This window comes from Gorilla gorilla, chromosome 7 (genome assembly GCF_029281585.2).
Source record: "Gorilla gorilla gorilla isolate KB3781 chromosome 7, NHGRI_mGorGor1-v2.1_pri, whole genome shotgun sequence".
In the NCBI taxonomy this organism is placed as follows: domain Eukaryota; kingdom Metazoa; phylum Chordata; class Mammalia; order Primates; family Hominidae; genus Gorilla; species Gorilla gorilla.
In genome coordinates, this window is record NC_073231.2 from 148,033,317 (window position 1) to 148,099,805 (window position 66,489).

Genomic DNA, 66,489 nt, shown 5'->3' on the forward strand with positions numbered 1-66,489 from the left:
CGGACACAGTGCTCCCGATGGATGGATGGCACTTTGCCCACTTAGTCTGAGGCCCCTCTCCTCAGCGGGCCCTTCCTCAAGGTCCCCACCCTCCCTGGAGAGGGGACCAGCACTGCCACCCCATTCCACCAGAGAGATATCCTCTCCAGACACCCTCAACATGGAGGGAGAGGGGAGTGAATTCACCCCCAGGGGCCTGACACATTCAACATGGAGGGAGAGGGGAGCGAATTCACCCCCAGGGACCTGACACATTCAACATGGAGGGAGAGGGGAGCGAATTCACCCCGGGAGCCTGACACCCTCAACATGTAGGGAGAGGGGAGCGAATTCACCCCCGGGGGCCTGACACCCTCAGCATGGAGGGAGAGGGGAGCGAATTCACTCCCGGGGGCCAGACACCCTCAACATGAAGAGGGGAGCGAATTCACCCCGGGGCCCTGAGCAGCTGCCGGGTTCCTGCTGCCACAGCTCAGGGGCTCTCTGACCTTTCTAGAGCCCCTCCTTCCGGCTCCCCTCAATTCCTCGAGCTAGTCAGAGCTGCCCATTTCCTTCCCTCTCTGCACAGAAAAGGGTTTTCTGTTGTTTGCACTCACGAGCCCGGATCCATGAAGCATCTGGAGGACATGGAGAGGGTGTGGCATGGCCAGTCTCACTAGGTGTCCACATGCCAATGCCCTGTAACCAGTGCCCCAGGCCAGGCCTGAGCGCTACGGGAGATCCAGGAGAAAGGGATGTGTGCCAGCGTGGCCAGGAAGGCTTCCTGGAGGAGGAGGGCCCTCAGCTGTGCCCTGCCGGCCACGCAGCAGGCCCCCTGGTGACAAGCCACACCTTGCTTAGCTCAGCGCTCCGGCATGTGATCGGCACCTGGCAAGCCTTCTCCAGTGGACGGGGCTCCCTTGAGGGCAAAGGGCTCTGAGGGCCACCACGCCACCCGTGTCTCCCCACGGAAGTCTCCATCGAGCCCCTTGGCAGCCCCCCTAGAGAGGGGGACCTCAAAAACTGCTTCAGTTCCTCGCTGGAGGGTTGTCCCCTCCCTCCAGGACCACCCTGGCTGGCCACAGGTAAGCCCACAAGTGACTCGCTTGGGCCGTGCATCCCAGAAAAGACAGCGCCACGTGCAAGCCCAGGTGTCCCCTCTCCATCCTGCAGGCCTTCTGTCCAGGGAGGGCAGGGACCTTGATGAAGGGCCACAGATGAGAGGGGCATGGGCCTGGGCAGGCAAAGCACCATCGTCCATTGGGAGCCCTGCATCAGTCTGGGTGTGATCTCTCCCTGGACACTTCCACACCACCACTGTCTGCCAACCCCTCAGGTCCAACCGTGCAGCCTGGGTCCAGACACAGTTCTCCAATCCTGATGAAGGATGCCTCTTCCGGGAAGCCCTCACCAGTGCTGTGTCCCTGCATCTGTGAGGACGAGGCTGTCTGGCACTGTCCACTCTCCAGAGCTGCCGTTGGCCCACATCCCATGTCAGCTGGGAGGTCAAGCTGAGACCTCCCCTATAAAATGGGGGTAGTAGCATCCATGCTTGAGGGTCCGGGAGGATGAGCTCAGCAGACATGAATCCCATTCGGCATCTGAGATAGAGGTGCCGTGGGGCAGAGGAGCCTGGGGGACAGGCCCTGGGGTGCTGACCAGGGAGTGGAGACTTGGTCTGTTAGCAATAAGGAGTCATGGAGGGCGTTGGAGCTGGGGAGAGACACAGCAGCCTCTTCTCCAAACCCTCCTGCGGCTGCAGCCCCTGTAGCCTTTCTCACCTGACAGCTCCAGGCCCGAGCCACATGCAGTCCCTTTCTGGGGTAGGGATGAGCACCCCTGATTTAGCCCTCTCGGAGCACACAGTGAGGGTGACGGGCATAGTCCCCACGGCCAGGGCCTGGGGGGCAGCTGGTTGCCGGGCTTCCCTAAGCCTGGGTTTTCTCGCCTGTGTCTCGGGAAGCACTAGCCACCCTCCCCACTCTCCTTCACAGCCTTCCTCCCCATCTGAAGCCCAGGAAGCTTCCAGAACAGGCATATGGCCTGCTGGGGTGGCAGACACCTGCCATCGGGGGACGCCCAGGTGTCGCCCTCCGTGATGGAATCCCTCCGCTTTTCCAGGGCTGTCAAAGGCTGGCCAGCCCCCAGCACCCACAGAGGGCACGCCGCTCAGAGAGGGAGGAGGAGCAGAGCTAGCAACCCTCACCCTGGGCCCCTGATAATGAGGAATAAGAGGAGGCAGAGGGGCCAGACGCTCGCTGGGGATGCCAGGAGGGATCTTGGTGGGGATTCTTCAGTAAGAGGCCGCGCCGGTGCATATCGTTGTGATTCAGAACCTGGCTCCGGAACAATCAAGGTTCATCAGGAACAATGATGCAAATTCCTCAAATGACTCAGGAGGGTGAGGGTGGAGGCTCTGCAGGGGAGGACAGGCCTGCCCAGATCTTCCCCGGGAAGCCCAGCTGACCCACGGCCACCCGCACAGTGTACCCAGCTGGGGCACCCACAGGCTGGCCGGACCACCCTCTTCTCAGGATGCCCCTGCGTTCCCGGGGTGAGTCCTCCCCTTGGGCCCAGAGTGGCTGGCAGCACTCCACCTTCCTCCCACAAAAAGAGGCCTGGGTTCCAGACCCACTGCTCTGATCCCCATGGAGGATGCCTCTTCTGGGAAGCCCTCACCCATGCTGCGTCCCTGTGTCTGTGAGGATGAGGCTGTCTGGCACTGTCCACTCTCGTGAGCCATTGTTGGCCCATTTGCCGCGTCTGCTGGTCAGTAAATCCAAAAGGGCAGGAGCCCTCACTGCTCGCCCCAGGGGTCCTTGTGCCCAGGGCGATGCCTGCACATCAGGGCGGCTCCACGCACACTAAGGGAGTGAGCAAGGGAGCGAAGGAGAAAGACCTTTGAGAAATTGGGTGAATTATTCATCGAATCCCAAAGCTGGCAGGTGAAAGAGGTAATCATGCACCTGTGTTGTAGGTGGGGAAACTGAGGCCTGAAGCATGGGGTCTGGGTTCAGGGAGGCAGCACGTTCACTGGAAACTGCACCTGCATCCAGTCCTGCCTCCTAACTCAGCAGCCCTGGTCACTTCTCTTCCTGAGGCCACCCTCCACCCATAACGGGCAACATGGCTGCTGGGGGAGGCTGTGCCCACAATGCTCAACAACGGGCAACATGGCTGCTGGGGGAGGCTGTGCCCACAATGCTCAACAACGGGCAACATGGCTGCTGGGGGAGGCTGTGCCCACAATGCTCAACAACGGGCAACATGGCTGCTGGGGGAGGCTGTGCCCACAATGCTCAACAACGGGCAACATGGCTGCTGGGGGAGGCTGTGCCCACAATGCTCAACAACGGGCAACATGGCTGCTGGGGGAGGCTGTGCCCACAATGCTCAACAACGGGCAACATGGCTGCTGGGGGAGGCTGTGCCCACAATGCTCAACAACGGGCAACATGGCTGCTGGGGGGGGCTGTGCTCACAATGCTCAACAAACCCCGAGGCCGCAGCCTCCTCCCCAGTCCCTCAGAATGTGACTGCATTGGGAGCTGGGGTCTTTGCAGAGGTACTTAGGTTAAAATGAGGTCATACAGGGGTCAGGGGGGCCTGACCCAATCCGACCACTGTCCTCATAAGGACAGGAGATGAGGACACACATGCAGATACGACCGTGTGAGGACTCAGGGAGAAGACGCGGTCCACACACCAAGGAGAGAGGCCCCAGGAGGAACCAGCCCTGCCAGTGCCGTGATGCTGGACTTGCCGGCTCCAGGGCCCTGAGAAGCATGTTGCTGCTGTGTAAGCCGCCCGGGCGGTGTTACTCTGTACACAGCCCAATAGCGGCGACTCACACAAGGCCTCACCTCACGGGGCCGCAGCTGGTATTGAAGGAAATGACAAAAGACAAGGCCCCGGGCCGGAGCAGGCTCACGAGGAGAAGGATGGCACCAGTGTACAAACCCAGCTTCCCAGCCATCTCTCCTGTTAGTGAATTTAAAATGAATTAATTTCCATGTCAACTGAAGTGTTCACGTGTGCTAGTGGCCGGCTCCCTGGACGGTGAGGTCTTACCGGGTCCCTGGTAGCTCTTTGGAGGATGGCTCAGGGGGAAGGAGGTGGTGCTAGGCGACCAGCTGGGACCCGCTTGTGATGGTGATGGGTGAGGCTCCACCCAACAAGGCTGTAAAGGAGACTCACACACCAACCTGGAGGCTGGGCCTCCGTGGACACAGACAGCTGTCCTCACAGCAAGAGCCCAGTCCAGCCTCACCCACCTGAGTCTGCCATCTTGCATCCCAGGAATTTCAGGGTTGTGAGCCCCGGGCCAGCCCCGGACAGCAGAGAAAGACCCTCCTGACACCGTCAGTTAGGAAGACCCTCTTATTTGCTGCACAATGTCAGCTGGCTGTCTGTTGCTTGGGAACCCCCAAAACTGGGCGAGGAAAGCAGAAACTATGGGAAGGACAGAGGAGAAAGGACTTCAGGGGCTGGAATCACCTTGATCCCAGACAGAAGAGGCCACCTCTCTCTGCAGCTGACAACCCTGCCAGCAGCTGTAATTAACATGGAGCCGATGACATCTAAATAATATAACAGTTATCATAAATAATATGCGGCCATGATGAAGATCGAGTTATTTATAAAAGAATTAATAATCGCGACGCTGGTGAGTGTTCAGCGTTGGGACACTGTCCAAATCCCTGCTCTGAATTTCGATGGGGAATAATGAGTGTCCTTAAGAAGACAAAGACCTTGAAGTTTCCTCCACTGTTTACAAACTAATTCCTGGTAATGAGGAAATTAACGTGGAAAGTCAGACTTGGAGCTCCGGCGAGGAAGGCAGGAGAGGCGTCTGGCCCTGGCATCCCGGCTAGGGCCACAAATAACTTGTCAGGTCTTCTGCAGCGGTGATTAATTAAATGAGCTGTTAAACCGAAAGGTCAAACTCCATCTTGAGAATACAAATGCACAAGTAACTCGGAGACAAGGGATCGATGGGCCCTTTGCTGCGGGGGCCTGGGCACTCCCAAACTAGAGAGACGGAGCTGACCAGGCTGTGAGAAGTGCACCGCTGCGGTGCAACCCCCGGCCCGTGTTACTCTGCAGGCAGCCCAGTGACTGCGACTCCCACAATGACTCATCAGGATCCTTTGTTGGGGGTCGTGTGTGCCCTAAGGGAGGAGCGCGAGTGCCCGGAAGCCTGGACTCCGTGGGGGCTGCCCCCTCCCTCGCCCCTGCGGCCAACAGTGCAGCCTGGCTTGGCCCCTCCGCTGCCTGCTTCTCAGGGCTGGCCCTAGGCCAGGGGTGCCCAGACCAAAAACCTTCCTGCTGGAAGTGTCTGCTTTCCCACTCCCCTGCTGGGAAGCTGTCCCTCGGTCCCTGCCCACCGGGACCCCCGGGCTTGCACACCTGGCTGCCTTCGTCTCTTGGGGCCGCTGTACTAAAGTGGCCCACAATGGGAGGCTCAGGCAACAAAGCTGATTGTCTCCCAGCCAGGTGGCTGGAAGTCCAAGAACGAGGCATAAGCAGGGGTTAGCCGCTTCCTTTGGGGCTATGAGGGACACTGTCCCAGGCCCCCCACTCCGGCTTCTGGGCCTTGCAGGCCATCTTTGTCACTCGGTAGCTCGTGGAAGCCTCACCCCACCTCTGCCTCCATCTTCCCATGGCATCTCTCTATGTACATGCCTGTCCCCAAATTGCCCTTTTTTATAAGAACACAGTCACACTAGGTTAGAGCCCACCCTAGTGACCTCATCCGAACTCATTACATCTGCAATGACCCTATTTCCAAATAACATCCCATTCTGAGTTAGGGGGAGCTAGGACTTCAACATGTGAACTTGGGGAACACAATTCAGTCCATGACATCCCCCATGGCCATCGTCCCCTGAACTCACAGGCCCAGCTACCCCACCACTGGAAAAGAACAGAAACAGCCCCAGCCTGGTGCTGGGGCCCTGGGGTATCAGACAGACCATCTGGCTAGGGGGAGCTGGGGTGGCTACGGGTGGAGAAACCATCCGCAGGGGTCAGGGTGGAGGGCGCATCTTATTTGTTTGTCTTTTTGCATCATGCCTGGAGAAGCTGAGTCTCAGGACAGAGAGGGATTCTTGACATGACCTGGCCCAGAGTGCCACCTGGGCAGTGCTTCTGTCCCCTCCAACAGCAGAGGGCCACCCAAGCAGTGCTTCTGTCCTCTCGGGCAGCAGAGTGCCACCCAGCACCTGCAGGGATGCCTGGACACAGGGAGCTGGCTCTGCAGGGCGAGGCTATGGGTGATCCCTGCACCTGCTCTGGCTCTGGTGCTTCCAGGGGCCCCTAGCTACTCCCATGTTACAGGCCCAGACCCAGAGAGGCCAGGGGAGGTCCCCAGGATCTCACAGCCAGCTGGATAGAGTGGAACGTGTGTGGCCCCCGATTCCCAGCAGGCACTTTTCCTCCAGCCAGACCCACTGCCTGGCACTCACCGGATGCTCTTTCTCACCGAGGATCAACTCTCCCTCCCTGAAGGGTGCCGGACCCTGAGCCTGCCATCTGTGAAATGGGATAGCAGTCCCTGCGTCCCTGGTACTCACGGGACCCTCCATCCTTGGAGATTAAAGAGATGTGGTCAATATCACCCCACCCAGTTCCTGGCACGTGGTTGAGAGCCAGAGACCACCGGCTCCCGCACCCTCAGAACAGCCTTTCCGAAATCCCAAACCTTCCCTGAGAGCCGCCAAGAATACCCTACCCATCTCCCTGTGGGGAGCATTCAGCACTCCAGGAGCGTTTATGGAGCACCGACTGAATCCCAGAGTCTTCCCAGGCTGCAGGCCCAGCCCTTCCTGCACTGCGGCTCAGGAATTTGCAGAGTGTCAGGCGAGACGCCCCCGTTCCCAATCACTTCTCTCATTGTGGGGCTTCATTTCTGTTCCCTTTGGTTGGGGCTGCCTGCTCAGCTCCCAGCGTTCTATTTCGGCTCACAACATTTATAAAAATGCATCCGAAAACCCTGGCGCTGCAATCTGGAACTAACCTGCTTCAAGTCCTCAGACAAAAGCTCCTGAATACTAATTGAAAAGTGATTAATTACATTCACGGAGCCCCATCTCCTCACTGGCAGACCCTTGCTCTCTCACTCTCCCTAATGGGGCTGAAGACAGCTCAGGGGCAGGGTGGGGGGTGTTGTTTTTGTTTTTTTAAGGCTGAGTTGGTTTAAATCTCATTTAATTTTCATAAGGGAGAGCCTTGAACCTCAACTCAGATCTTAACTCGGGTCAGATCTGTCCCTGATCTGGACAAATCCCGGCCCTTCTCGGATTCTCATTTCCTTCTTTGGAAGGTGGGGCTGCTGCACCTGGGGGATTTTGGAATGCGACCATCCAGAATTCCAAACCCGGCTGCTCATAATTGCTGCGGTGGAGCCCTGGTCAGGTCCCAACATGGGCTCTCTGCCCCCTTCCTTTTCCCCACTCCCTGCACACCCATAAACATTCTACCCACAGTCCCTGTGGTCTTCCAGGACTCTGCTCAGAGCTCACCTCCTCCAGGCAGCCTGCCGGGCCCTCTTCTCTGCTCCACGAACACCCTAGAACCCTGGGCTCCTCCCTGACTTCTATCCCCACAGGGTGTTATGGCAGCTGGTCATCCACTCTAGACCATGAGCCCCTCGAGATTGAGGCTAGCATCCAGCCACCCCCAAACCACAAAACTCACCACAGCCCCTGCACGAGCTGGAGGAAGACCGCAAGCTCCACACCTGAGCCCCGGGACAGAGCCAGACTCCAACGATGAACCTCGCACACAGTAGGCACTCAGTCAGTGACCTTCCACCCTGCCCAGCCTCTGAGTGTCCTTGAACCAGTACCTGAAGCCCCTCTGGGCCTCCATTTTCTCCCTGTAAGATGGGGTGACTAGGAGCCACGCCCAAGACTGAGGGATTCATGAGACGATGCGTGCCAAGCACAGGGCAGCATGCAGTAAGTGCTAAATAGATGTCCACATCCCTTTCCCGGCCTGCCCCTTCCCATTCCCGGCCCCCAGGGTTTCCGGAGCTGGGTCTCCATGCCCCTCCGAGGCTGCCCCTGGGCCTGGGGAGAACAGGACGCTGCAGGTAGGGGGCCTGACCCTCCGACCCTGAAGAGACAGCCGCTGTCACTGGAGGGACAGGGGCCCGGGGCACTGGCGACGGCTCCGGAGCAGGGTGGGAGGGGCTCCAGAATTCAGGTCCGCCAAGCAGAGGCCATGGCCAAAGGCTGCGCACAGGTGGGCCCCTCTAGCAGGGCTGCCTAGAGAGACCCCAAGGGGGGTCTGGAGGGGTCAGGGAGGGGCAAGTGATGGGCAGGGTCTGAGGGGACTGCACGGCCAGTCCCCTCCATCAGACGCCCACTTCCGCTCCAGAGCTCAGAGGGGCAGCTCAGCCGCAGACCGGAGGCTGGGGTCACGGTGGCACCGGGAGGAAGCAGAGGCAGCTGCGGGCCCCGCCTGCCGGCGCCAGCCCTCCCTTCGCTGTGGGGTCGGTCCCTCCTCGCTGCACCCTTAATTACAAGTGTCCTGAAATCCTGCCAGAACACACTCTCTGAGACGGTTTCCCTCATTTAAATTCTTCCCTGACATTTGTACGACAGTGAACAAGAACGAAACTCCTGGGAGGAAGCACGGCCTGGCGCTGCGGAGTCTCCCTGTTGGAGGAGGAAGGAGGAGGAGGAAGGCAGGACCCTGGGCCTGGCCTCCAGAGAGGAGGTGCACGCAGAGAAGACAGTGCGGGCAGCCACCACGCCCACCGCTCCGGGCCCAGGTCTCCCTCGTCCTTCCAACAGCCCCGTTTTACAGGGAGGGAAACTGAGGCTGAAATGGGAGAAGTGACTGGAAAGGCACGTGGTGGGGAGCCTCTCAATTTGTTCTGGATAAAAACATTCTCACACAGGGCCCACAATTCTACAGGAGCACTCACAGCTGATTCAATATGAGAATTCCCCTCGGCCAAGGAACAGCCACTCCCAAAGTGTGAAGGCCTGGGCGGCCGCTCACCTGAGGGCCCTGAGCTGGCCGGGCCAGTGCATCCCTTCATCTGAGTACCCCCCAGCACCAGCCAGTTCATCCCCTCACCTGAGTCCCACTGTGGCCAGTGCATCTCCTCACCTGGGCACCCCCCCACCAGCCAGTGTATCCCCTCACCTGGGCACCCCCCCACCAGCCAGTGCATCCCCTCACCTGGGCACCCCCCCACCAGCCAGTATATCCCCTCACCTGGGCACCCCCCCACCAGCCAGTGTATCCCCTCACCTGGGCACCCCCCCACCAGCCAGTATATCCCCTCACCTGGGCACCCCCCCACCAGCCAGTATATCCCCTCACCTGGGCACCCCCCCACCAGCCAGTATATCCCCTCACCTGGGCACCCCCCCACCAGCCAGTATATCCCCTCACCTGGGCACCCCCCCACCAGCCAGTGTATCCCCTCACCTGAGTCCCCCCCAGCCCCACGGCCATTGCATCCAGACTCCACTTCCATGCAGACAGCAGTTGACACCTCACCCCTTTGCAGAGGAAAGAACCAGACTTCATGTCCAAGGGTGGGATGATCCCACCCCAGCTCTGCCACTTGCCAGCCGTGAGGCCTTGGGGCAATTCTCACTCCCAAGCCTCAGTTTCCCCACTTGTTAAAGCAGGATGAGCAGCTCTGAGATGCTGAGTTGCTCTGGAAGCAACTCCACTGGGCCACGTAGAGAAAACCCTGCACAGGCCTCCTGGAGACAGGCGGCCGCCTGGTCTATGTGGGACCCGCATGCCATGGGGGCCTTCAGGAGCTGTCATCACCAAGAGGTGTGTCTGAGGGTGAAGCTTTGGGCACTGAAGCAGATCCCGGTGAGGCCTCAGCCAGCAGCACACAGCTGGTGCCAGCGAGGCCTCCTGCCTCAACCCACCACAACCCACCATGGCAATGAGCTTGTGTCTCTCATGGGCGTCTTTGGGTTTGGGGTTCTGCGTAAGACAAGGCAACAAGTGTCGCCAGAAGCAGGAGCATTCCCCGGGATCAGCAACCCGGGGAAGGTACGAGACCTTGCCAGACACCAGGGGAGGGAGGGGTCTCTGCCTTTGCCTCCTGCTAGGGGCCAGGCCTGGGTCTTGAGGAGGAGACAGAAGCCTGGGAAGGCTCCTCTGTGGGTCCACACTCCACTTGGGGCAGGCCTGGGGGTTGGCCGCAGCTCATCAGCCAGGCCACAGGCCCACGGCCCCCAGGCCAAGCTGCGATGGAAAAGCACGAGGTGACCCCCGAGCCTCTGGCCCCGGACTTGCTCCCAGAGGGGCTGCCTCTGCGGCTTGGGGGTGAGGCCTGGCCCTGGGGCTTGTCAAAGCTGCAGGAACCAGAACCTTCCCCCAGAATCAGGAGCACCCACCTCAGCTCTCAAGAATCCCAGGATCCTTCATTGTGAGCTGGGCCCCCGTGCTTTGTCCTGGGCATGGAAGGCCTGGAGTGGGGCTTGGGGACGGGCATTCAACACATGTCCCTGGGTCCCTGGGAACACTGGCACTGGCTACCTGAGGGCCTCACTGGGAGACACAGACCTGGCCCTGGTCCATGTTCAGTGCAGCCATTTCCCTGCTGTCGCCCCTGAGGCCCCCATGCTCAGCCTGGATTGATTGGTGCTTTGAGTAGTAACAGAAGGTTCCGGACCCTCTCTGAAGCCGGCAGGCCCCTGGTGACACATCCTCAGAACCCAGTCAGGGACTGCTGAATGAGTGCCAGGGCCATGGCGCTCAGGCGAGAGGCTGGGAAAGGGGCGTCTCAGTGCCAAATGTGGGCAGCCTGGATGGGGCTTCACCGAGAAAGGAGGCAGTGCCTCCACCCCAGCGCCCCCTTGGCCTTGCTCCTGTGAGAAGGTGTGGGCCTCCCCAGGGCAGGCCCCCCACTCAGACGCCAGGACTTCCTGGACCTCAGCCTCCCAGAGTGCACCTGACTCCAAGAGCAAGTCTCTCCCAGCCTGGGCCACAGGTGGCCCCGGGGGCAGCTTGCAGGATTTCAGCGGGGAAGCGGACAGAGGGTCTGAGATGGGCACGTGGGAGACCTGGGGCTGCTCTGGGCCAGAAGGAGCCGGGGAGCTGGTGGAGATGAGAGCTGGGAATGGGCCTGGGGCTCGGGCAGCAGGAGGTCAGCAGTGCTCTTAGGATGTCCCCATGGATCAAACACCTGGCCAGATGGGTTCAGGGGTGAGAGGGAGGAGGGGCAGGGCAGATGGGAGGGGACAGCTCGGTGAGGAGCAGGACCCGGGCGGTGACAGGGGAGCCCAGGCCTCCTGTCACGGGTGGTCCAGAGCAGGCCAAGTGATGCTCCTGCTGGGGCTGGGGACGGCGGAGCCTCTGGAGCTCGGAGCTGACTCCAAGCCCCGTACTCTCTGGGGGCCCTGGGCGGGCGGTGGGCAGGGCGAGGGCCAGCAAGTCCGAGACAGCAGTGGCTGCGGCTCTCCTAAAACTTCCTCTGCAAAGCTTATTCCCCGACCCGTATAGCGCACTGAGCATCTACTTGTTTTTCACCCCTTCCTTCAATACAATTATAGATTAATTAATTCTCACCGAGCAATATCTGACCTACATCAGCGCCTCTGTAAGACGGCAGAGCCAGAAGAAAGAATCACTGGGCTATATAAAGACAAGCAATCTATTTTAAAAGAAGGGCTGTGTGCGGGCGCCAGCTGCTCCAGCATCCCTGTTACATAAGGCTCATTTACAGGCAGCACACACCCGCTCATCGAGATTCACGGCTCGGTAGTGCTGAACACGGGTTAATCGTCCCATTGCGTCTGGGCTCACCGGAGGGGCTCTGACAGGAGGATGCCCACCTGGGGGCCCCCGGGCACATGCGATGCTGCTCCCTGCTGCGGGACACCTCCCCTTTGCCTCCCCCACATCAAAGCACCTGCCACGCCCCACTTTAACTGTGGGATTCTCCAGGTCAGGGGCCACATCTCATTCATCTGAGTGTCCCTCAACACCAGAGAGAGAGCCTGGGATACGGGAGGCATCGACATTGAGGAATTAAGCTGTGATTCAGCAGGAGGAGGAGCACACAGGAGGAGATGGTTCTCACACTCGCTGAGCCGCGAGCGCTGGGAGGCCGGGCACTGAGCCGCAGATTCTCATTTCTCAAGGCCACTCTGCATAGTAGGCGCTGCTGCCGCCACCGTGGGTACCTTAGGGGTGGCCCCCAGTGCTCATAGCCAGCGCAGTCCCCTGTCCCTGATGTGGGTTGGACTGCGTGACTCAGGACTGGATTCTAGGGATGGAAGGAGCAGAGAAGATGCGATGTGGCTCCTGAGATCCGGTTGCAAAGCCTGTGGCTCCATCGTGGTCATGCTGTGTGGTTCTCTCTGGAATCCTGGGTGGTGCCAGCTGCTGTCGCCCTGTGGACAAGCCCAGGTGTCGAGGAGCTAAGTCGACAGCCCTGCGAGTGAGTTTGGGAGCAAATCCCCCAAGCTGAGCCTTCGGATAAGCCCAAGGCTCCAGTCCCACGGCTCTGCCCAGCCCACGAGAGACAGTGATCCAGAGCCACCTCAGAGCTGGACTCCTGCTCCACACTCACTGGCTGTTTCGAACCATGAGCTTTGGGATAACTCGCGACGCCGTGATAGAGAACGGATGTTCTGCCTCATTGTAGAGTTGGGAAAACTGAGGCTCTGAGGAGCTGAGTGACTTGGCTGTGGTCACCCAGCACAGATGCAAGCCCAGGCCCACCTGACTGCACATGGCACACGGATCTAGAAGGTACAGGCCAAGCCCTGGCCCAGCTGGCTGCAGCCTCCACAGACCACAGCAGATGAGAGGCCTGTCCCTCCCGTCCCAGAGCTCTCGGAGGGCCCGTGGCCGCCCCTCCACCGTGGTCCCCACGCTCCTCTCCCTGGCTCTGCCATCCTGCCTCTATCCAGGACTGCCCAGCTCTCAGGGGCAGCATCTGCCACCAGGAGCCCTCACACACTTCGTCGAGGAGGTGGGCCCGGAATACAGGGCACCCAGGGTGAGGGGCCTGCCACTGCCCCAGGGACCTGGAATCTTCCTGCAGAAGCCACGTCTGACCTTGACATTGAGATATGCAGCCAGGCAGTTGGGGGCCACCATCAGCCCTGATCTCTGCCTCCCATCTTCCATGGACCCCTGTTCTCAGGACCCCAGCCCTGCCCTCAGCCCACCCCGCTCCAGTGTGGAACATGAGCTACGCCATTTCTTCACCTCCCCTGGCCTCAGTCTCCCCATCTGGAAAGTGGGAAGAGAGTGCAGCTGGGCCTGGCGTTTGCTTCAACTCATAAGGCCCCAAACCACAGCCTGAAAGGGCAGGGCCCGGGCCTGGGGGCGGCAAGGGTGTGGACGCCCTGCAGGGAGAAGGCAGGGGAATGCACACTGGCTGGGCTCAGCAGCTGCCACCTGGAGCCCGGTGGCCATGTTGTGGCTGTGGACGGTGAGAGGGAGGAACCCGAGAGCCACATGCCTCCCCTCCCCACCGCCGGCCATGGCTTGGGGGCTGGCCCCGGGTCCACTGTGGGGCAGGCAGGGGCAGGTGCCTTCCTGTTTCTCCCCCACCTGCCCTGCAGTCTGGGCCTGAACTCACCTCTGTAGCCCCAGAGTTCACCGTGGGCCCCTGTCTCCTGCTTTAGAGGCCACCGTGGGGAGGGCACCGGGAAAGGCCTGGTGTGAGTCACAGCAGGGGAGTGTGGGGCAAGAGTGGGGGTACAGAGGCACTCTTGGCTGGCAGGGCTGGGCCTTTTCTGAACCTGGCAGGAGTGGACGAAGGCTTTCCACCAGGTGGGCGGGACCATGCCAGGTCCCTGAGTAACCTGAATGACTGCTCAGCCTCATCCAAGAGGGGGTCCCTTTCTGGGCTTCTCCCCTCCAGCTGGGAGGCTTCACAGGCCAAAGCCCCAGGCCAGAATGAAATAAGCTGGTTTGTTTTCACCAGGTTTAGTTTTACTGTTTCCTTCTATTTATGGGAAAAATAAATAAATAAGAAATAGGAGCCTTTTCATTTGCAGTCAGGATACAGGCACTCAAAGTAGAATCAAACCCTGTTAGGGACAATGTGACATTGTCATGTCTGCAATGACAGTGGGGTGCTGGTGAGGGAAGGGGCTTGCGGGGAGGTCAGAGGGGGCTTTCATTGGAGCTGCTGGAACCCTAGAGTGGACTTGCAGATGGGCCCCCTTCTCTGGGTTCCCTCCTGAGCCCACGTCAGGCAGCTCCTGGCTGGAAGCCCCCCAGTGACCCCTGACTGCCATGACACGAGGGGGCTGGTGACTGAGTGGGGCGGCCTGCCACCCTCCCAGACCCTGTCCAGGCACCAAGGCAGATCCTGCCAGACTCTTGGGGCAGAGGCCCTCTCCCCTGGGAGCCCCCCTAAGGCAGCCCTGAGAACCAGCTCTCATCTCCCTGCCTCGCGGTTACATCCCCAAGGACTCCTTATTCTCCTCCCGCCCACCTGTGGCTCAGGCATCGCTGTGACTCGGCTTAGCTGTTACTGTTCTATAGTATTAGGTAATATTATACGTCAGTATCACATACGCCATGCAGATGAGAAAAAGACGGTTCAGGCAGGTTAATTACCTTGCCCTGGGACACACAGCAAGAAAAAGACAACCAAAATACGAACCCAGAGCTCTACTGCCCCGGCCCCGACTCTCCTTTCACTCCCCCTCCAGGACAAATCTGGTCTCCGGCTCCCAGAACCTTCAGACTGCACATCTTAGCAGCTTGACACCAATGGCTTTAGAAATTACAAGCTCTCCTGTCTAAAGTGGCAAAGAATCCAGAAAAACTGTGTTAGTCGGTGGGTCCTTCATCAGACTCACCACTCAGTGTGGTCTGAGGACCGGCAGAGCCAGCACCACCTGGGCGGGCATTAGATTGCAGCGTCCCAGGCCCGCCTGCCCTGCTGAGTGAGAAGCTGCCCATTTACAAGATCCTCAGACGCTTCTGAATGCCGAGGTTAGGAGGCAGCTGCGCAGGGCCATGCTGAATCCCCTACCGTCCACAGCCCTGCCCCCAAATCCAGGAATGGTGAAGAGTCGGGCCCTGGCAGGAAAGAGGTTTGAGCACTCAGTGGGGGCTGCCGGTGTCAGCTGGTGTCACGCCCCACCGCTGGCTGCCTGCCTCTACTCACCTGTAATGCTGGCCTCTGGGAGCCCAGAGCCTCAGGCCAGATGTGCTCTGCCCGGACCTGGATTCTCTGGAAACCTGGCCCCAAGACCAAGCCAAGCTGTTTATAGATTCTGGGCTCCTGGCCAGATATCATTTCTGGCTTTGATGCCATTTAATGTTCCTTCAATGTATTATTCATTTCCATGAATTGCAGCGCTAACTCCTCAAAGCTCCTGAGCACACGTGCCCTCCTCCTCATCCTGCATTCAGCCCAGGCTGGTCTCCAGCCTCTCCCGCTCCCTAGCATGCCTGACCCCCGCCCACCTGCCACACTTCTCCCCAGCTCCTCTTCCCTGTACTCAGCCAGAATGAGCCAGGACTGGACTTGCCAAGGCCTGGACCCCATGCTGATGTTGCTGTGTGGCCACGGAGAAGCCACTTTGTTTCTCTGGAACAGACCCTAAAACTCCAAAACCCTAAAAGCTCAAAGCTAGAAAGCACCTTGGGCATCTCCCAGGTCACCAACCACAGCACCTCGTCCAGGAGACCACCCGTGGGACTCCGGAATACCTCCAGGGATAAGGGGCCTACTGCCTGCACAAAACCAGAGCCCAGGCACCAATAACCAAGCTCCAATAACCAGGCTCCAGTAACCAGGCTCCAGTAACCAGGCTCCAATAACCAGGCTCTAGTAACCAGGCTCCAATAACCAGGCTCTAGTAACCAGGCTCCCAGCTACAGCACTTGTGCTTCTGTGGTTCTCTCCCTCCTCCCCTCGCCCTCTGCCCACAGCAATATTCCAGCACTGGTGCAGTGCCAAAATACCAAATAAAATCAGGATGATAGGTAAGGGATAAGAGAATTGTTGATTGGATTTCTTATCCTTTTTTTTTCTTTCTGACACTTCAATTATTTCAGTTATGACTTTTTCATATAACAGTTCATAGATTGCAGGGGAACAAGTAACCTTTAAATCTCCCATTCAGCACATTACAATAATTTCCTTGGAAATCACAGGTGCTCACGCTATATGACCTACTGCAGGTGCTTCATCAGCAAATTAATGTCGAGGTTAATTCAAACTTTGGGGAAAGTGCAAACTTGACAAAGATGAATCCAGCCATTTGCAGTAATGATCAGGGCAGCACAGGCAGGATAGCAGAAGGGGCATCTCTGGGAGAACACCCCAGAAGGCATGGCGGTCCTCTGTATTTTGTCAGAAGTTTCTGTTGAAAGCAGGTGTTCCAAGATCAGCCTCCCTGGCTTCACATTCTGACTCCAACACTAATAGCCACATGGCCTTGGGTAAGTGACTGCCCCTCTTTGGGACTCAGTCTCCTAATCTGTAAAATGAGTAAATATTAGCATCTATCTCATTGTGGGGATTAAATGAGTTGATACATAACAAAGTATTTGGCACAGAGCTGCCATTTATTTAAGGTCAATAAATAGCTTCTACCATTGCCATTATTACCACTGCATTTGCCATTATACCCACTACCACCACCACCATCATCATCATCATCACCCACATAATCTTCACCATCATCACCATCACCATCATCACCACCACCACCATCAACATCAACATCATCACCATCACCACCATCACTATCAGATCACCATCACCACCATCACTATCACCATCATCACCACCACTATCACATCACTATCACTATCACATCACTATCACTATCACCATCACATCAGCATCATCACCATCACTATCACCATCATCACCATCACATCACCATCAAATCACCATCATCACCATCACTATCACATCACTATCACTATCACCACCACATCAGCATCATCACCCACATAATCTTCACCATCATCACCATCACCATCATCACCACCACCACCAACATCACCATCATCACCATCACTATCACCAGCACATCACCATCACCATCACCATCATCATCATTATCACCATCACTATCACCATCATCACCATCATCATCACCATCACTATCACCATCATCACCATCACATCACCATCATCACCATCACTATCACCATCACTATCACCATCACATCACCATCACTATCACCATTACTATCACCATCATCACTATCACTATCACCATCAAATCACCATCATCACCATCACTATCACCATCACTTCACCATCACCATCACCATCATCACCATCATTATCACCATCACTATCACCATCATCACCATCACTATCACCATCACCATCACATCACCATCATCATCACATCACCATCATCACCATCACTATCACCATCACTATCACCATCATCACCATCACTATCACCATCATATCACCATCATCACCATCACTATCACCATTACTATCACCATCATCACTATCACTATCACCATCAAATCACCATCATCACCATCACTATCACCATCACTTCACCATCACCATCACCATCATCACCATCATTATCACCATCACTATCACCATCATCACCATCACTATCACCATCACCATCACATCACCATCATCACCATCACATCACCATCATCACCATCACTATCACCATCACATCACCATCATCACCATCACTATCACCATCACTATCACCATCATCACCATCACTATCACCATCACATCACCATCATCACCATCACTATCACCATCATCACCATCACTACCACCATCATCACTATCACCATCATCACCATCACATCACCATCACTATCACCATCATCACCATCACTATCACCATCACATCACCATCATCACCATCACTATCACCATCATCACCATCACATCACCATCATCACCATCACTATCACCATCATCACCATCACTATCACCATCACATCACCATCATCACCATCACTATCACCATCATCACTATCACCATCATCACCATCACATCACCATCACATCACCATCATCACCATCACTATCACCATCACATCACCATCATCACCACCACCATCACTATCACCATCACTATCATCACCATCACTATCACCATCGCTATCACCATCGTCACCATCACTATCACCATCATCACTATCACCATCATCACCATCACATCACCATCATCACCATCACCATCACTATCACCATCATCACTATTACCATCACTATCACATCACCATCACTATCACCATCACATCACCATCATCACCATCACCATCACTATCACCATCACTATCATCACCATCACTGTCACCATCGCTATCACCATCGTCACCATCACTATCACCATCATCACTATCACCATCATCACCATCACTATCACCATCATCACCATCACCATCACTATCACCATCACATCACCATCACTATCACCATCACTATCACCATCATCACCATCACATCACCATCATCACCATCACTATCACCATCATCACCATCACTATCACCATCACATCACCATCATCACCATCACTATCACCATCATCACTATCACCATCATCACCATCACATCACCATCACATCACCATCATCACCATCACCATCACATCACCATCATCACCATCACCATCACTATCACCATCACTATCACCATCACATCACCATCACTATCACCATCATCACCATCACTATCACCATCATCACCATCATCACCATCACTATCACCATCATCACCATCACTATCACCAGCACATCACCATCATCACCATCACCACCCTCACCACCAGCATCACTATCAACACCACCATTCCCACCAGCACTATCATCACTATTATCATCACCATTAATGTCATCACCACCACCATAACATCACCATCAATACTACCTCATCACCATCATTACCATCACCATCACTATCATCATCTTCATCCATTATTACCACCACTATCGTTACCATCAACACCTCCACTATCACCAGCACCATGATCATGACCCCCACAGGTGTTCCCAGAGCCTCCACCTCATTGTAACTTTCCAGCCCACCAGATCCTAATGTGCCTGGACTCAGGACTCAGCTTAAATGTCTCCTCCTCCGAGAGGCTTCCCCTGACCTCCAATGACACCAGCCAGCCTCTAACCCTTCCAGCATATTCACAGGACGCTGATGGCCTATGCATTGCCCATCTTCTTTCTTTTCTCTCCCAGTTGAGGGAGAATCCTCAAGATCTAGAACACTGTGCCACATATAGAAAATTCTCAATAAACCTTAATGAATGATTGAAAGATCAAAGGAAGATACAAACAAGAAATCCCATTGCCACTACCAGGCTGAAGTTCTGTTCTTTCCTACCTGAATGGGGGACTGGCCATGCCCCCAGCAGGAGCATGGGGGCCCCAGACACAGGCACCTTCTGCTGCCCATGCAGGCCCTCCCTGCTTTGCCCTGGCTGCAAAGCAGTCCGCGGAGCTGTTGTCAACATCAGCCCATGTTAGAGATGAGGAGAGTGGGGCTACTGAGGGGGCCAGGGCTCAGGTCCCATCAGGGCCAGGCCCCTGCTCCTGTCCGCCCAACCCAGACCTTCCCTGGCCTCTCTGAATGTTCCCCTGGGCTCTCAGGAGCCCACCCCCTCCTCCATGGCCTCTGCCGAAAGGAAGGGCTCCTCTGTGACCCCACCTCCTCCCCAGGCCAGCCCTACTTAGGCTGTTCCCAGGAGGGGCGGGAAGGGGTGAGAGTGTGATTCTGCCCACCTGGGTTAGGCATTGGTCCACCTCCTGCCACCTGGCTCCCTACCCACCTCCTGCGCCTCCAGCCCTGCGACCTTCCACCTGTGTGGGCTCTGGGAGGAAGAGCTTCACCATGGGTTGTCACCCAGCATAGGGTCTGCACCCAGTAGGTACACACAATTGAAGCTCGGAGGGGCTCTCTGAATCCCCCTCAGGGCAGGCGAGGTGAAGGATGGACATCAGGTGGCACCCCAGGGCGAGGGCTGCACAGAGGTACAGCCAGGGCAAGGGCTGCACGGAGGCACACGTGGAGGCACAGATCGTGGTCTGCCCTGGGCCAGGGTGTGGCCGGGCTGTCAGGGAGTGGGCCAGGGTGCCGATACCCAGGATCCTGGCAAAGGGAGGGAACCCGACCAGGAGAAGTATCAGGAAGACCTGGGAGAGACCCACAGGAGGGGAGCCCACTCCAGCCAGGCCTACAGAGTTCAAGAGCCCACCTGGGCTCCCCCCTGACAAGGGACTCAGCCCTAGCAGCATTCGCCTCCCATCCGGCCATGGGGAGCCCATTGCCACGACATTCCCCAGAGGCAAGAGTGGGAAGTCTCCACTGGGGACACAGCGCAAGGGGCTTCTGGGGCTCCCTGCACCCTGAGATTATGACCATCTGTTTCTCTGACAGTTGCCAACCGGGCTGTAAGGGGCAAGAGCCCCCCCAGACTTTAAGCTGCCCTTGGGTCCTGTACACCCCATCGCAGACAGTGCGGGCTGGGATGTGGTGGGTCTGGGCAGGCCCAGGTTCCCAGGGATGCCGCTGCTGCTGGGCCCTGGACTGCACAGGGTGGCACAGCCTGCTCCTCTGGGGGCTGGGGCACCTGGGCCCTAGCACACTGCGGCACTTGGCAGAGCAAACTGCATAGGATTAGGATTCAGCTTAGGGGCCACCTGGGGAACAGAGCTGGGCTCCCCTTAGGGACTGCTTGTCTGAAGGGGCTCCTGGGACTCTGCAGAAGTCCCAGGGCATCCTCGCGAGGGCATCATCCTCATGGGCCAGGATTAGCAGCACAGGCTGCCTGCCTGGGCAGTTCTGAGAGTTAGTCCCCATCATGAGGAGGTTTTAACAACATCCTGCCGTGATTTGGGGGGAATGGAACGTGGATAGGAGGTTGGGCTGGCACCCGTGCACACGCCCTCCCACACCTGGGCTCCTACCACAACTGGCTGTGGAGGCCGGGTGAGCCTGCCTAAGTCCCAGGGTGCTGGGGCCTCCTCACAGCCCTGCCTGCCTGACCTCCCAGCTGTGCTTTCCACCAAGGCCACTGCCTCTCCCCACGGTGGCTGCAGGTTCGAGCTCTGCTGGGAGGTGAGGGCAGCTTGTTCACCAGAGCCTCCTCAGGGGCCTGCAGGAGGAAGAGCTCTTAGCAGGTAAATAATGTAATTTATGGGAAACAATACGAAGCTTGTGATGGAGACCCCGGGAACCAGAAGTATCCAGGCTTAGTGCCCAGAAAGGCAGCCAGACCCTCAGGGCAGCTGCGTCCGGCTTCTCCAAGGAAGCATCTCCAAACAGGTGGTGAGGCCTGGAGCTCAGCTACAAGCCCAGGACAGGGCCTTGCTGGGTGGGAACAAGGTAGGCAGGAGCATCCTGTAGCACACACCTGCACATGGCACATGCCTGCATGGCACACTCCTATACGGACTTGTCTGCACACAGCACACACCTGCACAACACACACCTGTACATGGCACACACCTGCACATGGCACACACCTGTACATGGCACACACCTGTACATGGCACACACCTGTACATGGCACACACCTGCACAGCACATGCCTATATGGCACACGTCTGCAGGGCACATGCCTATATGCCACACGCCTGCGCATGGCACACGCCTGCGCATGGCACACACCTGTACATGGCACACACCTGTACATGGCACACACCTGCACATGGCACTCACCTGCACAGCACATGCCTATATGCCACACGCCTGCGCATGGCACACACCTGCGCATGGCACACACCTGCACATGGCACACACCTGTACATGGCACACACCTGTACATGGCACACACCTGCACAGCACATGCCTATATGGCACACGTCTGCAGGGCACATGCCTATATGACACACGCCTGCACATGGCTTCCCACAGTCACCTGCTCATTCATTCACCAAAGTCATCCTGCAGTGGATTAATTCAGTGAAACAGTCACTTCCTCAATCATTCATTCAACAACTATTTGGTGCCTATTTACTGTTGGGAAACATGGTAGGACAGGCCGCTCTTAGCCATGGGGCAGCAAAGGACCGAGGAATGCTCAGACCCCAGGCCTCCCCTATGAAGGCCCATGAGGGAGACACACGCCATGAGAGCGAATGTCCATGCATCCTTGGCTGGGCTTAGGCCTGGGCCTCCAGTTCAGGACGTGCGGCTGCTCACTGGGTCCCAGCTGGAGATCTAGAGGCCGTCCCTAAGTCCCAACCAAAAATACGGAGTCTTGACAAACGCCACCTGCCTCAAGAGAGGTCAGGCACCCGACAGACTCCGAGAAGAGCAGTCCCTCCCCAGGCAGTGACTCTGCCCACTAGCAAATGAGGCTCCTTGTGGTCCTGGAACCAGAACAATTCAAGCTCGAATTCCTCTTTGGATTGGAGGCTGCGGGAGGGGTGAGATGGGGACACCTAAGAGCTTGCTCCTCCACCAGAGACCTGCAGTGACCTTGAGTTCTAAGCCCCGGTGAGAAGCCGCAGCACCCACCTGCAGGATCCAGCCCCTCCGTTTGAAAGGGATGCTCCAAGTTCTTGCGAAGTTCAGCTGTGCGAGAGCAGAGGAAGGAAAAGGTTTGTCAGGAGCCATGAGCAGGGAGTGGCTATCTCAAATGAGGGCATTAGGGCCAGCTGCCTGGAATGAGAGTGCTTCAGCTGGGCTTTAAGGATGACCAGGGTTTGTGCAGATTTGTGTGAGCTGAAACCTGCTCCAGGAAGAGGGTCTGCTGCGTGGAAGACCGGGCCGGGAGGCACCAGGCAGACCGGCCGCTGGAGACTCATAGGCTCCGCAGGGAGGCAGCAACGCCAGCAGGAGTTAGATTGTCAAGTCCTGCGTGGGGGGTGGCAGAATGGCTGGTTGTCCCCTTGATTTCCGTTCTCTCCTCTTTCTATAGAAACACAGTTTCCTCTGAGCAATGTCTGTCCAGCCAAAGACCACATTTCCCAGCCTCCTTTACAGCCACATGTGACCATGGGGGCTGTCCAGGCAGGGTAAAGACAGCCTTGTCCTAGACACGGCTCCTGGGTGCAAGGGATGGAAACTCCAACCAACCTATGCGAGGCCCAAAGGGGAAGTGCGGGCTCATCAGGCAGCCAGAGGAGGATGAGGCAGCTTCAGGCACCGGCTGGGCCCTGCAGGCCCCACTGCTGTCTCTCTCCATCCTGTCTCCTCACCTGAGGCCGCTGAGTGCTGACTTCCTGCTCCTGATGGGGCCTGTCCACAAGGTGGGTACACACACACATTCACACACCTGCAGGTGCCCCACATGTACACACATGCACACGCAAACACGTGTATGGCCCCATGCTCCCCCACACATATGTGCACATGCATGCACACCCACACGCTCATTCATGCACACACACACGTATGTATATGCGCACTCACACATGTGCACAAAGGCATGACAAACATGCACACACACATCAATGAACCTAGGCAGACATATACAGACCCACATATGTGTACACCTGTGCACACAGGCAGTGCGTGCATGCATAGATACGTGTGCACACACATGCATTATCAAGGGGAACAGCAATGAGTTCAAAGCACAGGCTCTGAGGCCATGCAGACCCCATGCACGCAATTGCTGAGCTGCGGCCAGTCGCCGGACCTCCACCCTCATACCTGGAGAATGGTGACTACAGCATCCACCTCCTGGGGTTCCAATAACAGTCGAAGAAACAATGCATGGAAACCACTCCCAAAACCTGGTGCCTAAATGGTTAACAAGGCCACTCTGCTCTCTCCCCATGCTCTGTGTTCTGGTCTTCCCAGCTCCGGCTCTCTCTGTCTCTGTCATTCTGTCTCTGTCTCTCCCTGTCTCTATCTCTCCCTGTCTCTGTCTCTCCCTGGCTCTGTATCTCCCTGTCTCTGGCTCTCTGTGGCTCTCCCTGTCTCTGTCTCTCCCTAACTCTGTCTCTGGCTCTCCCTGTCTCTGTCTTTCTCTGTCTCTGGCTCTCTCTGTCTCTGTTTCTCCCTGTCTCTGTCTCTCTCTGTTCTCTCTGTCTCTGGCTCTCCCTGCCTCTGGCTCTCTCTGTCTCTGGCTCTCCCTGTATCTGTCTCTCTCTGGTTATGTCTCTCCCTCTCTCCGGCTCTCTCTGGCTCTGTCTCTCCCTGTCTCTGGCTCTCCCTGTCTCTGTCTCTCTCTGGCTCTGGCTCTGGCTCTCTCTATCTCTGTCTCTGTCTGTCTCTGGCTCTGTCTGTCTCTGACTCTCCCTAGCTGTCTCTCTCTCTCTATCTCTCCCTGTCTCTGTCTCTCTCCGGCTCTGTCTGTCCCTCTGTCTGGCTCTCCCTGCCACTGTCTCTCCCTGTCTCTGTCTCTCTCATCCCTGGGCTGTCCAGGGCCCTGTGATGACAGCCACTGGGACAAACACTCAGTCTCATTCATCTCAGGTCTTTGTTGGTCCAGGCTCCCGCTTTCTTCCCTTTTGCATCTTTCAGGAGTCACACCTGTCACAAGACGCCCAACAAATCCTCGGTGATTAAGTGGAAGATCAGCTAGGGATGGGATTTAAAGAGAGTGTCTTTCTTGAGCAGCTACTGAGTATCCAGGCCTGTGATGGACTCTGTCATGTAGAGACAGGGAAGGGGGGCCCTGGAGGGTCTGGGTGTGTCCTGGAGAGGGCAGTGCACAGTGCTGGCCAGTCGGGAGTGATCCACACATGGGATGATCCGGTGACGTCTGTGGCTCGGCTGCACTCAGCACATGTGTTAAACGTGAGCTCTGGACCCGCGTCTGCACCGGAGGTGGTGAATATAGGGATGAGTAGGTCACAGCCCCTCACTTCAGGATGAAGCTTGGTGGGAGAGAAAGAAGGCCAAAGAGTGATAACAGCAGCCAGGTGCAAGGTAACAACGGGCAGAGGCGGGGAGCCCAGTCCTCTAACCAGGTTCCTGAATGAGGTGGCCTGGCAACAGGGTTTTGAAGGGTAAATAGGAGTCCTTCAAAAGAGTGTCTTGTGGGATAAAGCCTCTGTGCACACAGAAAGGCTGATGATTCAGTTCTCACAGAGGCTGAGTCGTTGCCCAAGCTTACACAGCTCTTAAATGGCAGAGCCAGGACTCAAACCCAGGTCTTTCCAGTTGAAACATCCATACTCTGAACATGCCACTAGCTAGGACATCCCTTTGTAACTTCCACAAACCTGTCCTTGTATAAGGGATCCCAGTGATCCCCTCCCCCCCACTCTAGAGCCACTTTCCTTGGGTGAAGGGGGCTGCAGTCTGTGGGGAACCTCCAGGTTTAAGGTGAGGGGTTGTGGCCACTGCTGTCTCTTCCCACCAGCCCCCTTTCCTGGGTGGACCTAGCTCCCAACCTGGGTCCCAACAGCCCCCTGCTCTCCAGCTCCCAGGTCAGGAGAGAACCCTTCCCCACACCTGGCTGGTGCTGGGCCCTCTCCCTGAGTGGGGTCTACAAGGGACACACTCGGGGGCAAACCACCAGGGGTCCCCATGAAGGCAGCCTCAGCACTGGCACCATCTGTTTCACAGTGAGGACTCGGCCCAGGGATGGAACTGACAGCCAAAGCCATGAAAGGAAGATGAAGAGCAGGAAGGAGGGAAGGAGGAGGGAGAGGGAGGAGGGAGAGGCAGAGAGGAGCAGGAGGGAGGGAAGGAAGAGGGAGAGAGAAGAGTGAGAGGGAGGGAGGAACAGGGAGGGGGAGGAGCAAGGAGGAGGGAGGAGCAGAGAGGAGGGTGGAGCATAGAACAGGGAGGAGCAGGAGGGAAGGAGGAGCAGGGAGGAGAAACGAGCAGGAGGGAGGGGAGGGCAGGGATGAAGAGGGAGTGGCAGGGAGGAGCAGGGACAGGGGAGGAGCAGGGAGGGGGAGGAGCAGGGAGGAGGCAGGAGCAGAGAGGAGGGAGGAGCATAGAACAGGGAGGAGCAGGAGGGAGGGAGGAGTAGGTAGGAGAAACGAGCAGGAGGGAGGGGAGGGCAGAGATGAAGGGGGAGTGGGAGGGAGGAGCAGGGAGGGGAGAGGAGCAGAAGGGAGGAGAGAGCAGGGAGGAGGAAGGAACAGGAGAGAGGAGAGAGCAGGGAGAAGGGAGGAGCGGGAGGGAGGAGAGAGCAGGGAGGGAGGAGTGGGGGACTGGGCTCACTGGTGCAAAACAGAGCCACTCTGTGGGAGCCAGTAAACTAAGCCCAAGCAGAGAGCTGGGCACCCTGCCTTTCCCTCCTGCCCTCAGCCACCCCCGACTGCCATGCACTCTGCCCCAGTTGAGAGCGCGCTGGGAGGTGCCTTTGTCATCAGGAGCCCAGCCCAGCCCAGAGCAGCAGATGACAGAGGCCTCCTGACCCACAGTTAACCCCACCCAGGCCTCGGGGGCCCGATCTGCTCTGTACCAGCTTCAGGCCCACCTGGCCTCCAGCTCCAGACTCTGCCCGCTGTCAAAATGCCCACCATTAGCAAGAGTGTCTCCCCCACTCAGAGGTCAAAGAGACAACAGATGCCCCAGACTCATGCATTGCATGGGCCACACCGGCTCACGTCTTCATTTTACAGAAACCAAGAAACGCACGTCCAGATGGCGGCCCGCCTCCCGCCAGCCTGGATCCTGGATCACAGCCTACACACGGGACCAGCCGCCCCACCACCCTGCAAGGCAACACCACACTCCCAGCCACTCGATGACCTCAGGCTCTGAGAGGCCCGTCTCCTGCCCTAGGTCACACAGCCGGCCAGGGCAGCCAGGATCTGAACAGGAACCACACGCTCTCCCCAGGGGGCAGCCAGATAAGGAGGGTATTGGCCATGGTCATGCCCCAGCCTCCTGGTATCGGTCCCCGTCCCTTCCTCACCAATGTCCCGAGCCCAGGACCCAAGGAGGGCCTTCAGAGGGAGGGCAGCAGGTCAGCATCGGGGCCTGTGAGGGTCTCCAGGACACAGCCACTTTGGGACCACGGACAGGACCTGCTAAGTGTAACGGAATGCAGGGCCCTTGGGCCCTCTGTGGTCTGGTCTCTGCTGACTGCGCCCCAAAGCAGGGCACCTCCCACATGGAGGCGCAGCCCCTCCCTCTGCATCCGCTCACCCTGACCCACGGACGGAATCCCACCATTCCTCCCCACACCCTTGGCCCCTCCTCCCAGCTCTGAGCTCCTGCCTGTCTGGCAGTACAAGGTGCCCTTTTGGCTTTGAGAGAGGACACACATAAAGTGTGCTCAGTAATAGCACTTGTCAGCTCCCTGATTGGAGATTTCACAGAGGAGGGGGCCTTCAAGTCGGGTTTTGAAGAATGTGTAGGAGTTCACCAGGGGGTTCAGAGGGCAGTGAGGGGCATTTTGAGTAGAAACAAAGAGGCAGGAAATATTCAAGGAAGGGAGAGGAATCAGACAGGCTTGTGCAGAGGGCCTGGCATGGGGGTGTGGAAGGTGACAGCCTCTTCGGCCTCCGAGTGTCAGGCCAAGGACTCACCAGTGTGCGCGTCAGAGGGGCCTCGGAAGGTCAGAGGAGGTTGACGGTGGAGGGTCAGGCTCGCCATTCCAAGGGTGACCGGGCCACTGCTGTGTGACGGGGCTTGGGCTGGGTCTATCCGGAGGTGCAGCCAGGGCCATGACCGGGAGGATGATGGACAGGAGGGCTGTTCAGGGGGCAAAAATAAATGGAATGCCTTTTTCTCGTGCCTTTGATGGTTCCAAAGTCACTTTGTTAACATAAGAACATAAAAATGTATAATGCGTGGCTTGATTTGTACACAAAATTACCATGTTTGGTCTATTTGGAGAAAGAAGGCCTGCCGGGGGCAGGAGCCGCACGGGAGGGGCACTGCTTCTCCCCGAGGGTTTCTTTTGCTTCTTTTTCAGGTCTCTGCTGCACAGGTGCCTTGTTCATGTGGGGTGCTCCAGCCCATCAGGTGTCAGAGGTTGGAGGTCAGCCCAGCCGCCGGGCAAGAGGCCCCCTCTTCCCTGTGGGGTGCCCCTCCTTGCTCATGGCCTGACCAGTGTGGGGAAGGAGAGGGGGCCCCTCAGAAGCAGGACTGGGGTAGATGGATGACAGCTTTATCCACACTCGACGCCGGAGTCGCTCCACCCTCTCCCCAGCTGTCCCCAGGGGCAAGGGCCTTGGTGCCTGGTCAGGTGTTCCCTTGGCCTCCCACCCTCCAGGGCTCCCTGACCCCCACCCCACCCCCTGCTTTGAGGTCCATCCCGGCACCAGCCCCCTAAGGTTTTCGTCTGATCCCAACTCAGAAGCCTGGGGTCACCGCATTCCCGTTGCCCCACGCCCTGCCTGGAGCAAAGATGCCTGCTGCACACACGCCAGGCCCTGCCAGGACCCGCACGAAACAGCTCGGCTCCTCCTCCTCAGCAGAGCTCAGGAGGCAGATGCGACTCTTATGCCCCCTCAAAAGACAAGGCACCCAGAGGCAAGGCCACTCCCGTGAGGGCACCCCGCTAACGAGGGCAGGGCTGGGGCTCCATCCAGGGCCGCCTGCCCCGCAGAGCTACGCTGACCCTGTCCCACCTGCGAGGGCATCCAGGGCTCGGGGCCGGGCCCTGCTCTGCCCCTGCTTCTCTAGTTCGTCCTCACCCTGCCCAGCTGGCACAGCATCTGCAGGGTGGAAACTCACGCTCCTGGGCACCACGGAATGCAGCCCAAGCCCAGCCTGGAGGTGACACCCTTGAGGTGTTTGGGGTCAGCGATGTGACATCGCTGGCTCTGTAGGTCAAAATTGTGAAATGCTGGCAGGTTCACGTGATTCGCCCTGAAGTCCGGTAGGGGACCCGAGAGCCTGTGCCTCGCCCCGCACTGTCCCCATCATCTTCTGACCCCCAGCAGGGCTAGCCACCCTCCAGGAGTCACACCTCTGTGCTCTGGAACCAGCAGTGACCCTCCAGGAGTGCCATCCCTCAGGGCAAAGACACTGCCCTGATATCCAGAGATCCTCCAGGTCCCCTCCCATGGCCATGCTGCCCTCAGCTCCCATACCTGGGCCCAACCCCCCACTGCATGCCCTCGGCTCCCCAGCGCCCTCAGAGCCCCAGCACGTGGCGGGTGCCCCAGGAGTCCCTGGAGGGCAATGGAAGGCCTCCTAACCCAGGCTGCTGACCCAGTCAGGGTCCAAAGCCAAACCCAAGGATGAAGGCCTCAGAGAGCTGGCAGCCAGAAGCAGGTGGAAAGGCCAGGGTGGCAGAGCCCGAGAGACAGAGGGAAACGGGGCTGCCGGGCTCATGGAACAGGCCCAGCCCCTGAGTAGCAGCCTGGAGCAGCTGAGCCCAGAGAAAGACGTTGAAAGTCAGCCCGTACCAGGCAGGGCAAGGGCCTGGGAGGACAGGGGCCGGACCCCTGCCAGGGTGGGACCTCTTCCCAGAGCCAACAGCACTGCTGCCCCTCATTGTGGCCTCTGAGCCCCGCTGTAAAGCAAGTGACACCCACCTGGTAAGGACTGGTCAGCGCTGAGCAGGGTGGCCCAGAAGCTCATGGTGCACATCCACGCAGCCACCACATCCCATCCTGTCCCAGGAAGTCACAGGTATTTCCCATTCTGCGGACAGGAGCTGAGGCTGGAGGAGGAGAGACCCGGCAGGTTCCAGGCCCCACCTGCCAAGCGCCATGCTGTACTGCCCACAGGGTCCAGCGTCCCTCAGTGTCCAGCAGCTGCAGGAGACCTGTGGAAGCCCCAGGAAGAGGCCTCAGGGCGTGCCTGGCTGGGACTTCTCTATCTGAGTCCACTGCATCTCGCATGAAGGTTCCTTGGCAACCCTGGGGAGACCTGGGAAGTTCATTGGGAGCTCTGGATGCTGAAGGCCAGGAGCTTGGGCCAGGTGGGGAGAGCGGTGCAGGGGCTGTGGGGTTTCCAGGGTCTCCTAGCACAAGCCACCCAGCTCCTGGCAGGGGGAGTCAAATAGATGTGGCTCCTCGACCACTTCCACCCTCCCAGCCAAGGGCCCGGACCCCACATCGGCTCTCGCAGGGCCTCGGTCTCCTCTTGCCCTCCCAGAAAAGGCCCTGAAGAGGGAATTCGCATGGCTCCCTGGCTCTCCTCAGCGACACCCTCCCGCAGCAAGCAGGCCTGGAGCACCAGCACCTGACCCTCTGGGAAGCAAGCAGGTGGGAGCAGGGCGGGCGAGGCTCCCAGCCACCCCACTGCTGGTGGAAAGCCTGGGTCTGAACCCACATCTTCTACAGTATGAAGGAGGCTCGATCAATTCCGGAAGATGCTAGACTTCTTCCAGAAATTCCAGCCCCAGATCCTGCCTCTTGCCTCCTCCCCAGAGCCTTGTTTCACAACAGGATTGAACCGCCCCATTATTTAATAAAACTGTCAGAACAACTGATTTGTGCGATGTACATGGTTCCCTTTTTTTGCTCTTCTTTCTTTCCAGATTCAATAAACCCTGAAGTTGTTCCAAGAAGACAGGCAAGTGATGGGAAGCATCAATTTCCTGAGGAGACAATGGGGCTCATCCAGCCGGGCTGCACAGGACAAGCCGCACTGAACCCAGTGGGGAGCCACCCCTAGAAAGGCCAGGGCAGCTGCTTATAGGGAGGCAACAACCACCCCTGCATGTGGAGGGTAGGAGAGGAGGTGGCAGGGAGTGAGTGCAACCAGGGAAAGCTTCCTGGAGGAGGAGACATCAGGATTCTGTCTTGACGCGCTAACAGGAGTTTGCCGATGGAATAGAGGTGCAAGAGAATTGCATACAGAAGGAAAATTGAGTTTGCAAGGACATCTGCAGGACAGCAGGGGCTGCGGGAGAACTCTTAGGGTGACAAAGTGCATGGCCCCAGGTGGGTAGAGCGCTCAGACTTTGAAGTCAGAGCTCATACCAGGCCTGGGTGCCAAGGTAAGGTCCTTGATCTCCAGGCTGGGGTCACTCAAGGGCTGCAGGATTCTCAGGGAGGACTGTAGGTCCCACAGGCACTGGGCTCGGGAAGGGGCAGTGTCCCCAACCCACAAAAGAGCTGGTGTAGCCGGGAGCCTCGCCCCTTCCCAGTGCAGGCAGAAGGCAGCCCACAGCCTCCATCACCCAAAGGAGTCGACTTTCGCACGCGCGGGGCTGTCAGGCTGACTGTGCACCCAGACCAATGCAGCCTCATCGCTATCGGGTCCTGTTGACTGTCAGGCCCTGGGACTCAGCTGCTTCAGCTCCTAAACTGGGCACCTCTTTCTCACTCCCTTGTTGGGAGAAAGGCTCCGCCCCTCTCCAGACCCCGCCCCCAGGGAGGAGGGGCAAGACCTCTCATTGGAGGGCTCTGTGGGAAGGCGGGCTCTGAGCACCAGCTCTGCCCCTAGCAGCTGCTGGGCTGGGGCAGGAAGGGGGAGAGTCCCCATGGCCCCCGCAGCAAGCCCCTGCCTCTCTTCTGTCCCGCTGCTGCCCCACTCTGAGGCCCAGGTTCTCTTCTCCCAAGAGCGAGTGCATTGGGTAAGTCAGCGCCAGGGACCAGCCCCCAGGTTCCCCAGCTCCCAGGTGAGTGCAGAGAGAGGGGCAGCAGCTACAGCCCACTTAGCTCAGGCCACCTGGTCCCAGAGTCACGAGGCCGGAAGCTGCCTTCTCCCGAGGGCCCTCAGACCCCTCCACCCCTGCCCAGCCCAGCCTCCAGCTGCCCACTGCCCTCAGCCCTCACGCTCTCACTCACTTCACAGGCAGCAGAAGTGGGCTGGAGTTCCAGCCGTGTGGCTGGGGTGAGCAGAGGGAGGGTTTTCGCTGAGACATGGGTGAGGCTGCTCCCTCCATAGACTGTGAGAATCAGAGGGTGTCCCTCCCGTACCTGGAAACTCCCAGACACCCCAGGACACTCCCTGAAGCGTCCTTGGAAAGGCCTGACAAGGAGGGGGGGGCACTCTGCCAGACACTCTGTCAGAGAACATTCTAGACTCACCTCCCACCTGCCCCCTCACTAACAGCCTGCCCTCTCGGCCCGTCCTGGACGCCTCCCTCACTAACAACAGCTAAGTGTAGCAGAGCCCGCGATTTTTTCCCCAGTTTTGGAGGGCTTCTGGCTGTCTGGCTAAAGACTCTGTTTTCCAGCCACCCTTCATCAGGGGTAGTCCTGGGACCAACTTATGGCCAGTAGGATGGAGGGATGGGACGAGGGAAGCCTCTGGGCTAAGTTGCTAACAGGAAGGAGCCGGCCACCCTGGTCCATTCTCCCCTCCCTGCTGGCCAGAGGATAGATGTGATGGCCGGAGCAAGAGCAGCCACCTTGGCCACAGATGGAAGCTGTGTGTCGAGGATGGCAGAGAAACAGGAGGGAAGGAGCCTGGGCTTCACGTGTAGTGCTGCCACGACCCCCCTGGGCTGCCTGACCCCCCTGGGTTGCCACAAACCCCCTGGGCTGCCCACACTTCCATGGGGTCACCTGCCCTCTGTTCACTGCTCTTATTTCTGGCAGTGGCTTGAGCCCACAGCCCAACTCACCCCCACAGCATTTCTCATCCTGCTGGGCCTGTGGCTCTGGGCATGTCCCTGCCTGGGGATTCCTGGCATCTGCCCTCTCGTGGGTCTTTCAGTCTAATTGGCAAAGCATTTGAAGAGCTCCTGCACTCACAGAGTGAAACCCCAGGAAACGGAGCCCACGGGGGATGCCAAGCTCTCCTAATAACACCACCTTTGTTTACTGTGGGATGTGGGCTGCTGTCGTGATGCAGGATCCAGACCTCGAGTAACCCTGTGCGATGGCAGGCCTTCACCCTGGGACTGGCCAAGGGCCCTAGCCCCTTCATCAGAGATAAAAGGGTATCCCCAGTCCCACCCGCCTCCCACAGGGCTCCAGCCTGAGACCACTCGAGACATCTCATCAGGCCTATTCTCTCGACTGCAGGTCACCCATGACTCTCCCATCCTCATCCGTTTCTGCACATTCCTCGCCATGCCCATGTCCCTCCTGCCTATCCCGGAGCCCACTGGACTGCACAGCCAGCATCAGCACAGCCTTTCCTGCTGAGTGGGGCTGCCTGCAGTCCATGGCACGAGATAGAGGCAGAACCTGGAGGCAGGCCGAGGTCACCGCTACTCCTGGCCACTTCCAGACCACCCTGCCACCATCCTCCCTTCAGTCCACGGTCCAGACTTCCTGGAAGGCACCTTGCAGCTTTCGTTTGCCGAACTGTGAGATGCGTTTGCTCGCCGGCCTCCTCCCACTGGGCGTCCCTGGTGTCTGACCCACCTCTGTTTCCTTCTGTCTGCACAGGTGTTTGTTGCATGACTGAACGACATTGAGGAGGGGACACGGCTCAGTAGAAACTTCCTTTAAGATGCATACAAGCTGCAGCAAAGCAAAGTATGTTTACAAGGAGTTCCTGTGTGGGCCGGGCAGGGGCATCAGCTGCTCTTACTGGGGGAGGATGGTAGTGATGCAAACACGAGGTAGGGTTGGCAGCCACACCCCTTGCAACTATCAGGGCAGCCTTGGGGCTTTCACAGGCGTGGTGAGGACCTGTCCTTGCGTGTTTCCCTCTTACCATGTTACCATGGAAACACACCATGTATGGACCTTACCCTGCAGATATGCCCCCTACGTGGCAAAAGGGATGTGCGGATGTGAAGGACCAGGAGATGTGTGACAATCCTGGGGGACCCAGGTGGGTCCTAAATGTCACCTCAAGGGTCCTTTTAAGAGGAAGGCAGGTGGCCAGGCTTATGCCTATAATCCCAGCACTTTGGGAGACCGAGGCGAGAGGGTCACTTGAGGCCAAGGCCAGCCTGGGCAAAATAGCAAGACCTCGTCTCTACAGAAAAAATTAAAAATTAGCCGAGCATAGTGGCGTGCCCCTGTAGTCTCAGCCACCCGGGAGGCTGAGGCAGGAGGATCACCTGAGCCCAGGAGATGGGGGCTGCAGTGAAGCATGATGGCACCACTGCACTCCAGCCCTGCATTCAAGCGCGGGTGACAAAGCGAGACCCAATCTCAAAAAAGAAAAAGAGAGGGAGGCAGGAGACAGGTGTGAGGAGGGGAAGGGCTGCGAGACAGAGGCTTCGAGGAAAGCAGAAGGTCTCCAGAAGCCTGCAGAGGCCAGGAGGGAGCCTCCCATAAGGCCTCTGGGAGGAGCCCGCTCTGCCGACGCCTAGATGGAGCCCCTAACTCTCCTTCTGGATTTCTGACTCTGGAGCTGTGAGAAACGAATTTCTGTTGGTTGAAGTCACGGGTTGGTGGTTAGTTATCACAACAGAAACAGGAAACTGGTACGTCGGATCGCTCCCAGCCTCAAGCCCCAGCTCTATTTTCCCATAAAACCTAAGTTCTCACCATGAGGTGCTCTAGCTGCCAGGGTGGAGGAGGGGTGTCACCCCACACTGATTTGTGGGCCCAGGGGTGAGGACACCTCACCTGCCACCCAGAACCGGGCCCGCAGCTCCCGGCGAGGCCTCCGTGGCTGCATTGCCAGCAATGACTAGGTGTTTTATGCTGAACATTGAAGATATTTTCCACTGGAGATTTAACACGGAACATTACGAACCATTGAAATCACTCATATCAATTGAAGACACAATAATTGAACCCCATAAAGATTACTGAGAAGCTGGTGGAGCTATAAGGAGAGGCATAAATAGAGATAAATTGGGCCCCTCCACCCCCCCAGCCTCCCCCTGGAAGGAGCTCATTGGAGATGTTCACGGGGCTGCTCAGTGACAGAGACCCACAGCAGGGAGAGGGGGGCCGGGGGGTTCCCACCACAGAGGGGCCTGAGCAGATCCAGAAGCTTCTGTGCATCCGTTGATGGTCTTGATCGGGTCCTTAGTGAAAGCGTGGAGCGAAGGGACCCAGGGGATGACAGCTCTGTTCAGCGGCCTAGGCAGCTCCTTTCCTCTAAGGGCTGCACCCCGAGCCCTGATCTGGGCCGCACACGGAGCCCCGATCATAGCCATACACTGAGTCCTCACCCAGGTCATAATGCAAGCCTCATCCTAGGCAAAGTCTAAGCCATGATTCTGGCCCCAGACTGAGCCCTGCTCTGGTCACAGTCTGAGCTCTGACCAAGGTCACATACTGAACGCGGACTGTGACTGGAGGCTGAGTCCTGAGCCCTGGTGTCTCATCTCAGGCGGGTCCAAGCTGCAGGACTGTGGGTGCTCCCAGATGTCCACCACATCCGCTCACGCTGCCCTCTCTCTGAGCTTCTCACAGGCCAGGCCCTGGCTGGGCTTTGCATATGGAAAGAAAGGCCCCCTGTCCTCAGGGCATTTGACTCCCCGCAGGGAGGCAACACCTGAACAGTGATATCAGCCAAGTACTGTGGATGATGGGAGTCCCCAGCCCGGCTCTCCCTGCCCTCCCATGCCCAGGCCTCCAGCTCTGACCCTGAGAGCCCTCCAGCCGCCGTCTCCGCCCTCTGCCAGGCAGATCAGAGCACTGCTCCCACCTCTGAGCGGGGCCCCTGTCCTGGTCTGTTGTGTGTAGAGGCTGAGGTCGAACAGGCTGAGCGCCGGGGGCCTGGGGTGCACTCCCTGAGTGGCAGGGCAGGGCCCCCTCCATGGGGCCTCACTCCTGCTTGTCATGGTTCAGAAGAGCTGAACGGGGAAGCAAAAGGCACAAAGTCAGCCTGTCTGGCTTTGCAATCTTGGCCTCCCCTCGGCTGCATGGCACAGAGAGGTTTCTTGCCATCTCTGAGCTTGGCCTGCCTAGCTGCAAGGGGATGATGATGGCATCTGACTCCTGGGCTGTGAGTGTCATTGGAGGGGACCCAGGCAATCACTGACAAGTTCCCGGGGCATGAAGCCCTCATGAAAGGGAACACAACCACGATCAGGTCCTAGGAGCGCCACACTGCCCTGGACTCCAGACCCGTGATCCTCCCGCGCTGCCCCCAGGGTCTCTCGAGGGCCCACAGCCTCCCTGCCCTGCTCTGTGCCCCCTTTCTGGGCCCTCCCGCCTGTGGACCCTTCTCCGTGCTGTTCCCTCCTCCTCTCCCAGATCAACTCTCTATTTCCCGGCTCCCTGGGCACAGGTGTGAGGCTAGCAGCTGTGACTGTGCAGGGTGAACGGCTGATGCCCCAGCCACCCTCCCAGGCTCGTAAATCTGCCCTATTTCCCTCAAGCCGATACTCAGCCAGGCCGCCTGCACAATCCAATATATTTCAGTTACAAGCTGGTCTATTACCTGATTCATAACCGATCTGTCAACCTGAGAGATCAATGCATCCGTGGGATGCCACATACATAACACCTGGTGCATAATTGAATTCAGGCTCCCTGGCATCTCAGTGCATGGCAGGCGCTGCTGGGAACCTCAGCCCCCTCCCCTGGGACAGGGGTAGGGGCAGGGAGAACGTGCCTCCTGGCTGCAGCACGGGGGGTGCAGCTCCGGAAGGATGTCTGCAGTTCTAGGCGTGGCTGGGTGATTCGGATCCTGGGCATCCTTGCCATTCTGTCTCAACTCTATTTGAAGAGACCTCAGAGCCTTTTCACCCAGCCTCCCACACCTGAGCAGTGGGCCCCCTCTCTGCCTGCACACTCACTGCCTTGGAGCGGCCCAGCACCCCACTCTCTGCCTGCACACTCACTGCCTCAGAGCGGCCCAGCACCCCCTTCTCTGCCTGCACACTCACTGCCTCGGAGCGGCCCAGCCCATTGCAGACAGTACAGACCCACAGAGCCAAAAGTGCTGCATTTACCAGGCCCCTCCCTAAGATATCAAAATGCCAGCTACTCAGAACCTTCGGGGGAAGGTATTATTGGCTCATTGTACAAATGAGGAGTCTGAAGTCAAGGAAACGACCTTCCTAAGTTTGAACCACCAAGCTTGATTTGAAACCAGAGTCAGAACCCAGACCCACGACCTCTCGTGCATCTGAGATGAAGCCCAAGGGGCTGCCCCAGGGTGGTCAGCAGGGGCGGGGCCAGGGTGGTCAGCAGGGGCGGGGCCAGGGTGGTCAGCAGGGGCGGGGCCAGGGTGGTCAGCAGGGGCGGGGCCAGGGGCGGGGACTCCACAAACAGGAGCTTTCGGGGTCTATCAGGGTCTGCATGTGCAGGGGGCGCTGTCTCCCTCTGGCTGGTGTATTTGTGGGGCAGAAACTCAAGTGACTGGGCAAGACCCTGCCCGTGTCCAGCTGCCACGTGGCCTTGGGAGGTCTCCTGTCCCCTCCAGTCCACAGGGTCATCTGAGCTCCTGGTTCCTGTGGCTGGATATCCTCGCTGACCTCACCTCTGGCGGCTTCAGAGAGGCCAGGAGGTGCAGGTTGGGTGCCCTTGGCAGCCAAACCTTTCTGGAAGCCCAGGGCTGACTTCAGCTGGGTGCCCTTGGCACCTGGACCTTTCTAGAAGCCTGGGGGCTGACTCCAGCTGGGTGCCCTCGGCACCTGGACCTTTCTGGAAGCCTGGGGGCTGACTCCGGCACCAGACACAGCTGGGGCTCCCCTCCCTCATCCCGCCTCGCACCCTGTCATTGATTCTCCTTTTCATGATCGTGGCACCCACGATGGAAATGGCATCTCAGCTCCTGCGAGGATCTATACCCCAAAATAGCAAAATAATTCCCGCGGTGCGAGAATGTTTCAGGCAGAGGCATGCGGGCTGGGGTTATTGGGGCCATGTTTCCACACGCACCTAATGTATGGACACATCTGTTCCTGGGGCCGCCAAATCAATCCATGTGGAAGCCCGGGGAGCTGTGCGTCTCCCGTGTGTCAGGGCGTGGAGGGAGCGCCGGGGGTGGGGGGCAGGGGCAGAGGCCCAGATGCTGGGTCCACCATGGAGGCTGCCAGGCGCTGAGGGGGGTCATTAAATACACCCCCACACCCCTCACTTGTGTGAAGGTCAGAGGACAAAGGACGGACGAAGGCATCTGGTCACCTCTAAAGGGCCACACAGATGCCTCTCACCCTCACCCCACATCACAAATGAGAAACTGAGGCCCGGCCAGGAAGGCATCAGGTGGACAGGAGCCAGGACCCCATTGCTTCAGGCTCTGTGAGTGGCTCCCTTGTGCCAACACATGCACACATATGCACACACAGAGACATACATGGACACACACACGTGCATACACATGCACACACATACACAAACACGCACATACACAGACACAGACACACACAGAGACACATGGACACGCACAGGCACACACGTGCACAGAGACACACATGGACACACACAGGCACACACAGACGCCACAATGCAGATATATGCACATGCGCAAGGAATACATGCATGCACACACACACATGCTCACACACGTGTGCACACACATATGCACACACACGCTCACATACATATGCACACACACATGCTCACACCGAAGCAAGACACACACAAACACAGACACAAACACACACAGGCACGTACACACCTGGAAGCACTTCTCACGGGGTCGTGGCATCTCTGCCTCTGGTGGCCTCTCCTGCAGAGGTCTCCACCTGGTGGTGCTGGGGGCCCCACCTGAGCCCTGGCGAGACCTTGCCTCCCCTCTCCCCACTACGGGACATGCCAGGGCTGGGTGTGGCTTGTTCACCGAAGCAAGCCCCAGGGTGGATGCAGGGCTCAGGGAAGTCTCTCCCAAGGGAGCACAGGCAAGCACCCTCAGTGGGGCACAGCTGGAGCAGCGCCTCCATGACCACACGGCTCTGGGGTGAAGCCCAGTTCTTGGGCTGAAGGCCCCTGGTACCTGAGGGCCTCCCGTATTCACATCTGGAAAGCGGGGTTGGCAATGATGCCCACCTGCACAGCCAAGCCAGTCCAACACCTGGTGCCAGGCTGGCACCAGGCACACGGGCACACAGACCCCAGAGTGGACGGTGGGATGTGAGGGGAAGGGGGAAAGACAGGTGACAGCAGAGGCAGGCTCCGAGCCAGAGTCGTGCAGGACGCACTGCCCAGCCCTCCTTTCCCCGAGCCCTAAACAGACTCACAGAAGGTCTCAGCCAAAGGGGCTCTAGAGACCGGGGGGCCTATCTCACAGATGGGGAAACCAAGGCCCAGGGAGAAGAGGTTCATTCAGGAATACGCAGCAGATCACAGACCCGCAGAGCTCGACGGGCCTCCAGGCTGCTCCCTGCCAGATGGGAACTCGCAGAGCAGCCATGAGGCAGCAGAAGGGGCAGGGGCAGGGTTTGCCGTCTTCCTCTGGGACTTGTCCCATCTTGAGCCCAACAGATGAAACCATTGACAGTGGAGCCTCGCCTGGGAGGACTTCAGCTCACAGCACGTGGGCCAGCCTGAAAGGGAGGACCCAGGGAAGGGGTGCTGGGAGGGCTGGGGACCCAGCAGCTCCTGGCCGGCATCCTCTATGAACTGCAGCAATTCATTATCCTTCCTCCAGCTGATGAGGATGATCAAGAGGACAATTAGTCTTGGAATTACCGCGGAGGAGACCGTTAAGAGAAAAATAAATTAAAAAGAAATCCATTCGAGCTGTAATTGTAATACAGTGTATCATAGTCAATTGAATCACAAATACAAGCTGGTCCCTTGTCGATTGATTTCAGCAAGTAAACAATTTGGGTATTTAAATTGGAAACTCGCCGGGAAAAGGAGCAGTGATTTGGTTAAAGGGAGAACTGAAAACGTCAGGTCAAAAATTGGTTCTAGGTGTCTGGCTGCTACAAGACTGTGCAGGTGACCCTAGATGGGAGGGAGGTCACCAGCTCCTCCCTGCCTGCAGGTCAAGGTCACCCCATCTGGAAGCTACCTAGACCCCAGCAATGTTACCTGACCTGTGACACCTTTGTTCCTGTGTTCCTCCTCTGTGCCGCCCACGGTGAATGTGGCTTCTCTGTCTACATGGATGCACTCCCACCACACTGAGAGCTTCTGGGGCACAAGAGTCCTGCTTTACTTCCTGTGTTGAGCCCAGGTAGGTGGGGTGGGGGTGCTTAGAAGGCAGCTGTCCAGAGAGCAAATGAATGAATGGGTGGATGTGTGGGGGACAGATGGCGAAATGAATGAATGAATGCATAGATAGGGGATGGATGGATGGATGAGTGGGTTGGTTGATGGGTGGATAGATGGGTGGGTGGATGGATGGGAGCTGGATAGGGAATGGATGGGTGGATGGTAGATGAATGGGGGAATTGGATGAATAGATGGATGGGTGAATGGGGGAAAGATGGGCAAATGGCTGGGGAATGGATGGGTGAATGGATGGATGGGTGGGTAGGGGATGGATAGATGGATGCATAGATGGGGGATGGATGGGGATGGATGAGTGGATGGATAGATGGGGGTTGGAGAGATAGATGGATAGGTAAGTGGGTGGGTGGATGGATGGGGAATGGATGGATAAATGGGAGATGGAGGGATAGATGGATAAATGGCTAGATGGGGAGGAATGGATGGATACATGGATGGATGGGCATTGGAGGGATAGATGGGTGGGTGGATGGGTGGGTGGATGGGTGGATGGATGGGGAATGGATGAATAGATAGGGGATGGAAGAATAGATGGCTGAATGGATAGATAGGTGGATGGATGGGGGTTAGAGGGATAGATGGGTGGGTGGATGGGTGGGTGGGTGGGTGGACTGATGGGGAATGGATGAATAGATGGGGGATGGAAGGATAGATGGATAAATTGATGATGGGGAAGAATGGATGGATAGGTGGATGGATGGATGGATGGAGGTTAGAGGGATAGATGGGTGGGTGGATGGATGGGGGTGTGGGTAGATGGATGGGTAGATGGATGAGGAATGGATGAATAGATGGGGGATGGAAGGATAGATGGATAAATGGATGGATGGGGAGGAATGGATAGATAGGTGGATGGATGGATGGGGGTTAGAGGGATAAATGGATGTGTGGATGGATGGGGAATGGGAGGATGGATGGGGGATGGAGAGATGCTTAAACAGACTTAAAAGACTAAGCTATTGACAGCAGGTAGCCATTTCTCCCCCTCTGCAAGAACTTTGGGCCTCAGACTCCAGAGCCTTTTTTAAATCTTCCAACAATGAAACTATTTTGTAGCAAAAAAAAAAAAAAGCAGAGTCACACCTGAGGCCTCCAGGATTCCCTGGCTTCCTCCATCACCCTGAAGCAGCTGGCCTCCTGTACAATGAAGAGGGTGCCTGAAGACCCCAGTTAGAAACAATGCCCCATGCGGAGGGGGTGCTGTCCTATAGGATGGGGTGTGTGCTGAGAACGAGGGACTTATATCTGGAGCTCCTTCTCCCCCAGGCAGAACCTATGGGGTGGTGTCTCTCATGGTTACATTCTCCACCAGTTCACATTCCCCTTCTAGGGACTGCCCAAGATAATGCCCAGTGCAGGAATGTTTCCACCAGGGGTCACAGGAATGGCTCTGCTGCCCTGGGGGCTGAGTTGGCCACCTGTCTGGTGCCACCAAGTTAACAAGCAAAGCAGCATGAAGGCAGTGGCTGGGGAATCAACCCTGATTATCAAGGATAAGAGGCCTGAAGAACCACATGAAGACAGTGCCCACAACCCAGAGGATCTCCTGGATACAGCTGTGTTACCATGATGTCCAGTGGAAGACACCACAACCCCATTCAGGAGGGACCTCCAAGCCTGAAAGCCTTAGAGTGGTGGTTTGACTCACACCACCAGTAAAATAACTTCCAACAAGCTGAGCAAGAAGAAAAGGGGAATTGTGGCAAATTGCATTTTCCGAAAATGGTCACCTTACCACTCTTCCATCAAGAGGTGGTGCTATGGTTTGAATGTGTCCCCCAAAGTTCATGCGCTGGAAACTTTACGTAAACACAAATGCAATAGTGTTGAATGGTGGGACCTTTCAACACTATCGCAAGGGTGATTAGGTGCTGATGGCTCTGCCCTCATGAATGGATTGTCATTGTTGAGGGAGTGGGTTCCTGATGAGAGAATGGGTACAGCCTTTCCCTCTTTCTCACATGTGCTCTTATCCTTCTGCCATAAGATCATGGAGCAAGAAGGCTCTTGAAAGATGCCGGTCCCTGGACCTTGGACTTCCCAGCCTCCAGAACTGTAAGAAATAAATCTCTGTTCGATACGAAGTATTCAGTCTTGGGTATTTGGTTATAGTAGCACAAGCAGACTAAGACAAGTGGAGTCTCCTTCCCCTCCTCTGGAACCTAGGGAGCTTGTGACTGCTCCAACCAAGAGAATGTGATGGAGGTGATGCCATGTGACTTCTGAGGAGAAGTCATAAAAAGGATGCAGTTTCTGCCTGGCTCACTCTCTTGAAATGCTCCCCCAGGAGCCAGCTGCCATCTTGTAAGGAAGCCCAATCCACATGGAGAGGAAAAGTGTGGGTGTTGGAATCCTCAGCCCCAGCTTAGGTCCCAGCAGACAGCCAGCATCAACCAGGAAGATGTGACTGAGTGAGGCTTCAGGTGATTCCAGCCCCAAGCCTTTGAGCCAAACCTGGGGGGGCAGGAGGCTGGCAGGGTGAGTAAGACCAGGGATATGTAGGGCCAAAGGGAAGAGAGGACCCATGTTCCTGCCCTGGTCCAGGCCCTGCATTTTCATTTTGCACTGGGACCCCCAAATCCTGTGGCTGCTGCTGAGCAGAAGGGACTTCTCCAGTGAGCTCCCTCGGCAGATCCATGGCTCAGAGCTCAAGGGGCCCAGCAGTGTCCTGGGGCCCTAAGGCCAGCAGCCGGGAAGTTCCTGGGCAGTGGGTTCCCCAAGGCACGGTCCCCACAGCTCCCGCGTGAGGAGGGTGCCAGGCCCACAGCAGCCTGAGCCTCCACACCCTGCAAGCTTGTCCATGTCACCCTCCCGGGCAGGATTTGGGGCAGAGGTGTGTGATCCATGCTGTCTCCATCGTACCAGAGACAGCCAGCAAGGAGGGCAGGAGAGAGAGGGCCACAGACTCCAGACTCCTGAGCCCTGGCCCGGCACATGATACCCACTGGACAGACACCTCTGGTCCACCTACTACGCACCAACGTCATGTTCTTTCCATCACCTATCAGGGGAACTTTCCCCAGAAGTTCAACAATTCTGACCTTTGGGTTCCCATAAATTGTGTCCAGCCTGGGAACCAGAAGACCGATTTTCATTCGAGCTCTGCCATGGAGGTGCCGTACGACTTTGGGGAAGCCCAGTCTCTCTCTGGGCCTTGGCCTCTCAAGAAGGAGGGGGCTAGTGAGGGTGCAGAGATGCCCTCCCTCAGTGGCCTGCTGCCTCCCGAGGTGCTACTGTGGCACTGCCCTCCCGTCCACCCCTTCTCCTAACCTGTCCTGTCCTGGCACCAGATGGACACCTGCCAGGTGGGCCTGTCTGGCTGCGGCTGCTTGGCTGGGACAGCGGGCAGGGCTCTCAGCCTCCTGCTGCTCCAGACAGGGGAACTGAAGGTGACTGTGACCCTTCAGTCCTGAGTGGGGAGGCTGCGTCTGGCCGGGTGGTAGCAGCTGCTGCCAAGGCAGCACTGTCCTGGCTTCCCCTCCTGCTGGCTCTCAGACTGAACTCCTCACCCCAGAACACCTGCTCCCACCCAAGGCCCACCCTGGGGAAGTGCTGACGGGGCAGGGGCTCAGGGCAGCCAGTCACAGGGCTGCATTCCACAGTGGGCTGACCTCCCACATACCCTCCAAGGTCACGCAGCTCACAGAGAGCGAAGGCAGAGCCCCCAGCCTGGTCCTCCCTCCCTGGCAGCCTGGCTCAGGCCTCTCTCTGCAGGCAAGCCCTCCTCTCCGGGCTCCATTTCCTCATCTGTAAACTGTGCACGTGACCCTGGCCCACGGGCTGTCTCCCAGCTGCGTAGGAGAGAATTGGGTGGTGAGCACCTGGCCCCTCCACCATCACTTCTCGGCCTGCCCTGCCCCCAGAGCCTCCTCCCTCGGCCTCATCACGAGCCTCCCAGCAACTGCGACCTGCCTGGACTGAGTCTGGGCTCCTCAGCCTCTGGAGCCCTCACACCTGCAGCCAGGAGGTGCCAAATCCAATTTGCTCCCTGACACCTCCTCGGACATCCCGGGGCCTGCCTGCTGCAGCGGCAAATCTGAGAAGGTGGCAGCAGCTCTGGGGAGGACCGTCTGCCCAGCTCCCCCTCCGTCACTGAGCCCAGCAGTGCTGCCTCAGTGATGTGTTTCTCAGGCCCCTGGGAAGAAAATTGTTGAGAAATAGCTTCACAGAATCTCTAAAACCCTGAAGCACCGTGTGTGGTGCTGGCTTTGTGGGGGTTTCAGGCTTTGGCGGAGGGCGTGGGGCAGGGAGAGGCTGGGGCCATCTCCTCCGTCTGCCTGAGCAGGAACCAGCATCTGCAGACCTGGCTGGATGCGCGTGGAGGGGGGCGCACTGTCTCCTGGGGGGGTCACAGACTCTGCCTGCCCTGCAGGGTCTGTTGTGCGGCCCTCACCCTCAGTCCTTGGCTGAGGAGGGTGCTAGGGACGCCTCAGTGCTGGCCACTGTGCTGACGCAGCCTGGGGCAGCTGGTGAGACGCTTTGCCCTCAGTGCACTGCCCACCTGGTGCCCTGTGTGCCACGGTGGGCAGAGCAGCCACTCTGCATGGACCCTCCTGTTCTTGGGGGTCCTATTCCCTACTCCTGGGGGAACAGGTGCAGAGAAGAGGAGCCTGGGATTGCCATAGAGCAGGCTCTACTCTGCCAGGGACCCCCTTCACACCCCCAACGTGGAGCTGGGTGGCAAGCAGCAGAGAGGCCACAGCCTGGGAGCAGCCAGGGCCAAAGCCAGCCCTTTGCTTTCAGAGTGGGAAACTGAGGTCTCAGGAGGGGCAAGGGCTTGTCCTAGGCCCTCAGGGAGGAAGACAAACGACCTCCGCCCATCAAGGGCTCAGTGTGGCATTCCAGGCCGCTCAGGCAGCCTCCTCCTCGGGGAAGGCCCTCTTGGTGGGGCTGGGACAGCCCCAGGCAGGGAGCAGTGCCCTGGCTCCATGCAGCGCCAAGCCAGCTTCCCACCCTCCACCACAGCAAAGCTCACAGCATGCCCCTCCCCAGCTGTGAGCACAGGTTCATGTTCATACACAAGCTCACACACAGCCACACTCACTCCCCAGCAAGCCCCAGCCTGCCTCCTGCAGTCCTATTGGCCTCCATTCCCATCCAGATCCTACCCAGGTTTCATCTCAGGGGTCCCTGACAGGTGAAGACAGGCGCGTGGCTGGATAAGCCACAGCGGTTTATTTGGGTGCTCAGCTGGGGCCGACACAGGGGCGAGTGGGGTCAGTGCAGGGGAGGACAGCAGGCAGCTGCGAAGCTCTCGCGGACTCCATCAGCTCCCAGTTCCGGGCCAGGAGGGGTGCTCGGGGCTGGAGAGCCCACACCACAGCCAGCTGACGGTTCAGCGGCCGATGCTGCAGATGAGAAAGTGGAGGCTCAGTCAGGGCCCTGACCAGGTGACAGGGAGAGCTCAGGGTGCCAGAGGGTGGGGTGGGAAGCACCTGGGCCTGGTCTGGGGGCTGACAGTGTCCATGGAGGTAGGGCCCTGAGAGGGGAGTGGCCACCTACAGCTGCAGGGGCCAGCCCAGACTCTCCTGGCCCTGGTCAGGATCCACGCAGGCCTCGGTCACCCATCCCCACGCTCAGCACCATCCCCTGCCCTGCACTCCATCCCTGCCCAGTCCATCCTTCCTGGCCACATCCATGTGCCCAGGCCGGGGACTCCTGCAGCTAGAGCCTTCCCGAGTCCACCGGCGCTCCCCAGGCCCAGTTCAGCAGGCCCTGCCTGGCGCTCCCACCGGCCCTCCCTCTCCTGGGCACGCTTCCACCTGACTTCAAAGCCCACGAGACGACCCTACCTCTTCCCTGGCCCCTCCCTCTCCCCCCTCCTCCTTATCTCCAATCCTTCCCCCTGTCCCTCCCTCTCCTGTCCCCTCTCCTTCTCTTCCCTCCCTCCCCGCCTTTCTCCAATCCTTCCTCCCCTTCCCTCTCTCCTGCCCGGTCCCTCTCTTCCCTCCCTCCCCCTCCCTCTCTCCCATCCTTTCTCCTCCCTCTCTCCTCTCCCTCCCCCTCTGCTCCTTCTCTCCAATCGTTCCTCCTCCCCCTCCCTCTCTCTAATCCTTCCTCCTCCCCCTCCCTTCCCCCTCCACCTTCCTGTCTCCCCTCCCTTACTCTCCCTCTCTTTTCCCTCCCTCCCCCTCCCCACCTTCTCTCCAATCCTTCCTCTTCCCCCTCCCTTCCCCTCCCCCTCCCTCTCTCCCCTCCCTCCCCTCTTCCTCTCCCCCTTCCTTACCCCCTCCTCCTCCCTCTCTCTCCTCTGACTCTCCCCTCCCTCCCTTCCTGTCTAATCCTTCCCTGCCAGGGAAATCCTGTGCGGACTCCGGGGCTGGGGAGAATGCCCCTCCTCCAGCCCCTCTCCTGGGGAGCAGGCCACTTGCCCCTGAGGCCCCATCACGTGCCCCTCTAGCCTTGGGCAGATGGCAAGGGGGCAGTTGCTGCTTCCCTGTACTTTTCCATGATGACTTTTTTGCAGCAAGCATGTATCATTTTTGCACAACCAATAAATCTACTTTCAAAAGAAAAAACTGAAAACCCCTATAAAAGTCCAATAAGGACAAATGCCAGTTGCCTGGCCGTGGGCAGAGGCAGCTGGAGACAGGGCTGTGGGCGGCAAACTCCCTGCGGCCAGGAGCAGAAGGCCAGGGCCTTCTGGAGGAGCAGAGGGAGGAGGCAGCTGGGGAGGGGGCCCCTCAGGACTTGGTGGCACACTCACTGCTGGCTCCCCAAAATCCAATTACCACAGGAAGCAAGGAGGCGAGGGGAGGGCGAGGCTGTGGGCCTGGGCCAGTGAGGGGCTTCTTGGGTGCTGAGCCAGGTGCCCAGCAGGTGGCCCACGTGATGTGCAGGCGGCTCCTGCAGGGCGGAGCTGAGCCAAGGCACCCAGTGCTGTGGGGCTCCCCATCAGAGCCCAGCCCCCCAGGAAGCCCTGGCCTTTATTCTCCCCAAAAGGCACCCGGTGCTGTGGGGCTCCCCATCAGAGCCCAGCCCCCCCGGGAAGCCCTGGCCTTTCCAGGATTCTCCCCAAAATGCCAGTCCCTGGAGACACCTGTCCCGCCCCCAAGGCTTCCCACAGCTGGTATGAGGGGGTCCTCAGGGCTGGCAAGAGGCATGGCCAGGGTCTGAGGGCCTCAGGGCTCAGGGACCGGCCAACTCTGACATAGCCAAGGTCCAGGGAGCAGGCGATGACGCTGGGTGCGGCCCGCCTGGCCCTGGGAACCCAGAAAGGAGGATGGGCGGCCACTGCAGGGCTGCAGCTGGAGTCAGGGCAGACCCCGCTCCCCACCCACAGCTCCAGCCTGGCCCCATCCACACCGCAGGGTCTCCCTGGACCCTTCATTCCGCCATGGGGCTCGGCCTTGGCACATCCAGAATCCCCTTGGGGCCGCCCCACCCCTGCCACCTCCTCTCCCCGCCACCCCGGATTTGGGATGGTGCCTGTCTGTGCCCCACTGCGCCCAGTCCCTGGATCCCTCGGGATAGTTCTCCAGTCATCCCCAGAACTTAGCCCCTCACTTCCTGCCCAGAACTCTGTGCTCTGCCAGGCCCAAGGTCTACCTTGCGCTGGGCCCGGGCTGTTCCCTCTGCTGGAATGATTTTCCCTGCACCCCACTCTCGGTGAGGCCTGTTTAAAATCACAACCAGCCTCATTCCAGCCCCTGCTACGGTCTGAGTGCTTGTGTTCCTCCAAAACTCAAAGGCGAAAATAACCCCCAGGGTGATGCTGTGAAGGGTGGGGCCTCTGGGAAGTGCCGTGGTCCTGAGGGTGCAGCCTCCTGGTGGGATCCAGGCCCCAAGAGCTCCCGCCCTCCCTCTGCCACGTGAGGATGTAGGAGAGGTCGCCCTCAGCAGCCCAGAAGGGCCCTATCAGAACCCAACCCTGGCAGCACCCTGATCTGGGACTTCCAGCTTCCAGGGCAAAGAGCAGTTTCTTCTGTGGTAGAAGCCACTTGCGGTGCTTGGTTACAGCAGCTGAGCTGATAAGGACCCCCCACCGACAAGGGCTCCCTCCCCCAGCGCTTCCCACCTCAGGGGCTTCACTTCTGGCCTCATCACACTCTCTGTCCATGCTCCTAGCCAGACGGTTGCACCTGTAGGCAGAGACCTGTCCTGTCCATGGAGGTGTCCACAGAGGTGTCCCCGGGCCCAGGCCAGGGCCCGCACGGACACCATGAATGCGTATTGATGGAGTGAACAAATCTGTGATGTGCACGGCTGTTTCCAACTTCCAGGCACTGCACTGCTCTGGCAGAGTGACTGCCAGACCAGGATCCAGCTGTGTTCAGAGGCACCCCCCACTTCCTAGCTGCCTGGGGATGAGGGTGGGGGCGCCCCAAGGATGGTGGTGCTCAGCGTGCCCCTCAACACAATGCAGTGTCCTGGTGTCAGTGGACAGGGTCTAATGAGAGGTGGCAGCAATGGTGGTCAGGGAGCAGCCTTGCAGTGCCTGACACCCCCATCTTCTGGCCAGAACTGCCCCTCCCATCCCCACATGTGTCCCCAAAGATTGGGAACTGGGTCTCGTCCATTGCCCTTGTCCACCACCACCCCTTGGCCTCCCCACACACACTCTGTCCAAGCCAGGGCAGCAGGGCCCAGCCTCGAACCTGAGAACCCCCAGGAGAGCTGTCCCCCGTGACCTACCAGGGAGTCCTCCCTGCCCTCACACCTGGAGGGCAGACTGAGCTGAGAGAGGGGAAGGGCAGGCCAAGGGGGCAGCAGCCTGGGAGGGAAGTCCCTGCCCCACCCAGTACACACCTGCGAGAGGCCAGCTGGCAGTGGCAGCCCCATGTGGGCACCTTTGCTGAGGCTGCTAGCTCAGCCCCACCCAGCTGGGCCCGGACACGCCCTTCAGCATCTAGTGCAGGCCACATTCCCCTGAGCTCTGGAGCCTTGAAGGTCAATGGGCCAACCCTCCACCTGCACCCCAGGCTGGCTTTGTGGTGCCATGGAATTCGGGGTGAGGCCTGGCTGGGGATACAGGGATGGATGGCCCTCGGGCCCTGTGCAAATTCAGCCCAGCCTCTGCCTGCCTCAGCAGACGGCATGTGGCATCTGCCAGCTGAGTGGCCCTGTGATGGGGCAGATCTGAGGAGGAAAGGTTCCCATGGCATCCTCTAGGCCCAAGCCATGAGCCTTCCCCATTCCCTGCCGCCCCTCAGCCCCAGCTCCTCCAGACCCCTAGCTGGGTCTCTTCACCCCCAGGGCCCGGCGTAGAAGAAGCTCCCACCTCTGCCATGGTGCGCCCGCCCCTCCTCTGAGGGCTGAGCCTCAGCCATATGGCACTGGAATGAATGCTGCTGGGGAGGCCTTTGGATCGGAACAGATGGGCGGACGCTGGTGCAGTGCAGAGAGGCAGGGGCTGGGGGTGTGGGGCTGGGAAGGATGAGGCCCGGGCTCTCCCTGGTCGGCTGAGTAGCACAGGTATAATCACTGGGACTTGAGGAGCTGCCTGGGCTCTGGCGTCCTCTGGCCGCACGCTCGGGGGCCCAAGAGGGGTCTCCAGGAAGATGCTACTGCAGGGTTCTGGAAATTGGCTCTCAGGGAGATGAGGCTGGAGGGTGTCGGCCTCCCGGCCTGGCACAGCAGCATAGCACCCCCTGTCCCACCTCACCCCTCTCCGCACTGGTCAGCAGCCTGGGCACGGAGCACAGGGCTCTGCCTCACTCCATCCTCTCCCTCCTGCCTGAGAGGAGCAAAGCCCGGGGTGGGGGACGAGCAGAGGCACAGACTCAGGCCAGCCCAAAGTCCTTGGCAAGGATCAACCCCTCTGAGCTGTCCCCATATCTGTAAAATGGGCAGATACTTGGCACCGACCCTGCCTGGTTGTTTATCTTCCTCTCAGATGACAAATCTGCCTCGGACGTCCCTGGGCCCCACACTGGGCTGGACACCAGACAGCAGGGGAACCGGGGTTTCAGCCCCCATCAGAGGGGAGATGAAACAGGGAGAGGAGATGGTAGGTGAACAGTCGTGGAGAAACTGCCTAAGGACCGGGCGCGGTGGCTCACACCTGTAATCCCAGCACTTTGGGAGGCCGAGGCAGGCAGATCACGAGGTCAGGAGATCAAGACTATCCTGGCTAACACAGTGAAACCTTGACTCTACTAAAAATATAAAAAATTAGCAAGGCGTGGTGGCACATGCCTGTAATCCCAGCTACTCAGGAGGCTGAGGCAAGAGAATCACTTGAACCCTGGGAGGTAGAGGTTGCAGTGAGCCGAGATAGGGCCACTGCACTCCAACCTGGTCAACAGAGCAAGACTCTGTCTCAAAAATAAAATAAAATAAAATAAAATATTAAAAAAGAAAAGAGAAAGAAAGAAAGAAAGAGAAAGAAAGAAAGAAAGAAAGAAAGAAAGAAAGAAAGAAAGAAAGAAAGAAAGAAAGAAAGAAAGAAAAAGCAAGCAAGCAACTGCGTAAGGAACGGCTGACCCCAGAAGAGGCTTGGGCCCCTCTGCTGCTGTCCATGGTGCTGAGATCTTGAATGCTGGCCAGAGGCGAGAGCCAGCAGGCAGGCAAGGGCAGGTGGTCATGGGCAGGGGTGAGCCCTTGAACTGGGTTTATCACCTAAAAGGTGACTCTGACCTACTCACTTCAGCTACGTCAGCATCAACTTTTTGCTCCAGGGAAACAGTGTGCATGCACCATGCTTTCTGGCCTCGTCAATGAAGGGTCAGGGCTAGTCCATAGCTAGGTTTAGGTTCAGCCTGTGACCAAGGTCAGGGCTCAAAATGTAACTAGAATTAGGGTCAGTGTGTGACCAGGATCAGAGCTTAGTTTGTGACCAGGATTAGCGTTCAGTGTGTGACCAGGGTCAGGGCTCAGCCTGTGACCAGGTCATATCCAGTGTCCACCCTGGAGAGCTGCCTGTTGAGGCACCACGAGGGCCAGACCACTTCGTGGGCTCCCTTGAGCTTCACTATGTGGGTTTCTAGGCCTTCTTGGAGCACAGACCACTCAGAGCCTGGTCTGGTTGGGAACAGTGCCCATCCCTCAGCTCACTGCCAATGTCCCTCAGACATGTCCCCCTCTCATCCCACTCACCACTCTGCCAGATAGCATGGGCCACCCCTCGATGAAGAGCCTCAGCTGCCAGGGAGCTGTGAGCCCAGCCCAAGCAGGCATCTGCCCCTGTTGACTGCCCGATGCCAGACCCACAGGCCGACACCCGACACACTCAGGGTCCAAATGCCTGGCTGCCGGCCCCCTGTGAGAGGCTGGGCGTGTGTGGCCCTAAGCCCTCTCCGCCCCACCCTGGGTGGCCCTTGGGCCTTGAGGCCCTTCTCTGCTTCGGCAACTGGAGCACCCAGCACATTCACATTCCACTGCTGACACTTTCCAAATAGCTTATTAGAAATTAATATTTAATTCTCTTCTGTGGATTTAACTTAATTATTCAATTTATTATTGCAATTACTGAAAAGCACCCGGAAGCAAAATTGCTTGCTTTGAGCAGAGGAGACAGTCAAGGAGGCAGGAGTCTTGCCAAGCCCATCCCAATTTCAGAACGAGCTTTGCAGCCTTCGCCCCTGGGGATTCCTCCTTGTGTCCCACTGAAGTCTCTCTTGCTGCGGTTAGAAAACAAAACTTCTTTTCCCTGTCAGGGCTGGCTGAAGATGCTTCCTGTTCCCTGAGTGTCACCTCCTGGGTGGTGCTTCCCTGGGGTGGGGCCAGAATCCCTGTTTCTGCTAAGAGGGGAACCCTGAAGGCAGCACCCCCATTTCTTCCTTCCATATCATGCTGGGGTCCACTGCCCAGACAGGCAGGAGGAAGGAGGGAGAGACGAGAAAGGAGAAGGAAAGCTTAAGGAGAGAAGGATGGCAGGAGATGATGAGGAGGGAGGGGAGGAGGAAGGGAGAGGAGTGGGGGCCTTGTTTTCACTACCACCCCCAGGCACAGCTTCTAATCTGGCCCTGCAGGTCGGGTCCCGGTATCTGCAGCCTTGCCCTCGGGGAGAGGCTGTCGCCCTTTACAGATTCTGGTACCAAAGCTCCAGGAAATGTGGTGATCTGTCCCTGGGCACCCAGGTGGACCCGGCCAGGTGGGGACTCAAACCCAGGGCCATGGACCACAGGGATGAGGTCTCCTGACTGACACGCGGCCCTGCTACTGGAAAGGTCGCAGCTGCCCACAGTTAAGCCCCAGGGCCCCCTCCCCTCACCCGCCTTCCTGCCTGTCCATTTCCCGGGGGAAGAGCAGAGGTCCTGGGGGAATGGGGAGGCAGGACTGGATGCCCGGGATGACCCTGAGCCCTGCCTATGAGGATGGCTCTGCCCTTCTCCCCTGCCCCTCCAGGCCTCAGCCGTCCTTCTGGCTCCCGGCCTCCCAGCCTCCTTCACCCCGAGGGCCCGCTGCCCAGGACAACCCATGGACTGCTGTGTGTTTGCTCCAGCCCACTGTGGATGGGTGCCAGCCCAGAGCTGAGAGTCACATGCCAGCTGGGAACAGCAGGAGGTGAGGAAGAGATGGAGGGGAAAGGTGGGGTCAGGGGTCCACTGGGGCCTGCCACTCTGCCCCAGTGTCCTGCTGGCCCGAGAGCCATGTGGGAGCCCCAGAAAGAAACCGCCGCTGTGTCCTGCCTTGGGTCTCAGGTCCGCAAAGCAGAGTGCCTGCAGGGTAACAGTAACGCAGCCCACAAGAGTAGCAGAGATGGGCAGTGAGCTCCACGGCCGTGACTGAGTGAGGCTAGACACCGGGTGGGCTGCAGGCCCTCATCCCTAATGCTCAGTGGCCCTGCAAGGTAGCACGCATGTCCCATTTCACAGATGAGGAAACTGAGGCTCAGAGAGGGGAAGCCCCATGCAGAGGCCCCACGGTGAGGAGGCCTCTGCTGCACAGCACCCTCTGCTGCCCAGCTCTGCCTCCAGCCCACTTGCCAGATTCTGCCCTCAGTGGTGGTCCTCAGGGCAAACTCCACCTGCCTGGAGCTCGGGGAGGCTGGGTCTGGGTCCCAGGTGAGAGATCTTGATGGAGAAGCCTCTAGAGAGCCACAGGAGACCTCGGGGAGCCTCTCACACCCCGAGGGCAGGATCAGGCCCGGGTGGCCTCCAGGTTAGGCCAGGGAGGGAGGGCCCCCAGATTCCGACCTGGACCAGGGAACCAGGCCCTCTCGGGCTTCTGATCCGCTCAGCACAGAGGGGCATCTACGTTATCTCCCAGGCTTCTGAGTGAAAGGTGCCACTATGGTCACGCCCCAAAGGCAGCAGGCATTGAACTGTCCTGGGCCACCAAAAGGCAAACAGACCCTTGCACAGCGCCCCAGCCGGCAGGCAGTGCAGCCCACCAGGCCTCAGGGTCACCAGACCCAAGCTAAAAACCTGGCCTGGCACCCGCTAGCTGTGCAACCTCGGGCTGAATACTGTACCTCCTGGCCAGCAGTTTCCCTGGCAGTACCACAGAAGATTCTGTGAAATGAAGGACTGAGGACAGAATCCGTGTAAAGTACTCACTCCCTGCTGGCATACAGCAAGCACTCAATAAATGGCAGCTATGAGTGTGGCGCATTGTCACGTCCCGTAAATGCCTGGTGTGTGAACGCTGCACTCCTGTGCCTCAGCCCCAGATGGAGTGGTCAGTGAGAGAGACATCCTGCCTCACTCCAGAGTGCCTGGCTTCTGAGCGAATCCTCTCATCTCTGCACCTCGGTTTTCTCATCTGAGAAATGGGGACCTCACAGCACCTTCTTTGTGGTGCTGTGGCGAGGAGTCAGTGAGAGAATGCCCATTAAAGCACCTACTGCCTACTAAGTGCTTGGCAGACAGAAGATAACATGGAGGAACCGCAGTTGTCCCCACCCTTCTGGGATAGCCAGCGCAAGTCTGCCACATGCAAGGATGTGCACACACGCAAGCACATAACACAAAGGCCACGCCAGGAAGCACGCAAAGGTCCCGCCGCACACTTCCCAAATGGCAATCAATGGCTTTGAGGCCGATATCTCACGGCTTTCAGAAAACATTAAAACCCTGACCTGCTATGCTCCTCCACTTACATGTTTTGTGCTTATGAAAAGTACTTGATTGATCGTTGCCTGGATACTGTAATTTTCTATTTACTGAGGCCCAGCCTTGTGGCTCCAGGAGCCAGGGGCCCTCAGACAGGGATTTGCTCCCTGGGGCCCTCACTCACTCATTCACAAACTCATTGGCTCATTCATTCATCCACTCACCCACTCACTCACTCATCCACTCACTCATCCACTCATCCACTCACTCACTCATTCACTCACTCACTCACTCACTCATTCACTCACTCATCCACTCACTCATTCACTCACTCACTCATCCACTCCTTCACTCACTCATCCACTCATTCACTCATTCACTCACTCACTCATCCACTCACTCATCCACTCATCCATTCACTCACTCATCCACTCATTCACTCACTCATCCACTCATTCATTCACTCACTCATCCACTCATTCACTCACTCATCCACTCATCCACTCACTCACTCATCCACTCATCCACTCATCCACTCACTCACTCACTCATCCGCTCATTCACTCACTCATCCACTCACTCATTCACTCACTCACTCATCCACTCATCCACTCACTCACTCATCCACTCATCCACTCATCCACTCATTCACTCCCTCACTCATCCACTCACTCACTCACTCATGCACTCACTCATTCACTCATTCACTCACTCAGCCACTCATTCACTCACTCATTCATCCACTCACTCATCCACTCACTCACTCATCCACTCACTCATTCACTCATCCACTCACTCACTCACTCATTCACTCACTCACTCATCCACTCACTCACTCACTCATGCACTCACTCATTCACTCATTCACTCACTCAGCCACTCATTCACTCACTCATTCATCCACTCACTCATCCACTCACTCATTCACTTACTCATCCACTCATTCATTCACTCACTCATCCACTCATCCACTCACTCACTCATCCACTCACTCACTCACTCATCCACTCACTCACTCATCCACTCATCCACTCACTCACTCATCCACTCACTCACTCACTCATCCACTCACTCACTCATTCACTCATCCACTCACTCACTCACTCATCCACTCACTCATTCACTCACTCACTCACTTTTTCACTCACTCATTCATCCACTCACTCATCCACTCACTCATTCACTTACTCATCCACTCACTCATTCACTTACTCATCCACTCACTCATTCACTCATCCACTCATTCACTCACTCATCCACTCACTCACTCATTCACTCACTCTCTCATTCACTCATTCACTCACTCACTCATCCACTAATTCACTCACTCACTCACTCATCCACTCATCCACTCACTCACTCACTCATCCACTCACTCACTCACTCATCCACTCACTCACTCATTCACTCACTCATTCATTCACTCACTCATTCACTCATTCACTCACTGAGCCACTCATTCACTCACTCATTCATCCACTCACTCATCCACTCACTCATTCACTTACTCATCCACTCATTCACTCACTCACTCATCCACTCATCCACGCACTCACTCATCCACTCACTCACTCATTCACTCATCCACTCACTCACTCACTCATCCACTCACTCACTCATTCACTCACTCACTCACTTATTCACTCACTCATTCATCCACTCACTCATCCACTCACTCATTCACTTACTGATCCACTCACTCATTCACTCATTCACTCATCCACTCATTCACTCACTCATCCACTCACTCACTCATTCACTCACTCACTCATTCACTCACTCTCTCATTCACTCATTCACTCACTCACTCAGCCACTCATTCACTCACTCATTCACTCACTCACTCACTCATTCACTCACTCACTCATTCACTCATTCACTCACTCACTCATACTCATTCACTCATTCATCCACTCACTCATTCACTCACTCACTCATACTCAGCCACTCATTCACTCACTCTCTCATTCACTCATTCACTCACTCACTCAGCCACTCATTCACTCACTCATTCACTCACTCACTCACTCATTCACTCACTCATTCACTCATTCACTCACTCACTCATACTCATTCACTCATTCATCCACTCACTCACTCATTCACTCACTCACTCACTCATACTCACTCAGCCACTCATTCACTCAGTCATTCACTCGTTCACTCACTCATTCACTCATTCACTCACTCATCCACTCACTCATTCACTCACTCAAGTATTCACTCATTCACTCGTTCACTCACTCACTCATACTCATTCACTCATTCACTCACTCACTCATTCACTCATTCGCTCATTCACTCACTCATTCACTAACTCATCCACTCACTCATTCACTCACTCATCCACTCACTCATTCACTCACTCATTTATCCACTCACTCACTCATTCACTCATTCACTCACTCATTCACTCACTCATTCACTCACTCACTCATTCACTCACTCATTCAGTCACTCATTCACTCACTCATTCCCTCACTCACTCACTCATTCACTCATTCTCTCACTCATTCACTCTCACTCACTCATTCACTCACTCATTCCATCCTTTCCTGCAGAGAGATCACATCCCCAGGAGTTCACAGACAAGTCAACAGCTACCAAAGACCAATTTGGAAGGTGCTTCTGCGTGTGCAGGGGCTTGGGTCCTGGGATCCAGAGTGGGGAGATCATGGATAAGGAGAGAGGAGGTGCCCAAAACCCAGATCCCAAGGGCTCACCTCGCTTCTACAAGGTCCCACCAGCTCATTTCTGCAACAGCCACATCTGAGAAACCTGGACAATGCCACATCCTGGCCACCCAGGGCACCAGCCCTGTCTTGTAGCCTGGCTGCCTAGGGAGCCCAGGCAGGGCTTTCTGAAGAAACTGCTCGGGGCCATTTCATCCTCTGAGAGCTATCAGTGCAGTCCTGGGGGATGCACCACCACCAAAGCATCTTCCTCATCCTGGTGTGCAGGGTCTCTGTCCCCATTATGCTGAGCCCGGCCCAGATCCTTCATCTACAGCAAGAGGCCTCCTCACCAAGCAATGGGGCCTGGAGAGGCTTCTGAAAACACCGGCAAAGGCAGGGGCGGGGTGGCTGGTGGGAAAAGGGGAGGCTCCAATACAGAGACCAGAGCTGGGACCCGGAATGGCTCCATCGAGTGCGGCAGGCGGGCTTTGCCCTAATGCCTGTCATGACTGAGGATGCCCCAAGCCTGACTATGGACCCTGGCCACACACTGACCTCTGACCCTGACCAAATATGGAGCCCTGACCCTCACCATATGCTGACCTCTGACCCTAGCCACATGCTGACCTCTGACCCTCACCACAGGCTGGGCCCTGCCCCTGATCCCAGACAAGCCTTCACATTAGTTGTGAATTGGGTCCTGGGACCTGCAGATGAGTGAGGCTGGCTGGGTGCGGTCCCTCCTCACTGTGGAGACTCACAGCACTTGCCAGGGCCTACTTGGTGCAGCCACTGCTCCCTTGTCAAAGGAGGTCCCTGTCTTGATTGCTTCCAGGCTCCTGTGAGGGCCAGGCAGGAAGTGGACTTCCAAGATCCTGGCAGAGCTGAGCCCAAGCCGGGTTGTGGCTGTCAGAGCCAGACGGGTGCTCTGGGGGCTGGGCCTCTTGGAGCTCCCAGGCTGGCATGGCCTCACCCGCCACTCTGAATGGGATGTGTCCAGACCAGGTGCCTGTGGTTTCATTCACCACAGTCTTGGTGGGTCTGGGCAGAGCAGTCAGGATGCTGATGAGGCTGAGCCCGCGGGGAGTGGGGCAGAGGGCGGGGCTGGGTAGCCCTGATTGATCCCTAGCAGAGGAGTGAAGGCTGGGCCAGCAAACCCCTTCCCCACCTGAGCCTGCAGGCTGGGAGCTGCTCCCACTCCAGCAACAGAGCCAAGGGAGGCGTGGCTGCAGGGCTGTTCCCCTCCCTTCAGCCTACATCCAAACTGCCAGGAGTTCCCCTGCTTGGCCCCGAGGCCCACTGTGCCCCTCCAACCTCTCCCTGCTGTCAGCCCTCGATGGTTGCCCTGCCTCCCCCCAGACCCTCCTCACTCATGCAGATGTGGACACGGCTTGCCCTCACTCCCACCCTCCACGGCTTCGCCTGCCCTTGGAATACTCCACACTCTGAATCTCCAGCGAGACCCCAGGGCTCTCCTGGTCTGGCTTCTGCTGCTGCCTAACCACCTTCTCTGCTCCTTGGCCCTGGCCCTGCTGGGACCTCTCCACTCACACAGCATCAGGGCTGCAGTGCTCCCTGCCCCGGGCTCAGCCACCTCCGCTGCCTCTCCTAACCCTCCCCTCCCTCCCCTAACCCTCCCCTGCCAGGTGCTCACATGCGGGCTGTACCTTAACTGTCCATTTCCATCTGTCTCTCCTGCTGGGAGGTCGGGCACTCCTGGGCCCTCTGCAGTCCCGCTGCTGGCTCCTCCCCTCTGCCTTCTGACCACAGGGCATGGGTGCAGCTGGGCCGCCACACCTCAGAGCAGCTCCATACCTCCTTGCAAGTGACTACAGGCAAACCATGTGCTGCCTAGGCCCATCTCCTCTGCAGTCTGGGACAGTGGTACCAGTGATGCCTGCCCCGTGGCCCGTGATGAGGCCAACACAGGTAACGTGTGCAAACCACAACCTGTCACTCAGATGTACTGGCTTCCTATGGCTGCTACAACCAAGTACCATATGCGGGCAGTGCTCTAAACAACAGCCATGCGTTCTCTCATAGCCCGGGAGGTGAAGTCTGGGATGGAGGAGTTGGCAGGGCCGTGCATGCCAGGGTGGGTCCTTCCTTGCCCTGTCCAGCTTCTGGTGGTGCCAGGTGTTTCTGGGCTGGTGGCTGCATCACCTCATTCCTGCTCCCTCTCCACTTGGCCTTTCCCTCTGGGTGCTTCTGTGTCCTTTTTTCCTCTCAGGACACCAGCTGTCAGATTTAGGGCCCACCATAACCCGTTAAGACCTTATCTTAACTCATTACATCTGCAAAGACCCTGTTCCCAAATAATGCCATGTTCACAGGTGTTGGGGTGGAGACCCTGATTTAGAGGGACTAAGTCAGCTCTGTACAGGGGTCATCACCATCGCCACAGTAACTATTACTATTACCAGGGCTGGTTTCCGGCTGGCTTGGGGCTGCACCAGTGTGGGCGAGAGGGGTGGGCACTGCTCAGAGTGTGGCCGGGCACACGCATGTGCTTGCGCATACATGCAGCCTGCGTCACAGAGGCGGCACTGGCAGCAGGCGGGGGTCCTCTCTACAGCCCGGCTCCTGCAATCGAGCTACGATTGGCGCCTCCCGCCCACCTCTCAGCCCACGCTGTCCTGCTTGCGTCTGCCCCTATTGCTTGTTCTTCCGTGGATCCTCTCCCAGAGAACCTTTGCTACGAGGACTCAGAGCTGGGAGGGGGACCCTGGTGGCCCCCAGAGACAGGATTCTGTCCAGACCCCACACTCAGAGCCCCCTCAGGCAACCCACTCTGCTCAGCCCCACTCCTCTGGCTAAAGAGCACTGGCTCTGGAGTCCTGGGGGGCTGGAGGAATGGGGTCACTGCCCCAAGCCCAGGCTTAATAGAGGCAGAAGACTGGGCTCCCCAGGGAAGGACCTCCAGACAGAGCCTGGCAAGACCACAGCAGTTCCCGGCATAAGGAAGCAGCAGGGGTCAAGAAGGGCTCCCCATGGCAGGACCCTTCCTAGGGCTCAAAGGCCCCTTCCCTTCCTGTGGGCCCTGCCCCACCTCACCTGCTCCCTGGGCAAGCTGCTGAGCCTCATCTGGAAAATGGACACAATAACAAGTCCCCCACTGCACCCACACAGCAGTGACAGCCAGGACCCCCACTGCACCCACACAGCAGTGACAGCCAGGACCCCCACTGCACCCACACAGCAGTGACAGCCAGGACCCCCACTGCACCCACACAGCAGTGACAGCCAGGACCCCCACTGCACCCACACAGCAGTGACAGCCAGGACACCCACTGCACCCACACAGCAGTGACAGCCAGGACCCCCACTGCACCCACACAGCAGTGACAGCCAGGACCCCCACTGCACCCACACAGCAGTGACAGCCAGGACCCCCACTGCACCCACACAGCAGTGACAGCCAGGACCCCCACTGCACCCACACAGCAGTGACAGCCAGGACCCCCACTGCACCCACACAGCAGTGACAGCCAGGACCCCCACTGCACCCACACAGCAGTGACAGCCAGGACCCCCACTGCGCCCACACAGCAGTGACAGCCAGGACCCCCACTGCGCCCACACAGCAGTGACAGCCAGGACCCCCACTGCGCCCACACAGCAGTGACAGCCAGGACCCCCACTGCGCCCACACAGCAGTGACAGCCAGGCCCCCCACTGCGCCCACACAGCAGTGACAGCCAGGCCCCCCACTGCGCCCACACAGCAGTGACAGCCAGGCCCCCCACTGCGCCCACACAGCAGTGACAGCCAGGGCCCCCACTGCGCCCACACAGCAGTGACAGCCAGGGCCCCCACTGCGCCCACACAGCAGTGACAGCCAGGGCCCCCACTGCGCCCACACAGCAGTGACAGCCAGGCCCCCCACTGTGCCCACACAGCAGTGACAGCCAGGACCCCCACTGCACCCACACAGCAGTGACAGCCAAGCACCCCACTGCACCCACACAGCAGTGACAGCCAGGAACCCCACTGCACCCACACCCCAGTGACAGCCAGGACCCCCACTGCGCCCACACAGCAGTGACAGCCAAGCACCCCACTGCGCCCACACAGCAGTGACAGCCAGGAACCCCACTGCACCCACACCCCAGTGACAGCCAGGACCTCCACTGCATCCACAACCCTAGTGACAGCCAGGCCCTACATCCTGCCCACAATCACAGTGACAGCCAGGACCTCCACTGCACCCACACCCCAATGACAGCCAGGACCCCCACTGCACCCACACAACAGTGAAGGCCAGGACCCCCTTCCTGCCCACAACTCCAGTGATAGTCAGGACCCCCATCCTGCCCATAGCCCCAGTGACAGCCAGGACCCCCATCCTGCCCACAACCCCAGTGGCAGCCAGGACCTCCACTGCACCCACACAACAGTGATAGCCAGGACCCACACTGCACCCACAACCACAATGGCAGCCAGGCCCCCATTCCTGCCCATAACCCCAGTGACAGCCAGGCCCCCCATTCTGCCCACAACCCCAACACCAGCAGCTCTGGATACCAGGAGTTCTCTTTGCCATCCAGGATTTTAGTAGCAAGACCTCAGCTGACCCAAATGAGGTAAGGCCACCTGGGGTCTTCACATGCCCTGCCTAATGTGAACACACAGAAGCCCTGCTGTTGGGGGACGAGCTGACTGGGGAGACCCCAGGGATGCAAAACAACATCTGGAAGGTTCACAGTGTGTCTTCACACAAATCCAAGACCTGCTGAGTCCATGCTGTCCTGGCCATGCTGGCCCTGAAGGCTGGGCTCTGCCTCCGCATTCCTCAGGAGGCTACAGGATAAATTTAGATAATGGATGTACAACACATGGCCTGGCACACAGTAGACCAACCATGGGAGTCTCCAGTGCTCAGTAAGACTCAAGTAAGGCAGCCTTGAGTGAACAGCCGAGTACTGCAGAACTGAGCAAGGGTGGCATCCACCCTGTTCCCTTGCCAGCCTTCCCGGAGTTTACATGGAGAGGCACTGAGCCTCCATTCCACCAGCAACCAGCACCAGTGTCAGCCACATGCAGATCCAGCTTTGAATGGATCCTTCAGCCCCAGTTGCGTCTTCAGATGATGCAGCAATGGCCAACATCTACCTACAGTCTCACAAGAGACCCAGAGCCAGAGCCACCCAGCTAAGCCACTTCCAAATCTTGACTCACAGAAACTGTGAGATAACAAACATTGATTTGGTTTCAGCCACTAAGCTTTAAGCTAACTTGGCATGCAGTATCAGTGATGGATATACCTACTTAACATGTTCCAGAGGCTTCACGGACACTAAGGGCCTTCCCATGTTCTGTCCCAGCCCTGCCCGGCTGCAGCCCAGGGCCCTGTGCCCTGGGGACAGCCATGCTCCAGTGCCAGCCATGTGTCTCAGTACCCACTCCTCCCTGCCTACAGGAGCTGGTGAAGCTTCCTGATGAGCTCTCCTCACTGATGCCTCATTCCTCTCCTCTCCGGTCCGAATGCACACTCACTACATGGCCCAGCATGTTCTGTGCACTGACTGCTAGCCCCAGAGAAATTGCCAGTCATAAACTTCTGGAGGTCAGTGCCTAGGAAAAGAGAGGCTTCAGGGTGGCCTTGCCCCAGTGGCTCTGAGTTGCAAGAACACAGGGCACCCCTCTGCCATGTGCACCACTGGGTCCCTAGAGCCCACCCCGTGCCTAACACAAAGGAGATGCTCAACAAACACATAGAGGATGATGAAGGAAGGAAGAATGAATGGATGCAAGGAAGGAAGGATGGAAAGATGGATGATGGGTGGATAGGTGATAGATGAATGGATGGGTGGAAGGATGAATGGTGGATGGGTGGATAGATGGACGAACAGATGGTGTACAGGTGGATGGGTGGATGGTAGCTAGGTGGATGGGTGAACAGATTGTGGATGGATGGATAGATGGGTGATGAATGGAAGGTAGATGGATGGACAGATGGTGGATGGGTGGATAGATGGGTGGATGAGTTGATGGGTGGATGGGTGGATGAGTGGATGGATGGATGGGTGGATGAGTGGATAGATGGATAAATGGTGGGTGGGTGGATGGATGGATGGATAAATGGATGGTGGATGGATAGATGGATTGATGGTGGGTGGATAGATGGGTGGAAGGTGGATGGATGAATGGAGGGTGGATGGATGGACAGATGGTGAATGGGTGGATAGAAGGGTGGATGGTGGGTGGATGGATGGATGATGGATGGATGAATGGATGGATGGTGGATGGGTGGATGGATGGATGGCAGATGGATGGATGGATGGATGGATGGTGGATGGGTGGATGGATGGACAGATGGATGGTAGACGGGTGGATAAATGGGTGGATGGATGGATGGATGGTGGATGGTTAGATGGATGGTGGATAGGTGAATGAATGGATGGTGGATGTGCAGATGAATGGATGGTGTACGGGTAGGTGGGGTACTCACCACGGGTAGCATCACTTTCAGAGAGAGGTGGCAATGATGATGATGATGACAAGCAGGGCAGTGACTCCAGCTGATAGGAAGTAGCACTTGATCTTGTGTCTCTGGAGCTGGGAGAGAGAGAGAGGTTGTTTCCATATCCTGGTCCTCCAACCTCCCATCCTCAGGGGCATTTGGCTTGTGCATACTTTGGGCTGCGGCATACAGGGGCTGAGTCCACCCTGGGGCAGGGTCCAGAGAGAACCTGTGTCTTTCAAGGGGCTCTGTCCTGAGCTAGCATGACTGTTTATTGAAGAACTGCTCTGGGCTGGCTCTGGAGCTAGGTTCAAAGGGAGAGAGGCAGGAGACTCAGCTTAAGCTCCAGAGTCAGCCAGGCATGGGTGTGATTCATGCTTTGTCCATCTTGAGCTGAGGGATCTCGGCTGTTTCCCTTCTTGGTACCTTAAATTATTTTGTAAGGACAGGATGATGCCATGGACCCCATGGAGACATTTGAAAGCCTTAAAATTAAGGTGATGCCCGGAAACTACATAGCCTGAGGCCTGGCAAATGCCAGACATATAGTCTTCACCAGATAGTCTTACTTGTATATTCTTGTGGCTATTACTAATTTAAAAAATTCTGGACCCACCGTCAAAGGTCTCATGGAGGAGAAAGACATTGATCTGTGCTAGGGGACTGATTAGATAGGGATTGGAAGGCTTCATGTAGAAGGCTTTGCCTCATTCAGGTCCTGAATGTGGGGTGGGAAACCCCTAGGCAGACCAGGGGGTGAGAGGAAAGGGATTAAGGGAGAACCCAGAGAAAAATGGGAGCTTAAATAAAATGGTAAGTACCAAGTATCTAAAGCAGGGAGCAGGCAGCAAGGGACAGGGAATGGGAAGGGAGACAGGTTGGGATGAGACAGTCCTGCAAATTATGAAGGAGTTTAGACACCACCCCTAGACAGCAGGGAAGACAGGAGTTTAGAGCAGGAGAGTGACATGTTTAGCAGTGTGTTGTTGGAGAGAGCACTCAGGAAGCCAGATAAAAGGATTGGTAGAAAAGAGATCTGAGACAAGGATGCCAGACAGGAGGAAGACTAACATATCCATGAAAGATGGGCAGGGGCCTAGGGGAGGGCAGAGAAGGAAGGGTAAGATGGAACAGAGTCAAAACCAGAAGGTGGAATCCTCAGAACCTAGGAGTAACTGGGTAGGTGAGAGGAGGGAAGTATAGAGGACAAGCCAAGGACGAGTCCCCCCGGTTACCCCTCTGGGTCATCAGTTAAATGTTGGAATGAAAATCCATTAATGCATCTGTCCATCCTTCCATCCACCCACCCATCCATCCACCCATCTACCCATCAATTCATCTGTCCATCCATCCATCCATCCATCCATCCACCCATCCACTCATCCATCCATCCATCCATCTATCCATCAATCCATCCATCCATCCATCCACCTATCCATCTGTCCATCCATCCATCCATCCACCTATCCACCCATCATCCAACCATCTATCCATCCATTCATCCATCCATCCATTCAACCATCCATCCATCTACCCACCTCTCCATCCATCCATCTACCCACCTATCCATCCATCCATCCAAGCACACACCCATTCATCTACCCACCCATCCTTCTACCCAGCTGTCCATCAAGATGACCAGCCCCCAGCTCAGCTCCCTCAACTGCCTCAATGTCATTGCACCTTAAGAGGGACCCACATACTGGCCTGAAAATGACCAATTGCTGAAACAGCACCACTTCCCAGCCTTGGGAAACACATTGCTACCTGTGTTCTTGGCCAGGACACTGAAGCTCAAAAAGGTAAAGAGACCTTCCCAGGCTTCACAGTGTGTGGCAGATCTGAGGTTCAGGTCTCTCTCCCTCTAGCTGTTGTCACAAAGTCATGTTGCTGCCTGGACGTCCTAGGATGTGGGCAAGGTGATAAGGGGTTGAGGGGTGGCCAGAAGGGGACAGAAGGCCAAGAGTGAATCAGACAAAGCCCTTAGCTTACTGGTGGGGGTGGGGGAGGGCAGTCAACTCTCCTGGCAGGGACAGGGCTCTGCATCAGTGCACAGTACAAGGCGCTCTGAATTAAGGAAACTTCAGGACCCATGACAGCGCCCATGGCTTGGGGTACTGGGGTTTGTTGGTGGCCAGTGTCTCTCAGGTCCATGGTCCCCTCACCAGCATCATCCCAGTCAGCAGTACAGCTGCCCTTTCCCAAGCATCATCCCCCACCATGGCACAGAGGTGGGTCCCACCAACACCCCCGGTCTACAGAAGAGGAGATGGCTCAGAAAGGTGATGTGGCCTGCCCAAAGCCACCAGCCTGAGATCTACAGAGCCAGGATTGGAGCTGGGCACCCAGCCACAGAGCCTGCTGCTGACTCCACACCCTGCCCCATAAGCCCCGTGCACTTGGAGTTACCTGTGCCCTGTGTGTGCCATAAGAGTGCGAGGTGGATTTTCCTGTGCCAGCCCTACTCCCACACTCGGGTCACCTACGCTGAGACGGAGCCTGATGAACCATGCGTGGGGGTCTCCCAGGTACCCGAGGGGAGCGAAGGGCATGGAGAAGAAACAGGAGCTGAGGTCAGGCAGTTCCGCTTCTAGGCGTGTCCTCACATCATTGCCAGACCGTGGCCTTGAGCACAGAAAGGACGCCCAGGGACCCTCTGCAGCTCCAGCCAGCTGCTGCCAAGCCCGGCCCTTCCACAGCCTCCTCTCTACCCATCACCAAGCCACACTGCTCCATATCTGGACACCGACTTCAAGGGAAGAGGCGGGCACAGGTGATGACAGGCAGGGCCCAGGGATGCCAGATGCTGGGGCTGAGACAGATGGCGGAGGCAGAGGCAGAGGCAGGCCTTTGAAGAGGGCTCTGCAGCCCCAGACTTGTCCAGCTCCCCTCCCCGACCCCAACCTCCGCATCAGCTGCTGCGGCCCAGCAACGTCCCTGGAAGGGAGGAGCTGCCTGGCCGGAGGGGCTGAGCTCCTGCTGTGGCCAACCTTGACCTGGGGCTCACTGCAGCCCCCCGGGCCCTCCTCACTCCAGCAGGCACCCAGACAGCCACCCTGCAGATGAGAAGCCACCCTTCTCAAGCTGAGGGAGGGGACAGCCGGCCATGCACACAGCCCCCACTCATACGGCTGACCTTTCGGGCTCCCAGTGAAAATGTTTTGACCACATCCATGACCTGAGTAGACTGCAGAGGGACCTTCCTTAATGAGGCGAGATGAATTTTCCTGTTAAATATCACTGTCTGGAGGATGGGCAGGACAGGCCCGTGAGGCACGAAGAGCCGGCACAGCTTTCCTGGGGCTCAGGCCCCTTTTACAGATGGGAGGGCCTAGGACCCAAGCGGGGTTTTTGGACGGGTGATGGTCAAGGCCGAGAAGCCCACCTAGAGCCCCCACTCTTCGTGCTGGGGAAGCCCGGCCTCATCCACATCAAGCCTTGATAACTGCCTGGGGCACGGTTCTACCCTGCCTCAGTGTCAGAGGGAAAGGGGGCTGGGGGATGCCAGGATGCCAACCCGGGAGACCCCCCTGCATCACGGGATCACAGCTGACACCATCTCAGCAACGGGGCCAGGAGGGGCTGGTGTGCTTGTGTTTAATTAACTCATTGTGTGGGCAGGGCTGGTGACCAGGCCCAGACCAGGCCCACGGACACAAGCTCACCTCCTCAGGAGGCTGAGCCCCT

General features: G+C 57.6%; 1 long non-coding RNA gene across 1 annotated transcript; it reads left to right on the plus strand.

The window, feature by feature from the left end:
- Positions 1-31,204: 31,204 nt before the first annotated feature.
- Positions 31,205-41,807, plus strand: LOC129523958 (uncharacterized). The gene is made up of 3 exons (XR_008667591.2): positions 31,205-31,305; positions 39,480-39,671; positions 41,058-41,807. It is a non-coding gene; the product is annotated as an uncharacterized lncRNA (long non-coding RNA).
- The last annotated feature ends 24,682 nt before the right edge of the window (positions 41,808-66,489 follow it).